The sequence below is a fragment of the Peromyscus californicus genome, unplaced genomic scaffold, assembly GCF_007827085.1.
Source record: "Peromyscus californicus insignis strain IS unplaced genomic scaffold, ASM782708v3 Scaffold_9__1_contigs__length_137607984, whole genome shotgun sequence".
Taxonomy (NCBI): Eukaryota; Metazoa; Chordata; class Mammalia; order Rodentia; family Cricetidae; genus Peromyscus; species Peromyscus californicus.
In genome coordinates this window covers 71,665,142-71,737,230 of record NW_026294617.1, presented here as the reverse complement: position 1 = coordinate 71,737,230, position 72,089 = coordinate 71,665,142, and the positions used below count along the sequence as shown (strand labels likewise).

General features: G+C 42.0%; 3 protein-coding genes and 2 pseudogenes across 3 annotated transcripts; 3 read left to right on the top strand and 2 right to left on the bottom strand.

Moving 5' to 3' along the window:
• Positions 1 to 6,231: 6,231 nt before the first annotated feature.
• On the bottom strand, positions 6,232 to 7,300 carry LOC128105107 (speckle-type POZ protein-like). Its single transcript, XM_052729982.1, is given in 2 exon segments — positions 6,232 to 7,009; positions 7,041 to 7,300. Coding segments are annotated over 2 exon segments (1,038 nt in total).
• Positions 7,301 to 15,016: 7,716 nt separating this feature from the next.
• On the top strand, positions 15,017 to 16,043 carry LOC128106620 (speckle-type POZ protein-like; annotated as a pseudogene).
• An 8,193-nt stretch (positions 16,044 to 24,236) lies between these two features.
• Positions 24,237 to 25,298, top strand: LOC128106619 (speckle-type POZ protein-like). Its single transcript, XM_052732192.1, has one exon. The coding sequence runs from the start codon at positions 24,237 to 24,239 to the stop codon at positions 25,296 to 25,298; it is 1,062 nt and encodes a 353-aa protein (XP_052588152.1).
• Positions 25,299 to 39,560: 14,262 nt separating this feature from the next.
• On the bottom strand, positions 39,561 to 59,215 carry LOC128106618 (speckle-type POZ protein-like; annotated as a pseudogene).
• Positions 59,216 to 63,395: 4,180 nt separating this feature from the next.
• LOC128106617 (speckle-type POZ protein-like) lies at positions 63,396 to 65,271 on the top strand. Its single transcript, XM_052732191.1, has 3 exons — positions 63,396 to 63,418; positions 64,271 to 64,462; positions 64,494 to 65,271. Exons 1-3 carry the CDS (start codon positions 63,396 to 63,398, stop codon positions 65,269 to 65,271), a joined length of 993 nt encoding a protein of 330 aa, XP_052588151.1.
• Positions 65,272 to 72,089: the final 6,818 nt, after the last annotated feature.

The following is a 72,089-nucleotide window of genomic DNA, read 5'->3' as shown; positions in this document are numbered from 1 at the left end:
ATACTATCATGTCATCTGCAAATAGCAAAAGCTTGACTTCTTCCTTTCCAATTTGTATCCCCTTGATCTCCTTATATTGTCTTATTGCTCTGGCTAGAACTTCAAGTACTACATTGCATAAGTATGAGGAGAATTGACAACCTTGTCTTGTTCCTGATTTTAGTGGAGTTGCTTTGAGTTTCTCTACATTTAATTTGATATTGGCTGCTGGCTTGCTGTAAATTGCCTTTATTATGTTTAGGTATGTTCCCTGTATTCTTGTTCTCTCCAAGACCTTTATCATGAAGGGGTGTTGGATTTTGGCAAATGCCTTTCCAGCATCTAGTGAGATGATCATGTGGTTTTTTTTCTTTCAGTTTGTTTGTATGGTGTGTTACAATGATGGAGTTTCATATGTTGAACCACCCTTGTATCCCTGGGATGAAGCCTACTTGATCATGGTGGATAATTGTTTTGATGTGTTCTTGGAGTCTGTTTGCCAGTATTTTTTTTCCATTTTTTTTAAATTTATTTTGCAATACAACTCAGTTCCACATATCAGCCACAGATTCCCTTGTTCTCCCCACTCCCGTCCCCCTCACCTCCCCCCAACCCCCCCTATTCCCATCTCCTCCAGTGTTTGCCAGTATTTTATTGAATATTTTTGCATCAATGTTCATGAGGGAAACTGTTCTGTAATTCTCTTTCTTTGTTGCATCTTTGTTTGGCTTAGGAATCAGGGTAATTGTAGCCTCATAGAAGGAGTTTGGTAATGTTGCTTCTGTTTCTATTGTGTGGAACACTTTAAAGATTATTGGCATTAACTCTTCTTTGAAGATCTGGTAGAATTCTGCACTGAAATCATCTGGTCCTGAGCTTTTTTTGGTTGTGAGACTTTTAATGAATGATACTATTTCCTTCGGGGTTATTGGACTATTTAAATAGTTTATCTCATCTTGATTTAATTTAGGTATGTGGTACCTATCCAGAAAATTATCCATTTTTTAGTTTTTCCAGTTTTGTGGAGTAGAGGATTTTTAAGTATTACCTGATGATTTTCTGGATTTCCTCAGTGTTATTTGTTACCTCCTCCTTTTCATTTCTCATTTTGTTAATTTGGATGCTCTCTCTCTACCTTTTGGTTAATTTGGATAAGTGCTTGTCTATCTTGTTGATTTTCTCAAAGAACCAACTCTTTGTTTCATTTTTTTGGTATTGTTTTGTTTCTATTATATTGATTTCAGCTCTCAATTTGATTATTTCCTGGCTTCTATTCCTCCTGGGTTAGTTTGCTTCTTCTTGTTCTAGAGCTTTCAGGTGTGCTGTTAAGTCACTAGTGTGAGATTTCTCCAGTTTCTTTATGTGGGCATTTAGTGCCCTGAATTTTCCTCTTAGCACTGCTTTCATAGTGTCCCATAAGTTTGGGCATGTGGTATATTCATTTTCGTTGATCTCTAGGAAGTCTCTTATTTCTTCCTTAACCCATTGGTGATTTAGTTGAGCATTTTTCAGTTTCCATGAGATTTTAGGCTTTCTGTAGTTTTTTTTTGTTGTTGAAATCTAACTTTAAACCATGGTGGTCTTATAGAAAGCAGGAGGTTATTCCAATTGTTTTGTATCTGTTGAGATTTGCTTTGTGGCCAAGTATGTGGTCAATTTTAGAAAGGTTCCATGGGGTGTTGAGAAAAAGGTATATTCTTTTTTGTTAGGATAGAATGTTCTGTAGATATCTATTAAGTCCATTTGTGTCATAACATCAGTTAAGTCCTTTATTTCTCTCTTTAGTTTCAATTTTGTAGATCTGCCCAGTGGTGAAAGTTGGGTGTTGAAGTCTCCCACTATTAATGTTTGGGGTTTTATATGTGGTTTAAGCTTTAGTAATGTTTCTTTTACATATGTGGGTGCCCTTGTGTTTGGGGCATAAGTGTTCAGAAATGAAACTTCATCTTGGTGGATCTTTCCTGTGATGAGTATGCAATGCCCTTCTTGATCTCTTTTGATTGATTTTAGTTTGAATCTATTTTGCTGGATATTAGGGATGGCTACACCCGCTTGCTTCTTAAGACCGTTTGATTGGAAAATCTTTTCCCAGCCTTTTATTCTTAGTTAGTGTCTATCTTTGAATTTGAGACGTGTTTTTTGTATGCAGCAGAAAGAAGGGTCCTACTTTTGTATCCATTCTGTTAGCCTGTGTCTTTTTAGAGGTGAATTATTCCATTGATATTAAGGGATATTAATGACCAGTGATTGTTCATTCCTGTTATCTTTTGGTGGTAGTATGTGTGTACTTCTCCTATTTGGGGTTTACTGCTGTGGTGTTATCTATTGCATTTGGTTATTTAATTGCTCTGAGAAGTGGTTTCTTCTACAATGGCAGGAAAGGTCTGAGCTGAATTTGCCATGGGGCCTGCATGAGTCCTCCCAGGGAGTTTCCCAATAGCAGAGGCAAAGGATTACCTCCTCTGACCCTTACTCATCTACATTCCTTTGTCCCATGTTTACCCTTACTACACCTTCTGCATAATTCAGAAGGTATGGGCAGTCTCTTGCCATTGTTCCTTGAAAACATTGTTTCTAGGAATGCCTTGTTTACACTCTCTTTTCAAATGACCTTGTTTACCACATTTAAAACTTCTGACATTATTACTTTTCCTCAAAGCTTTTGACATCACCCTCCTATCCACATATCATCATGTTCATGGGACTCAATATTAATTGTGTCCCTGTTCCAAACCTCCAAGCATACTGATCTTGACTTTAATAGCCTAATTATCTTTTGCATGCTGCATTCATGTTCTCAAAAGCCAAACATTCAATTATTATCTGTCTAGCTTCAGAACTGGCATCATTCTATTTACTGCTGAAGACAACCTTTGTAAGAAATCTGTGAAGGATTCTTTGGGGCCTTGTATATCTTTGGTAAATGACTCAAATTTTTTTTTTTTTTGCTTCCTCATTTCTGCCCCATGCATTCATGGCTGCCATGTGGCATAGAATTAGGGTTTGGTTATCATATAAAGATTGTCTTTGTATATCAGCATAATTGCCCTCTCCAAGAAGCTGATCCTGGTTAATTTCCACATCTGTAGCCCTGCATCATTGTTCTATTGTTTTAGCCTCCTCTTTAAACCAGGTTTTCCATTGTAACTGTGGACTGGCCTCTAGAACAGCTATAATTAATTCTTTCTAGTCCTGAGGGCTATATTTATTACAAGTTGACCACAAATTTAACATCTGCTTTATAAGTGGAAAATGCATGCCGTATGATACTATAGCTTCTTTAAATCTCCTTAAATCTAACATTTCCCTTGGAGTCCACTTAGCTTTCACATGAGCATTTGGCAGTACCTGTAAGGTTGCTTGTTTGAAAACAGGCTGTTGAGCCGGGCGGTGGTGGCACACGCCTTTAATCCCAGCACTCGGGAGGCAGAGCCAGGCAGATCTCTGTGAGTTCAAGGCCAGCCTGGACTACCAAGTGAGTTCCAGGAAAGGCGCAAAGCTACACAGAGAAACCCTGTCTTGAAAAACAAAAAACAAAAAAGAAAACAGGCTGTCTCTCTGTAACTGTATAATTCAATCCTGATATAATTTAACCTTTAAAGTCTAAATAAAAAGGTTCAAATCTTAATGTAAACTATATACAATAAGTATGATTATCAAGTATTGTTCAGGAAAAACAAAGAGTAATAATATAAACAAAACTGGAATTACAACCAACAAGAATAATATCAAGCAAGAAAGACATGCTAAATGTCCAGAACATGGGTAAATGCCAAATTACAGAGATTACTCCTATAGCTGTCCTGTCTTGAAGATTCTAACTTGAGTACTAATATGTTATAGCTATGATATGAGAAGATTTTAACCTTAACTGTCTAGTCTTCAACTCTATCAAAGACCAGAGAAGAAACATTATAATACCAGAGAAAACAAAAAAAATGCAAGCAAGCATTTTCTGAAATTCTTGTGAGAATAGACAGAGACAGTTGGCAGCCTGGACAGTCACCTAAAGTTCCTTGGCATTGTTGTGGCATGCAATTTGTCTACAGACCTAGAATATCTGACAGACCATTTTCAGAAGCAGGAATTTTTAAAGACAATCTTACCCTGTCTTGGCAAAGTTCAGTAGTCACTTTTCCTTGTTTTCCTTAACTTGTCAGTGGTCTTAGTTTTTACGATATGGATGACAGGTGAAGAGCTCATACATGATGAGTGGGAAACAGAGCCAGGAACCCCTGAAGGTGAGTCTCTTCTTTGCTGCCTTTTATTCCATTCAGATCCACAGTACCTGGATGACTCAGCACACTACAGTGCTGATCTTTCCCTTGCATCTCAGATAATTCTACTTGGAAACACTCTTACAGATGCATCTAACCACTAAGATAAACAAAATCAGAAAGAATAGGTCCCACTTATTTCCTTCTTGGCCTGTTGGATTAAGGACATCAGGAGCTCAAAGTGGCTTGGGAGAAGTCTGAGCTTCCAGGTCAATGAACTGTTTGTTCTGGCTCCAAACAGGAGCACTGCCCCCACCTGACCACTCACACTGGAATCAAAACTTCTAGGCCAGAAAAACTTAAAATCGTGGAAACAGATAACAATTTTTTTCCCAAGATGTCACTAGGGGTGATAGTGATTGATTGGTTTCTTTTCTATTTCCTTTTCTAACACCTGGTGCCTACATCCAAGTCAGGGCTATGGAGAAAAATACTTCCTGGTAAATCCTATCCCATGTTGTCCATTCCACAGAGGAAGTGGCCCAATGTAGTCATTCTGTCATGAAGTAGTTGGGTGGCCAGGCTGAGAAAATGGTGATACCTCTGGGCAGATCTGGCATTTAGCAGCAACTGTAATCAGGTTAAAAGTGAAGACAAATTTTGTGGACATTTACAGGGGACAAACAGATCTTCACATTCTTTGCTCCTTTGCAGATCTGTCCAAATACTTCTTCCAAAATGTCTTTCTAATATTTCTTTCTTTTTTGTGTTTTTATTTTTTCTTCTCTCATACAATCCCATCTGAACATAGTCTCCCCTCCTTCCACTCCACATATATGCACTACTCCTCTGTTTCCCTTCAGAAAAGCACAGGTCTCCTGGGCATATCAAATGAACACAAGATAACAAAATGTAATAATAGTAGGCACAAACCCTCTTATCAGGGCTGGAGGAGCCAACCCAGAAGGAACAAAAGGTTGCAAGATCAGACAAACAGTTCAGAGACTCCCCATACTCCTGCTGCTAGGACTCCCACAAAACCCCTGAGCTAAACAAGCACAGTGTGTACACAAGGACTTAGAACAGACCCAGCAGGCTCTGTGATTGCCTCTTCAGTCTCTGTGAACCTCCATGGACCCTGTTTAGTTGAATCTCTGTGCTCCTTTTACATGATATCTTTGATTCACCCTCCAATCCTGCCTTCTCTTACTTGAGGTTCCCTGAGCTCTATCTAATGTTTGGCTGTGGACCTCAGTATCTGCTCTCATCAGATGCTGGAGAAAGCCTAACTGATGTCAATTGGGCTAGGCATCAAACTATGAGTATAACAGAATTTCATTAGGGATCATTTCACTGAATTTTGTGTGTGTGTAGGAGTAAGGACTCAGCACAAACTTCCACAGCTGAGCAGAGCTGGATAGACTAAAATAGGATTCTTCAAACAGAAACACCACCAGAATCCACTAACTGATTTTAAAATTTTTATTCATTTGATATTTTATTTGGGTAGGTACTGTCTACAGAGATGGATGTGCCCATGGAGACAAGAGGAGGACTGAAAAAAGGGTCTTCTGCAAGAGCAATAATTGCTATTGCTACTGACTCATCTCTCCAGTCCCACACACAGAGTTTTGAGAAAAAGTCTTCATTCTCTTCTACTTCTCTTGTAAGCAAACATTCATTTTTGTTTGGTCCTTTGCTGAGCCCTTGGTCATATGTTCTTCTCAGTCCAATCCAGACAGGTTTCTCCAAAGAAGCCCTCTTGGGATGTCCATGGGGCCAGCAACTAAATTGAATAGCAGTTTCCAACTCATGAGACAAATTAACAAACCACAAAGTATACCAGAGTCCAGTCTCTACCTCTCTCTAATCGGCCATTCAACACATTAACAGGTGTATTAAATCCTGAACCACCATCTGTCTTTCCCTACTTTCACTGAAAATACTCCAAAAATCCCATAGTCTACCCAGGTGTCATTGGTAGTCTATACTGACTGCTTCTTGGAGACAAGTAGAGGTCATAGCTGACCAGGTTCTAGGATCGCTTCATGCGTTTGAGTGGGGGCTCCAGGAAAGTATCCTGTGCAGAAGACAGGGAGCCATAAGCTTCAGCCACCAAGTGGGGGTATGAGCCCTCCATTATCTTCCAGCCTAAGGTCTCAGAGACCTCAGAAACATGAGCTGTAATGAAATCCAGTGCCAGGGTTTTCAGCTGCCATGAGCTGTGGAGGTCAGCCAGGAAGAGAGTGTGGGCAGCATTCTCCACAGAGAGGTCCCTGCAGAGGGCATCCTCACACATGACCTTCAAACGCTCCAGGCCATACTTGTCAGCAGCTGCCAGCAGAACATCTGCCATGCTTTCCAGGTCTGGTGCCTTTCCGGTGTAAATGAAGTCCATCATTGTCTTAATGACTTGCGGCTCCAGGTCATGGATCTCGACGCGACTACTTTTGCTCTCCTTCATGTCATGTTGAAACATGGCTCTGAAAACTGGAGAGTGAGCTGCTAAGATGGCCTTGTGAGCCTGAAATTCCTGGCCAGATACCACCAGGCAGCAGTCTGTGAATCGGGAATTTTCCCACAGCTCTCCTAGCTCATCTGCCAATGTGCAGCTTGGAACCTGCATCCCTGCCATTGTGTTCTGGTCAGAGAGGCTGAAGGAGTCCTGGACCTCGCTCACCTTGCAGAGAAGGATGAACCCATCATCTGCGAGAACCAAAGAAGCATGGGATAAGAGGAAATTTAAAAGGATGAACTTTTTGAATCCCCAGTGCCAGCATGGCAAGAACCTAAAGCCCTTCTGGCTCCCCCACCTTGGATTTCCTTTCCTTCAGTGTTTAAGACTTTGCCCAAATATGACTCTTTAGACAGCTGAGCAACACTAGGTAAACTGACAGGTAATTTACACTTCCTTCATCCACTCCCTTTGGGTTTACTCTCAAACACCATTTGTCATAGGCACTTATTAAGAAAGTTGGGCTTCTAATGTGTTCCCGAATTTCCTCCAGAATAAAACAAAAGCTGCTGATGGTCCACCTGTAGGAGAAATTCTGGATGGTGATCTGTGTGTAATCCTAGCTCTGGGCTATCCTGTCCTCTGACATTTCTCCTGGAGGTAGTTTGAAGGTTCAACTGAATCCAAAATGAGGAACTAGCAATTGTGTTATCTCTACCCTGTGGGACAGAAGAATACACACAGATTTAGATTTTTAGTTTCTGTTTCTCCTCTGTTCCTTCCTCTATGAGTGTGGAAACTTGAGTCTCTGAAATTTTCTATCCAGATTTCAATAGTAGATTCAGAGAAGACAGTCTAGGCTACTAGAGACTGTTACCTCACTCCATTTTTTTTCTAGATTGAATCTTAGTTCAATAGGTAACTAGTTTTGACCATTAAATACAACTTTTGAAAAATTGGATCATTTTATACACTCATATCAAAAATGTACTTCAGTTCTCCAAAGTAGCAGCACATGTACACGGAATCTCTCTGGGTATGAAGGAAGTGGATTTATTAGAATGACTTAAGGCTGCAGTCCCATTAATCCCACATTGGCTAGCCGTGAAGAAAAAGTCCAAGAATCAGGTACTTACTCAGTGCAGGAGGTTGGAAGTGTTGGCTGGTCTTCAGTATATGCTGGGATTCCAAAGAAAAATTCTAACATCAGGGAAGAAATGGACTTGCTGCAAGGTGAGGGCAAGCAGGCAAAGAGAAAGAGCTTCCTTCCTCCATGTCCTTTTATATGCTCCCAAGAAGGGTGTGGCCCAATCTAGGGTGTGTCTGCCAGACTCAAGACTGGATTAAAGGTGTGTGTCTTCAGGCCTTGAAATCAGGGTTAAATGTTCCTGTCTTTCTATCTGTAAATTCATATTCGAAGTGGATTTACCTACTTCAATTTAAGAAAAAAACTTTCTCACAGGTTTGCCCTCCATGTTCGGATTTTTGTTATTCTGTGTCTAATTAAGTTGGAGACCAAAAGTAACCATCACAAGTGTATTTTGTTTATTGTGCTATATGCAGATCCTAAATACTTCTCAATTCAGTCATGTTGACTGTTTAGATGCAGCTTCTCTATACCTTGTATTTTACATTTTTAACTTGTGAGTTCTGTCCTCTTCAAACTTTGAACTTCCATGCTATTCTGCAGGGCCTTAAAAGTGTGAGAGTATTCTGGTTTCCAGAAGAATATATTCAACAGTTCCTGAAGTATGGGTTTTGAGAGCGTTCCCCTTTGAAATGGGATTTGTAAAATGCTCCCCACATCTATTATCTTTCTCCAGTTCATCATGTTTGGAGGGACTCACTAAGCCTAGAGAACAGGAAAATAACTTCAGTGATTCAATCTACTCAGCAATTCCCAGCCTAGCTCTCCTGAAAGTCTGGATCCAATGCTGCTCACCCCTCAATACAGGATAAATCAATCAACTGGTTTTTTTTTTGTTGTTGTTGTTGTTGCTGTTGCTGTTTGTTTTTTTTGAGACAGGGTTTCTCTGTGTAGTTTTGGTGCCCATTCTGGATCTCGCTCTGTAGACCAGGCTGGCCTTGAACTCACAGAGATCTGCCTGACTCTGCTTCCCATGTGCTGGGATTAAAGGCATGTGCCACCACAGCCTGGCAATCAACTGGTTTTGACCTCTGAATTTTTGGTTCCTCAGTTAGGATCCTTTCGCAGGTGGCTAACTAGTAGCCCCAGTGACTATTCTCTACGTGGGTTTAGGGTCAGAGTGGCAGGTACTGCTTCCCTCAAATGTGTTATTTGAAATGAAGGTAGGCAATTCCTGCAAGACCCCTCATTAGCAAAGCAAATGCTTTACCTTGCCAGCCCAGAGCTCCCATGAACTTGCTCCTGGAGATTGAGAGCAGCTTCCCATGTGGAAACTGAGAACTACCTGGGGCTCAATTTACAGGCTCTGTTCATATAACCTCTCATTCCAGGAATGGGGTAGGTAGAACTCTTATTTCGGGTAGGTGGTTCTCTGGGGGACTTGGCACAGCCAAAAGGATTCAGGTTCCCAACAGGAAGAGGCACAAATCTTAATCGGCAGGAGTGTCCTCATACCAGAAAAAGCCACTGGTCCTTAAAAGAAAACAAAACTGACAGAAACACATAGAAAGACATAGAAACACACACAAATGCAAACACACAGGCAGAGGCAGAGAGAGAGAGAGAGAGAGAGAGAGAGAGAGAGAGAGAGAGAGAATGAGATAGTGCTTGAACTGGATTTAAGACAATAGAAAATCTATTAGCCAGCTGGCAGAACTACATGAGGTGTTCGGAATTCCAGTGCAGCAACCAGCCTTTCTCAGGGTGAGCTTTTAAGCACAAAAACCATATTCTGGGTTCACAAACTTCAGTTAACAAGAACAGTTAGGCAGAAGTGGCACCACAGAAGCCAAAATGTTACTGTATTTCAAGCAAGGTTTGAACACTTAGAGGTATTCTGAGAACTATGGACTTTGGTGGACTAAGCCTTTGTTTTATTTTTGGCAGGGGTTGCTGTTTTTTTACACAAGTGCTGCGTTTTATACCCTGAATGGTACTTCCATCATGGAGACAGTTGTACTTAGGTATGGGAGCCTGCTAACGCCTGGGCCCTGTTACACAGGTGGGTCTGTGCACCATGAGCATATGGTGCCCTTAGAAGCCAGAAGAGGCTGTTGGGTCCCCTGGATAACTGGAGTTACCGACTGTTGTCAACTGCCTTGAGCATACAGTGAATTGGATGCCAGTCTTCTGGAAAAGTATCTAACACCTTTTACTGCTGAACCATTTCTCCATTCTATCACAATCACTTTCTTAAAGATGATGAAAAGCTCTGAAAGACCAGTTCATTCTCTAAAGCTTTGGCATCTGAAATATTTTAGCAGGAATTCAAGTGGTAATTTGGTTCATGCATTTTTCTTCATTTTTTTTCTTGTTTTTTTTTTTTTTGTTTGTTTGTTTGTTTTGTTTTTCGAGACAGGGTTTCTCTGTGTAGCTTTGCGCCTTTCCTGGAACTCACTTGGTAGCCCAGGCTGGCCTTGAACTCACAGAGATTCGTCTGGCTCTGCCTCCCAAGTGCTGGGACTAAAGGCATGCGCCACCACCTCCAGGCTTTCTTTGTTTCTTTAATTCTTTTTCCTTTTTGACAACTTGTCACTCTCTTAGAAGGTGCTCTATGGACCAAGTTAACTCAGACTCCCAGAGTTGAGTCAGCCTCTGCCTTTAGACTACTGTGATCAAAGCCATAGACTATGACATCAGGCCTGGTTCATGAATTTCTTTTTAATCACAGTAACCACATTATTAGTCTTATAAATGATATTGAAAGTTTGTCTTTAACATTAATTTAAATAACAGACTTTATTATTATTATTACTAATACTATTATAATTATGTTGTTATTATTATTATTAAGTTGTGATATGATCTCACTAGGTAGTTTTTTCAGGCATAGAATTATTGATGTAGACCAGGTTGGCCCCCAAGGTTTATACTCTGGGAATGCTGAGATTAGAGACATGAACCTCCATGCCCTGATACAACAAAGCATGAGTAACATCCACCTCAGAATCTTAGTGTTATTTATTACTAGGTGCAATATTAAGCTGCACTGTTTACTATGTGAGAAAAGCCACGAGGTATGACAAAACCCAATATAAGAGTTTATTAAGGGAAGGGAATAAGAAAGATGTGCATAGGCCTATGGAATGACCGTGTAGGAAGAGGGGAGGAATAAGTTGAACCCACTTTTATAGGAACCCTGCCTGCATATGTGCATATGGGCTTAAGTAGCTATGCCATGCATGTGCATAGATTACATGTTCATGCAAATTACAAGATCACACAGTGCATGGATTACGTATTGTACAAGGCCCTGGAATGACTAAGCATCTTGCCAGGTGCGTGTGGTCATGTAGCTGGGGGAGTGGCTAGGCAATCTAACATTCCAGACTCTTCGTTTTTTTATAAAAAATAATGGTGGGTAAACGGGAATGGGGACGTTGTGTCTCCCGAAACTGCTTCCAGTTGACTCGGTTGGCATCAGTTAAATTTTGGGGGTAGGGAAGAGGGCTTTTGGAGTAGCCACATGTCCTGAGGTAGTGGATTGTCCTTTGCTGCTTTGGGAAAAGTTCATTGACTTCTACTGCTTCAAGCTCTGTGACTGTTTGGGTCTGACAAGGTGCTGGCAAGGCAGAAGAGGGAGTTTAGAATTTTTTTTTTTACCTTGGTTGGGGTCCAATGGGGTCCCAGGGTGAGGGAGGAGGGTCTCAGGATCAGAAAAGTTTGAATTATACTTATCTGAAGTGGATCTGACTTGTCCAGGTGGATTCAAGCTGGCTCTGGAGCTTGAAAAAAATTTTAAACATATTAAGAAGCAGCCACAGGGAATTTAAAATTTTGAGCTGGTAGTCATGATATTATAATGTTTAGTACTCTGCTATCAGAATTTTATTGGTTAGTGTTAGCAAGGGGGGGCGGAGCTGGAACATGCTTTTTTCTGAGAAGTTCAGAAATGCCAGGCTTAAGTCCCCTAAGGATCTAGAGTGAGAGAGGGTACTGAGCTTGAGTAACGTACCTGGTAGGGTCCTGCAACTGGATAATACAGAAGGGTTCTGGGTGTCTCAGACTTTGGGGTCCACCTGAGAGGCTGGCAAGGGAAATGAAATGTTAGAGCTAGTAGGATGGGTGGCTAGGAGGAGGAGGAGAGGAGCTTCTGACAAGTCTGAGGTAAGTCAAATGGGAGGAGCAAACAAAATAAAAGGTCCTACCTTAGCTAGACAATCTCTTCCCATTAGGGGCACAGGGCAGATTACAACAACTAAAAATGTATGGGTGAAAGGGATACCCCTGAAAATACAACTAATTGGTAAGGTCTGGTTAGGTAGGTAAATCTCCCTACATTGACATAGGGAGATGAGGAGAGGTGGGACCCCAAAACTCCCTTAGGATTGAGTGAGTGGCTCCAGCACCAAAAGGAAGGAAGTGGATCACTCCGATACTGTCATGGCTACCCTAGGTTCCCTGTGAGAGATGGCTGTGGTTGGGCAGGGAACAGGGCACCTTCAATCCTTGAAAATGGCCAAACCTAGGAGATGGGCTGGCGGGTAGTCTCTGTTTGATGTCCCCATGCCAGTGGTGCACACGGGCATTCAGCTGAACATTGTCCCTCATGGTGGCACTTTGGACAAGTGGCCACTCATGGGGCAGGGTAGGCATGAGCCCAGTGGCCTTCTATACCACACTTAATACAGGGACCCGGAGGCCTTCAGGCAGCTGGTTAGATAGCTTCTGTCAGCATTTGGCAGTCATGTCTATGGGCTTTTTCATCTCTCCCATGGTACACCTTAAATGCTACCACTAAGACTTCTGCGTGTGGGGACAGAGGCCCTCTCTCCAGATGCTTAAGTTTAGCCCTAATGTCAGGGAAGCTCTGGGAGACAAAGTGGGTCATAAGGAGCTGTCTGCCCTCTGGACTCTCAGGATTAAGACTTGTATATTATAAGAGAACCTTTGTAAGCAGTTCTAGAAAGTGAGACAAATTTTTTTTTTATTATCTTGAATTACATTTTTTAGCTTTTCATAATTTACTGGTTTGAGGACAGCTTTATGAAGACCTGCCAGGAGGCAGGTTGTAAACCAATCCCTAACTAGAGAACCACCTGGGGTAATTATTAAGGCCACTCCACGTAGTTAAAAGGAGATTTATTTAATGGCGTAACTTACAAATTAAGGGATAGGTAGGTCGCGGGGTCTGGGGAAGGTGTATCACAGTCCAGCGGTGTTCTCTCGACCTCTGCTTGGTCCACCTCCATTATCCAGGGTCTCAGCACGGAGAGAGCGCTCCCTGATCCAGATCTGGGGTCCCCAGGTGTCTCCCTTGGCCCCGCCTTGTAGGCGTGACAGTTGCCAAAGTCTCAATGGGGGTTTGAACTTCCAGATCAAAGCTGGAATGGCTACCCACTACAGTAATCCCAATGAGTCCTGATCAGGAACCGCCTTGGCCCCAGGTGGATGGGCAGCATTAGTTTGATGAAACTCGTCTGCATGTATCTTTGCCTGCTCCCAAACTTGTCTGCACGCCTCAGGAAGTAGGTTATTAGAAAGTATTGGGGCATATGGACAGGAGAGAAGGAATCAAGAAGGGAGGGTTTAGAACATAGGTAAGAAAAGATTGGATAGAAGGTAACTCTTTCCATTTGCCCATTCTCTGGTAGAAGTTAGATAATTCCTGTAAAATATCGGGGTCTAAGGAGCCATTAGGTGGCCATTTTTTTATTGTTATCTAAGGGATATTTAGACCTTTTCTTAGTACAAAGGCAGACAAGCTTAGAGGTCTTTAAGTAAGGCATTAAGCTGAGAGGCTTAAAAATTGCCAGAAGACAGCCCGGCATTGGTGGCACACGCCTTTTATCCCAGCACTCGGGAGGCAGAGGCAGGCGGATCTCTGTGAGTTCGAGGACAGGCTCCAAAGCTACACAGAGAAACCCTGTCTTGAAAAACTATGAAAAAAAAAATTTCCAGAAGACATCTAGGGGAGAGATAGGGCTAATAGATTGGGAAGCTTTATTTCCCATGAGCACGGCAGAGAGAAAAAAAATAAAAAAATAAGAAAACAAACGTAATCCAAGAGTACAATCTCAGGCATCCCCTAGATCAAGTGAGTATTGAGGATTGGCTCATCAAGCCAGATAATGAGGGCCAGGGCATAGCCCACTGAGGGCAGACAGTGGCAGGCACAATTCATTCAATGCTTTGTCAAGTGAGAGAATGAGGGTGGGGTTTACACAGCCCTGGGACGGGGGTCCCACAGTGCGAACGATATCTCAGACCACATCTGTGGGAAATGGCAAGAGACTGAAGCCTGCAATAGGGGCCAGCCATAGCCAACGAAGGCCGTGGACAAGGGGGATAACAGCTTTCTAGGAATGGACACCATCACTTATTTTATGGAAGATGAACCACAGTAAGCAAAATACACTTGTGGTGGTTATTATTGGTTCTCAACTTAACAAGACATGGAATTGACTAAAACCCTAAAATGGAGGGCACAACAGTGAGAAATGCTGTGCTTAAGTTAAGTTAATACAGACTTTGGAGGTAACATTTTACTGGGATTTCAAGGCCTGAAGACAAACACTTTTAATCCAGATCTTGAAGATGGGAGACATACTCTAAATTCAGCCATGCCCTCTGCTGGAAGCTTATAGAAGGACATGGAAGAAGGAAGCTGTTGCTCTATGCTGACTTGCCCTCACCTTGTAGCAAGTCCATCCTTTGCCTGGCATTAGAGAATCCTTCTTCAGAATTGCAGAATATACTGAAGAGCAGCTGACATGTCCAACCTCCTGGACTGAGTACTGGATCCTTGGACTTTCTCTTCACAGCCAGTCATTGTAAGATTAGTAGGACTGCAGCCCTAAGTCATTCTATTAAAGCCCCTTTGTTAAGACAGAGGGATTTCCTTGTATATGTTCTGTTCCTCTAGAGAACCCTAGTTCAACTTTTTTGATATGAGTGTATAAAATGTTCCAAAATTTCAAAAGTTGTCTATAATTGTCAAAACTAGTTACCTATTGACCTTTGATGCAATCTAGAAAAAATTGGAATGATGTAACAGTCCTTAGTAGCCTATACTGTCTTCTCTGAAACTAATATTGAAATCTGGATAAAAAATTTCAGAGACCCAAATTTCGAGCCTTATAGAAGAGGGAACAGAGGAGAAACAGAAAGTAAAAAATCTAAATCGTGTCTATTATTGAGTCCTACAGGGTGAAGAGAAAATAATTCCTAGTTGTTCATTTTGGATCCAGTTTAACCTTCAAACGACCTCCAGGAGAAATGTCAGGGACCTTCTGGGTCCTGGGACTACACACAGGTCAGCATCCAGAATTTCTCTACAGGTGGACCATCAACAAGTTCTCTTTTATTCTGGAGGAAATTCGGAAACACATTAGAAGCCCAACTTTCTCAATAGGAGTTAATGACAAATGGTGTTTGAGAGTACACCTGAAGGGAGTGGATGAAGAAAGTGCAGATTACATGTCAGTGTACCTAGTGTTGCTCAGCTTTCTAAAGAGTCATGTTTGGGCAAAGTTCCGGTTCTCAGTCTTAAATGCTGAAGTAGAGAAAACCCAAGGTGTGAGGAGCCCTATAGTCTTTAGGTTCATACAAGGCTATGACTGGGGATTCAAAATGTTCATCCTTCGAGATTTCCTCTTGTCCCATGGGCCTTGGCAAGGTGAGCATGGTCCAGCACTCCTTCAGCATCTCTGAACAGAACAGGAAGCCAGGGATCCAGGCTCTCAGGTGCACACTGGCAGATGAGGTAGGAGAGCTGTGGGAGAATTCCCAATTCACAGACTGCTGCCTGGTGGTAGCTGACCAGGAATTTCAGGCTCACAAGGCCATCTTAGCTCTCCAGTTTTCAGAGCCATGTTTGAACATGACATGGAGGAGAGCAAAAGGAACCGCGTTGAGATCCCTGACCTGGAGCCACAAGTCTTCAAGGCAATGGTGGGCTTCATTTACACTGGGAAGGCACCAGACCTGGACAGCATGGCAGATGCTGTGCTAGCAGCTGCTGACAAGTATGGCCTGGAGCATTTGAAGGTCATGTGTGAGGATGCCCTCTGCAGGGACCTCTGTGGAGAATGCTGCCCACAATCTCTACCTGGCTGACCTCCACAGCTAAGAGCTGCTGAAAACCCAGACACTGAATTTCATTACAGCTCATGCTTCTGAGGTTTCTGAGACCTCCAGCTAGAAGACAATGGTGGAGTCATGTCCCCACTTGGTGGCTGAAGCATACCATTCCCTGGCTTCTGCACAGGGTCCATTCCTGGAGCACGCTCTCAGAAGCCTGTAACAATCCAAGGAGCTGTTCAGCTGGGACCTACAGGTGTCTTCCAGAAGCAGCAGCCAGTGATGTTACAAATGACACTTGGGTAGACTATGGGATGTGTGGATCATTTACGGTGACACTGGGGAAAAGTAACCAGGCCTCTCCCACTTTACTATAACTGTAAAGAAGTTGGAATGCTGAGGGGTCAGGTTTGACTCTGCTGTACTCTAGGGAAGTATACAAAACCCTAGTCAAATGACACAAATAAAAATTTTTCAATAAGTTTGTAGGATCTAGTAGTATTTCTGTTTACAGAACCCCATTTTAGTCCATCCAGCTCTGCTAATCTGTGCATGTGTGTGCGGAATCCTCATTGCCACACCAGTATCAGGAGGCCTCTCTCTTCCTTCTTAGCACTTATTATTGGCAGAGTAGAACATGCCCCATAATGCTCTTATGAAAACTGAGAAAAGTAGGCAAATGTGAGTAGATCATACTCCATCTGACAGAGAAGTGTTTTTGGTCCAGGCCAGCAAAAGTCTCATTGTATTGACAATGTTGCAGGGCATTGATTCCGAAAGAATTCACACTGTCTAGGTCAACAGTTCTCAACCTTGCTAATGCTCAGACCCTGTAATACATGTGAGGATTATTTCATTGTTACAAAGATCTGTAATTTTGCTACTATTATGAGTAATAATGTAAATATCTGATATGCAAGTTTTCTGATATTCTACCTCTTGGAAGCATCCTTAGACCACCAAAGAGTTTGGGACACACAGGTTGGAAACCACAACTCCAGGCCATGCGTGCCAGAAAACAAGGTAGGTTGCCTGCAGATCTTCTCTTCTCTCTCTGTTCTTTCAGATCCAATGCCCCATTCTCATCCCCAGCTCTGCAGCAGAGCACCCTGAAACCTTCTCTGCACCCCTGTGTGCAGATCCCATACATCTTCCCCTTCTATTCTCCACACCCCCGACTCATTGCTTTGTCCCAGCTCCCAACCCAGCAAGGCATCCTTGCTAACCCACTCTTTCCAGGGAAACAAGTAGGCTGAATGCAAGATCCACAACTCTACCTTTGCTCCTCTAATTTCAACTTTCCTGGTGTCATCCTCTCCTCTGTAGTAGAAAATCTGCTGTGGTCTCTTTCCTGTCAGACCCTATCCCCACTGGTTCACTATGATTTTCTTCCCCAATCTTCCTTCCCCAACTCAACCCATCATCCCAGCCTCCAGCAGCAAGCATTCACTAAGAACACACCAGTAGAACAAGACAAAGAAACAGGTAAGCCAACTGAAGAACTTCCTCCTTCCCTCCAAACCCAATCCCCCAGTCTCATCCCTAGAATTACAACAGAACACCAGCTACAGCTTTCTTCCCCACTCACCCACCCAGCTAAAATCTCCTGTGAATTCTACACAAATTCTCCCCCAATTGTTTCAAAATATTTTTACTGATTATTTGGAAATTTCACACCATGGATCCTGAGCACTCTTGTTTCCCAGTCCCACTAGATCTGACACCCCACCAGGACACAAGTTCTGATACCTCACAAAGACAACAAAGTGGATCTGACCTTGTTGGTGGGTGGGGTGGTGGTGCAGATGAGACTGCCTGAGGGTGAGAGGACAGGAGAGGTGACTGTACTCCTTGCTGCCTGCCTCAGTGGGTGAGCTAGCAATGGCAATGCTAGAGAACTCACCTTGTTGGTGTCCATGAGGGAAAGCTGGGAGGCTGACCAACCCAGCTACCACCCAAGCCCAGAACCAGGACTATGAGGTGGTTCATCCAACATTCACCTCATGGATGAACTGCTGGAGCATGTGAAAAGGCCGGACCTACAGATCCAAAGCTGCAGGATCTCTGTGACACAAAGGATCTCTATGACACAAGGCAACAACGAAGGTTATCCAAGAGGAGTCCCAGTGAGGACCCATGTAGCTACTGGTATAGGAGAAGCCCGAGATCTCAGACCAGAACAATGACTCATTGTTCATTGCAATGAACACTTACAAGTAAAGATGTAAAGTAAAGATGGACTAAAGGGTACACTGTGGGACTCACTATGTCACACTACAGCCTCTACTCTGGGACTTTATTTTTGTATGGTAGTTAGTTTGGTTGTTTTTGTTTTGATTTTTTTGTTTCTCTTTTGAATTTTGTTTTGTTTTGTGGGAGAGGCTGTAAGGGTGGAGGGTGGCTATGAAGGGACAGGGAGATGGATGGATTGGGATGTATGATGTGAAACCCACAAAGAATCAATAAAAAATTGAAATATAAAAAGCCAAGCTTTTAATCTCAGCCCTCAGGAGGCTGAGGTAGGCAGATCTCTGCATTTTTGAGTCCAGCTTTCTCTTTAGATTGGGTTCAGACAGCCAAGATGATGGAGTAGCTCTGAAAAACTAGTTTGTTCTCTAAAGCTTTGGCAGTCTGAAATATTTTAGCAGGAATTCAAGAGGTGTGGGGGACCAGCCCCCACCTTATACAGGGTTCCTATGAGGAGGAGAGAGGAATACAGAACTTAGAATGATAGGCCTATCCGAGAAGAAGGAAGACAGAAATACAAGATAGCTTCAGGAGGACCTAGGTCAATACCCAATGGCCCAGAACTTTATTCAAAAGGGCTTCTTATAACAATGCCAAGGTTACACCCCTGCCACAAGTTTACAGTGGTCTTTCCTGGAACACTTGCAATTATCCCAGTCACAGTTGAGCACATTGAGGAGAAAAAGACCTCCCCCTTGCTAGATACAACCAAGTATAGACCCTTCCAAACACCTGGCATCCAGGTCCATGGTCCAGTCATCTTCTTATGCAGTCCTGCTAGGTAAAGCAAGCACTGATCTCACTAGGAAACCTCTATAGGCTCCCACAAAGAGGTAGGAAGTCATGATTTCATCCCTATGTCCCTTGTTCTTTCTTTTTTGATGGCTTTTCACTCTGCATGTCTGGCTCTCCTAGAAGATGCTCTATGGACCAAGTTAGCCTCAGACACATAGAGCTGAATCAGCTTTTGCTTTCAGACTACTGTGGTCAAAGCCATAGACTACCACATCATGGCTAGTTCATGAATTTCTATTTAATTACCTTAACCACACTGTTAGTTTTTAGTAAATGGTATAGAAAGCTTGTCTTTAACATTAATAAAGAACATCAAGACTTTATTATTATTATCATTATTATTTTTATTAGTATACTTAAAGCACCATCATCATTATCACTATTAATTTGTGATATGATCTCACTAGGTAGTTGTGCCTATCTAGAATTCCTGATGTAGAGCAGATTGGTCCCAAAGTCTTATACTCTGTGAGTTCTGAGATTAGAGATGTGAATCTCCATGTCCCTGAAAGACCCTAACCCTTCAGGCTTACACACACCCCAAGCCCCAGTTGAATGAGGAACTAAAAAGCTAGTTCCAAGGGCAAACTGACTCAGCCACCCCTGCCACAATGTAACAATGTAAAGAGATTTCTGTTAAGAGATGTGCTCAACTGTGACTGGGATAATTGCAAGTGTTCCAGGAAAGACCACTCTAACCTTTGTGTAAACTTCACTCCCACCCCTTGAGGTTTTGGGAAGAATGTGCATGCGAACGTGACTGTCCCCACCCTGTGATCAGGCCATGATCTTGTGAAATTAGACTCTAGCCATAAATCAATCGAAACAAAATTGTATGGGAATTGTAATCTTATGGCTTTTGTGGGTTTTTCCTTTAAAAGTGCCCATGTGGCTGCAGTAGACACGACTCTTGCTCTTGGAAGGAGAGTAGCCCGACTGATTATACAGCTACATCAATAAACCTCTTGCTGTTTGCATCAACTGGACTGGAGTCTGGGTTCTTGGGGCGCCCAACTGAGAAGGTAGTACCCTGGGTCTGGGGTCTATCATCCCCACACAACAAAGAATGAGTAACATCCACCTCAGAATTACAGTGCCAAGTGTTGTGTGTCCTTGCTGGAACCAGATCTCTTTGAGACAGTGATGAGCCTTAAGAAAGGAAGAAATGAAGGGAAGGCCCAAGGAGGGTAAAGTGTGAAAATATATATAGTTCAGAAGTAGGGAACTTGCCTAACATGTTGGACATTCCTGACTTTATCTCCTGCAAAACACACAGATGCAGCTGCCCACAGATGATAGCATGCATATGTGCAATACCACAGAGAGAAGAATGCTGCCTGGAGATCAAGTAGAGGATGTCAGAGACTCACTGAATATTTAAGATTTATTTATTCTCCAGAGCATTCCTTAAAGGGGTCAAGAGTCAGGATGGGTGGTGCTCATGCATAATCTTCTTACCTGTGAGGATGAGGTGAAAGGAATGCAGCAAGACAGTCTTAAAATAAAAAAAAAAAACAATGAAGTAAATATATAAACATATATGGAAACACAGAGACCATGAGAAAAATCTCGTTCTGCTTTGGGCAGGGGGCAAGAGAAAAATCAAGCCAAATTCAAAGGTGGAGAGAAATGTCTTTATGTCTCCCTCTTGTTTTCTTCCATCTCCTCATGCTGTGGTGAAACTCAGTAGACAGCCCAGGCCAGAGGACTCTCGATTACATCCCCTCAGGCTCTGAGTGCTAGAGTACATAGGGCCTACCACTTACATTCCACTAATTTAAGAATATTTTTTCACCAGGCGGTGGCGGCACACGCCTTTAATCCCAGCACTCGGGAGGCAGAGGCCGGTGGATCTCTGTGAGTTCGAGGCCAACCTGGTCTACAAAGCGAGTTCCAGGAAAGGCACAAAGCTACACAGAGAAACCCTGTCTCGAGAAAGAAAAAAAAAAAAGAATATTTTTTCAGTATGTCTTATTCCTGCCCTTGCCAATCATTTTATTATTGTCTCTCTAAGGATTTAAGAAGTCAAACATTTGATACCAGGCCTCAAAAGGCAGAGGTAGGCAGATCTCTATATTTTTCAGTCAGCTTGGTCTATAGAATAAGTTCAAAGACAGTCAAGACTGTGGAAGGACACTCCCTTTCAAAAACAGAAAGGGAAAAAACCCAAATCAGGCTGAAAGTTACTTTTCATTGTGTGTATGGTTAACCCATACAGCTCAAGATACTCTTGAGACAGGCTTAGGAGGATTGCTTATATGCAGGAAGGTCATTGTGAAAAATGTCTAGAAATAGGTCCAATTAACTATATTTCCTCCATATATGTAATGAATGTATAATTTACTCTTCCTTCTTTGGCTTAGGCTTGCATTGGGAAACAGAGGAATTAGGAATCCTGGATGTTTGATAGGTGTGTCTGGGCATACCAAACAAGAACTTGTCTCCAAAACCAAAAGAAACTCAATAAGACCCCAGTCAAGGTCCACACCTTTAAATATGTCCTCCTCCTCAAAGAACAGATTTGGAGGCTGGAAACAGTGATGTCCTTCTTTAATTATATTCAGGAAGCAATGGCAGTCTGCAGTGGCAGCCTGGAATACACAGGGAGTTTAAGGGGAGCCCTGGGAAACAGTTCATTTGAGTTGAGGCTGTCCTTCTTAAGTGGCTTAAACTCAAAAACCCAAACACACAAAAATTAAATATAAGAGAAAGCAAAACAAAGGTCTAGTATAATTTTTTAAAACAAGAGTTTAGCAGAGACATCATCATCAAAGAGAATATGTAAGTGGTGAATAATATGTAGTTATTAAAAAATGAAATAGCACCAATTAAAGGTGTATCCCCAAGCCTCTAGGTCTGGATTAAAGGTGTGTGTCTTCCTTCCTCAAAAGTCCTTATTTAACATGGATCTATCTACTTCAACTTAAGCAATAATTTCTCACAGGTGTGCACTCAATTTTGGTGTTTTGTTAATTCCAGATATAGTCAAGTTGAGAACCAATAATAGCCATCACAAGGGTGTGTTATTTCTTTGGTTAGTCTTCCATCAGTAAGGGATCATGTCAACATTTGCACAGCTATTATTAACTCTTGTATGTTATTACAATGACTGCTGCTATAAACACTATCATGGAAGGGGTGTTTTCCTTAATGTGTCAGTGGTCTTAGTTTTCACAACATGGATGGCAGGTGAAGACCTCATACATGGTAAGGTGGAATCATAGCCAGGAACCCCTGAAGGTAACTCTATTCTTTCCTCCTTTTATTCCATCCAGACCCACAGTCCCAGGATGACTCCAACAAACTTTGGTGGTGGTCCTTCCCCTGCCTCTCAGATAATCCTACTTGGAAACAGTCTTCCAGATCCATCTAAGGGCACCAAGATAAACAAAATCAGAAACAATAGGTCCCACTTACCAAAATGGAATCAAGGTCAGACATGTGTTTTAAACAAACCCAGTAAAATAGCATAATCACTAAAAGTCTCCCCACCAGAAAAAAAGCCCAGGACCAGAGAGTTTGAGGGAAGCAGTATCTGCCACTCTGACCGCAAACCCACATGGAGAACAGTCACTGATGTTACTAGTTAGTCACCTGCCAAAGGTTCCTAAGAGGAAACAAAAATTTAGGCATCAAAACCAGTTGATTGATGTATTCTGTATTGAGGGATGAACAGCACTGGAATCAGACTTTCAGGAGAGCTAGGCTGGGAATTGCTGAGTTGATTGAATCACTGAGGTACCTTCATGTCATCTAGGCTTAGTGAATCTCTCCAGATCTGATGAACTGGAGAGAGATGATAGATGTGGGGAGTATTTAACAGATCACATTCTAAGGGGAACAGTCTCAAAACCCCTTCTTTGGTAACTGTTGAATATTTTCTTCACTATTTGGAAACCAGAATGTGGTCTCACTTTTTAAAAATTGTTTGCTTATTTATTTAAAGTTTTTTTTCATTTTACATACCACACCCTGTTATCCTATCTCTCTTTGAAGTCCTAGCAAAGTAAGCATGGAAGTTGAAAGTTTAAAGAGGACAGAACTCACCTGTGAAGGATGGAAATTATGAAGTATTAAGAAGCTGAAACTTGGCAGTAAGCATGATGGAATTGAGAAGCACTTAGCACACCCTTAATTGGATCTGGAAGAGTGTTTCCAAAGAGGATTATCTGAGGGGGAGGGAGAGACCACTATGGAAAGTTGGTGGTGCCATCCTGGGGACTGTGAGTCTGGATGAATAAAAGGCAGGAAAACAGACTGTCACTTTCAGGGTTCCCTCCTGCTCTGCTTCTTACCCACCGTCTATGAATTCTTACTCCCTGACCTCCATGTTGTGAACCCTGAGTCCCCTGACAGGGTAAGGAAAACACCTCTCCTGGATCATGTTAGTGGCAGGAATTAGTGTAAAACCCCTGTAAGAGTAGATAACAGCTCTGTGGAATGGACACAAACCCTTATTTTACAGAAGATGAACCACAGAAAGCAAAATACACTTTTGGTGGTTATTCTTGATTCTCAACCCAAGTAGACATGGAATTAACTAAAATCCTAATATGGAGGGCAAAACTGTGAGAAATGTTTTGCTTAAGTTGAAGTAGGTAGATACACTTCAAATACAGACTTTGAAAGTAAAAAGAAACAAACATCTAATCCGAATCTCAGGGCCTGAAGACACACACCTTTAATCCAGATCTTGAGTCTGGAAGACACACCCTAAATTGGGTCACACCCTCTGTTGGAAGCATATAAAAGGACATGGAAGGAGGAAGCTCTTGCTCTTTGCCTGCTTGCCCTCACCTTGTAGCAAGTCCATTCCTTCCCCGGCAATAGAGAATTTTCCTTCAGAATTCCAGCATATACTGAAGACCCAGGGACACATCCAACCTCCTGGACTGAGTAAGTACTAGATTCTTGGATTTTCCCTTCACAGCTAGCCAATGTGGGAATAGCAGGACTGCAGCCCTAAGTCATTCTAATGAATCCCCTTTGTTCATACACAGAAAGAATAATTATATATGTTCTGTTACTCTGCAGAACCCTAGTATAACATTTTTGATATGAGTGTACAAAATGTTCCAAATTTTCAAAAGTTATTTATAATTATGAAAACTGGGTACCTATTGACCTAAGATTCAATCTAGAAAAAAATGGAGTGATATAAGAATCCCTAGTAGCCTACACTGTCTTCTCTGAAACTAGTATTGAAATCTGGATAGAAAATTTCAGACCCAAGTTTCCACCCTCATAGAAGATGGAACAGAAATAGAAACTAAAAATCTAAACCATGTCTATTATTGTATCCCTCAGAGTGAAGAGGAAACAATTGCTAGTTCTTCATTTTGGATCCAGTTTAACCTTCAAACTACCTCCAGAAATGTCAGGGGACCAGACAGCCCAGAGATGTGACCACACCCAAATCAGCGTCCAGAATATTTTCTACAGTTGGACCATCAGCAACTTCCATTTTTTTCTGGAGGAAATTCAGGAAAGCATTACAAGCCCAACTTTCTCAATAGGAGCCAATGACAAATGGTGTTTGAGAGTACACCCGAAGGGAGTGGATGAAGAAAGTGCAGATTACCTGTCAGTTTACCTAGTGTTGCTCAGCTGTCTAAAGAGTCCTGTTTGGGCAAAGTTCCAGTTCTTCATATTAAGCACCAAAGGAGAGACAACCCACGGTGAGAGCAAACCTATAGTCTCTTGGTTCGAACCAGGTGTTGAACTGGGATTTAAAAAGTTCATCCTTCGAAACTTCCTCTTGTCGTTTGTGCCTTGGCTTCTCCCAGATGACAAGCTCACCCTCCTCTGCAAGGTGAGCATGGTTGACGACTCTTTGAGCACCTCTGACCAGAACAGAAAGCCAAGAATTCAGGTTCCTAGATGCACATTGGCAGATGAGCTAGGAGAGCTGTGGGAGAATTCCCAATTCACAGACTGCTGCCTGGTGGTAGCTGACCAGGAATTTCAGGCTCACAAGGCCATCTTAGCAGCTCGCTCTCCAGTGTTCAGAGCCATGTTTGAACGTGACATGGAGGAGAGCAGAAAGAACCGCTTTGAGATCCCTGACCTGGAGCCACAAGTCTTCAAGGCAATGATGGGCTTCATTTATACAGGAAAAACACCAGACCTCGACAGCATGGCAGATGTTCTGCTGGCAGCTGCTGACAGGTATGGCCTGGAGCATTTGAAGGTCATGTGTGAGGATGCCCTCTGCAGGGTCCTCTCTGTGGAGAATGCTGCCCACAATCTCTACCTGGCTGACCTCCATAGAGCAGGGCAGCTGAAAACCCAGGCACTGGATTTCATTACAGCACATGCTTCTGAGGTCTCTGAGACCTCAGGCTGGAAGACAATGGTGGAGTCATGTCCCCACTTGGTAGCCGAAGCATACCATTCCCTGGCTTCTGCTCACCGCTCTTTCCGGCAGCCCCCCTGAAACCCATAAATCGACCCTAGTACCTGGTCAGCTGTGACCCACATGTGTCTCCCAGACGCAGCGGCCAGTGTAGTTATCGATTACACCTGGGTAGACTATGGGACCTATATAGCATTTACAGTGAATCTGGGGAAAGACAGATGGTGGATGAGGCTTTAATACAGGTGGAAATGAGTTGAATGGAAGGCTGGGGGAGGGGAAGGTCTGGACTCTGGTACAATCTACTCAGCCTTTTCCCTGTTGCTGTACTGGTTTGATTTTTGTCCAATGAGTTGTAAACTGGAATTCATATTAATTGCTGGCCCCAAGCACATTACAACAGGGTTTCTTTGGAGAAACTTGTCTGGATTGGACTGAGAAGAACACATTGTCAAGGACTCAGAAAGGAAAAAAACAAACCTGAATATTTGAATACAAGAGAAGGGGAAGAGAATGAAGACATTTTCTCCAAACTCAGTGTGTGGGAATGGAGAGATGACTCAGTTGGCAAAAGCAATTGTTGCTCTCGTAGAGGATCTTGTACAGTTCTCCTCTTGTCTCTATGGGCACAAACATCTCTGTAGACAGTACTTAACTCCCCAAAATACAAAATGAATAAAAATGTTAAAATCAGCTTGTGGATTCCAGTATTGTTTCTGTTTATAGAAAGCCATTTTAGTCCATCCAGATCTGCTCAGCTGTGGAAGTTTGTGGTACTGTGTTTCTCAAAATATTGTGTACCTTAATAAACTTATCTGGGGTCAGAGAACAGAAAAGGTACTAGTTAGGCAGTGATAGCACACGCCTTTAATCCTAGCATTCCAGAGGCAGAAATCCATGAGTTCAAGGATAAAGACAGGCATGGTGACTCATCACGCCTTTAATCCCAGAAAACAAGCCTTTAATCCCAGGGAGTGGTGGTAGAAAGTAGAAAGGTATATAAGGCGTGAGGACCAGAAACTAGAAACATTTGGCTGGTTAAGCTTTCAGGCTTTGGAGCAACACAGTTCAGCTGAGATTCATTCTGGATGAGGACTCAGAGGCTTCCAGTCTGAGGAAACAGGACCAGCTGAGGAACTGGCAAGGTGAGATAGCTGTGGCTTGTTCTGTCTCTCTGATCTACCAGCATTGACCCCAATAACTGGCCTCAGGTTTGATTTTAGTAATAAGAATTTTTAAGATTCCTGCTACATCTGGCGCCCAACGTTTGTGTTACGAATTCACGAAAAAGCCTCTTGCCTTTGGAGTCGTGGGCCCCAGCTCCAGCCCGAGCTACACTCAGCCGGTTGTGGTGGCACGCCAGTAGGATTTACTGAAGGAGGCAGAGGCAGGAGGATCCCGAGTTTGAGGCCAGCCTAGGAGGCTTGGGAGAAGCTTCAGCCCAGACCGAATCACAAACAGCAGTGGGACCATGGAGGCAGTGGCTACTGTTCCACGTTGCCAACTCCTTCTCATCATGTTGATGACTGCAGTGATGTTGCTCCCTGGGAAGAAAGTTTTACCGCTGCTTGTTCAGAGAAGAATTGCCTGGACCTTCGTGTTACAAGAAAGTGTCAACAAAGGTCAGTTTGGAAAAGTTTGGCAAGACAAATGGTTGGGAGAGATTGCTGTGAAGATATTCTCTTCTAGGGAACAACATTCATGGTTCCAAGAGACAGACATTTATCAGACTGTGATTGCTCCAAACCATAGAGGAGGCACAAAAAACAATGTCTGCAGCGAACCATGACCACGCCTAACAGCGACTTTGAAATGTTCAAAAAGATGACAGAATTCCAAAACGATGATTCCTCATGGACTATGATAAAACCATTAAGTCGATTAACACCACGGAAAGATTGACTTTGGACTACAAACTGGTCAGGAAAATTTCGAGATGATTAGCTGAGATGATCCAGCCTGACAGACTACTCCAGCAAGGACTTGTGACAAGCCCTGAACTTTCCTATTAAGCAGAGACTGGACAAATGATACAGGACTTGACAATTAACCCAAAAATTTTCTTTTCAAGATTCTCTAAAGATATCTTCACCCCTAGAAAGAAAAAAGAAAAAGAGAATAAGATGAGATAGATCATTGAATCTACTCTGAGAAAAAAGATAAAGAAATAATAGGATATATAGGTAGATCACCGAATCTACACTGAAGAAAAAGGGGAAGATATAAAAATCACAAAAGGTAGACTACTGAATGTATTATGAAAAGAAAAAAGAGAGAATATGGATATGATAAGATAAATAGGGAGATTATGGAACCAACCTTTTAAAAGGAACTACTTGTTTTAAATAAGAAGTAATGAAAATTTTTTGGTCTGAGTTTATCAGATGTTACTGGACTGGACATTGTTAATATATATAAAGGAGTTTTTATCTGAATCTGTCAAATGTTAATGGATTAGACATCATTAATGTAATCTTGACTGTGTATATTGTATATACATATCCCAAGTTTGTATATATATAATTTTCTTGTATTAGTTATAAGCTTTTTTTAAATTTTAGACAAAAAGAGGAAATGTGGTACTGTGTTTCCCAAAATATTGTGTACCTTAATAAACTTATCTGGGGTCAGAGAACAGAAAAGCCACTAGTTAGGCAGTGATAGCACACGCCTTTAATCCTAGCATTCCAGAGGCAGAAATCCATGAGTTCAAGCATACAGACAGGCATGGTGACTCATCACGCCTTTTAATCCCAGAGAGCAAGCCTTTAATCCCAGGGAGTGGTGGTAGAAAACAGAAAGGTAAGGCTGGGCGGTGGTGGCACATGCCTTTAATGCCAGCACTTGGGAGGCAGAGGCAGGCTGATCTCTGTGAGTTCGAGCCAGCCTGGGCTACCAAGTGAATTCCAGGAAAGGCACAAAGCTACACAGAGAAACCCTGTCTCGAAAAACCAAAAAAAAAAAAAAAAAAAAAAAAAAAAAGCAGAAAGGTATATAAGGCATGAGGACCAGAAACTAGAAACATTTGGCTGGTTAAGCTTTCAGGCTTTGGAGCAACACAGTTCAGCTGAGATTCATTCTGGATGAGGACTCAGAGGCTTCCAGTCTGAGGAAACAGGACCAGCTGAGGAACTGGCAAGGTGAGATAGCTGTGGCTTGTTCTGTCTCTCTGATCTACCAGCATTGACCCCAATAACTGGCCTCAGGTTTGATTTTAGTAATAAGAATTTTTAAGATTCATGCTACAGAAGTTTGTTCAGTGTCTTCACTGCCACATACACACACACACAAACATACACACACACACACACACACACACACACACACACACACACACACACACACACGTCAATGAAAGGAAACCTAATGAAATTTTTTTATGTTCATAGATTGGTACCTAGCTCAATCGTCAACTTTGGTGGTATTGTGTTCCCCAAAATATTGTGCACCCTAATAAACTTATCTGGGGTCAGAGAACGGAACAGCCACTAGATGCAAAGGCTGGAAAATGGTGGCACTCACGCCTTTAATCCTAGCATTCCAGAGGCAGAAATTCCTCTGGAATTTTGTGAGTTCAAGGCCACATTGGAAACAGCCTGGCATAGTGACTCACGCCTTTAATCCCAGAAAGTGAGCCTTTAATCCTAGGGAGTGTTGGCAGAAAGCAGAAAGATATATAAGGCGTGAAGACCAGAAACTAGAAGCTTTTGGCTGGTGAAGCTTTTAGGCTTTTAGCAACAGTTCAGGTGAGATTCATTCTGGATGAGGATTCAGAGGCTTCTAATCTGAGGAAATAGGATCAGCTGAGGAATTGGCAAAGTGAGGTAGCTGTGGCTGTTCTGTCTCTCTGATCTTCCAGTAGTCACACCAATACCTGGCTTCCAGGTTTGATTTTACTAATGAGACCTTTTAAGATTCCTGCTGCAGTCCACAGCAGGCTTTCTTCAGCAGCTGATGGGAGCAGATACTGAGATCCACAGCCAAACATTAGGCAGAGCACAGGGTGTAGCTAGAGTTTTCCTGCCTGGCCTACAGTCAGGACAAATCTCTGTCACCCACCAGTCCCACAGCCACTCAGTCCTGACCAAGTAAACACAGAGACTTATATTGGTTACAAACTGTATGGCCATGGCAGGCTTCTTGCTAACTGTTCTTACAGCTTAACTTAATCCATTTCCATTAATCTATACCTAGCAACATGGCTCATGGCTTACCAGCATCTTCACATGCTGTTTGTCTTCGTGGTGGCTGGCAGTGTCTCTCTGACTCAGCCTTCCACTTCCCAGCTTTATTCTCCTCCTTGTCCTGCCTATACTTCCTGCCTGGCCACTGGCCAATCAGTGATTTATTTATTGACTAATCAGCAACACATTTGCCATACAGACCATCCCACAGCAACAGGGAACCTCAAGGAAGACTGGAAGGCAGGATGGTAGGAGGGATCAAAACATCAGGTGAACAGAGCCCACAGATTCAACTAAACACAGCTCATGGGGCTTTAGAGAGACTGAAGAAGCAATCACAGAGCCTGCATGGGTCTGTACTAAGGACTCTGTATACATACTGTGGTTGTTTAGCTCAGGGCTTTTGTGCAGCTCCTAACAAAGGCAGATTGGGGAGTCACTGACTATTTTGTCTCATCTTGGGAACCTTTTCTTCCTTCGGGGTTGGCTCCTTGAGCCTTGACATGAGGGTTTGTGCCTACTCTTACTCCATCTTCTTATGCTATATTCATTTGATATCCCCAGGAGACCTGTGCTTTTCTCAAGGGAATCAGAGGAGTAGTACACCTATGTGGAGTGGAGGGAGGGGAGACTATTCAGGATGTATTGTATGACATAATTAAAAATAAAAACAAAGAGGAAAAAATAATGAAAAGTTGGAAAGACATTTAAGGAAGAAGTATTTGGACAGATCTGCAAAGGAACAAAGAATGTGAAGATCCTTTTGTCCCCAGTAAATGCCCATGAAAGATGCCTTCAGCAGAGGAGGAGGTCAATAATCAAGTAGATAGGATGACCCATTAGTCGGACAGTCTAAGTCTTCCCCAAGTCATCCTTGTTATTGTTCCATGGGCCCATGATCAAAGTAGCCATGGTAGCTGAGATAGGGGTTATTCATGTAATTAACAACATGTATTTCCATTTATCAAAAGTGACCTGGTTCCAGTTGCTGCTGAATGCCAGATCTGCCAATATCAGAGACCAACACAGAGCCCCAGAGATGTCACCATTCATAGGGGCCACCACATACATTCCCCTCATTTAAAAAATTATTTTTTAATTTTTTAAAAAACTTTATTTATTAAGTATACAGTATTCTGCCTGCATGTATGCCTGCAGACCAGAAGAGGGTGCCAGATCTCATTACAGATTGTTATTACCCACCATGTGGTTGCTGGGAATTGAACTCAGGGCCTATGGAAGAACAGTTAGTGCTCTTAATCTCTGAGCCATGTCTTCAGCCCCTAAAAATACTTTTTCAGTATCTCTTCTTTCTGCCCTTGACAACCCTTTTATTATTATCTCTCTTATGATTTAAGAAGTCAAGCATTTAAGCCCAGGCCTCAGAAGAGAGAGGTAGACAGAGGTCTACATTTTTTTTAAATTTATTTTAATTTATTTTGCAATACAATTCAGTTCTACATATCGGTCACAGATTCCCTTGTTCTCCCCCCTCCTGTCCCCCTCACCCTCCGCCCAACGCCCCACCCCCCATTCCCATCTCCTCCAGGGCAAAGCCTTCCCCACAGACTGAGGTCAACCTGGTAGACTCAGTCCAGGTAGGTCTAGTCCCCTCCTCCCAGGCCAAGCCAAACAATCCTGCATAGGCCCCAGGTTTCAAACAGCCAACTCATGCAATGAGCACAAGATCTGGTCCCACTGCCTGGATGCCTCCCAAACAGATCAAGCCAATCAACTGTCTCACCCATTCGGAGGGCCTGATCCAGTGTGGACCCCTCAGCCATTGGTTCATAGTTCATGTGTTTCCATTCATTTGGCTATTTGTCCCTGTGCTTTATCCAACCTTGGTCTCAACAATTCTCGCTCATATAAACCCTCCTCATTCTCGCTAATTGGACTCCCAGAGATCCACCCAGGGCCTAGTCATGGATCTCTGCATTCAGATCCCTCAGTAGTTGGATGAGGTTTCTAGCACAACAATTAGGGTGTTTGGCCATCCCATCACCAGAGTAGGTCAGTTCGGGCTGTCTCTCGACCATTGCCGGCAGTCTGTTGTGTGGGTATCTTTGTGGATTTCTGTGGGCCTCTCTAGCACTTTGCTTCTTCCTGTTCTCATGTGGTCTTCATTTACCATGGTCTCCTATTCCTTGTTCTCCCTCTCTGTTGTTGATCCAGCTGGGATCTCCCGCTCCCCCAAGCTCTCTTTCCCTCGACCCTCGCCTTTCATTACCCCCACTCATGTCCAGGCTGTTCATGTAGATCTCATTCCATTTCTCTGTCATTGGGCGATCCCTGTGTCTTTCTTGGGGTCCTGTTTTCCAGGTAGCCTCCCTGGTGATGTGAGTAGCAGACAATTCATCCTTGTTTCATGTCTAGTATCCTGCTATGAGTGAGTACATACCATGTTTGTCTTTCTGAGTCTGGGTTACCTCACTCAGGATGATTTTTTTCTAGATCCATCCATTTGTCTGCAAACCTCATGATGCCATTGTTTTTTTCTGTTGAGTAGTATTCCATTGTGTATATGTACCACATTTTGTTTATCCATTCTTCAGTTGAAGGGCATCTGGGTTGTTTCCATGTTCTGGCTATTACAAACAATGCTGATATGAACATAGCTGAACAAGTGCTCTTATGGTGTGGTTGAGCATTTCTTGGGTATATGCCCAAGAGTGGTATAGCTGGATCTTGGGGGAGATTGATTCCCAATTTTCTAAGAAAGCGCCATATTGATTTCCAAAGTGGTTGTACAAGCTTGCATTCCCACCAGCAGTGGAGGAGAGTTCCCCTAGCTCCACATCCTCTCCAGCATAAGGTGTCTTCAGTGTTTTTGATCTTAGCCATTCTGACAGGCGTAAGGTGGTATCTCAGAGTTGTTTTGATTTGCATTTCCCTGATGATTAGGGATGATGAGCAATTCCTTAAATGTCTTTCGGCCATTTGAGTTTCCTCTGTTGAGAATTCTCTGTTTAGTTCTATAGCCCATTTCTTAATTGGACTGTTGGGCATTTTGATGTCTAATTTCTTGAGTTCCTTATATATTCTGGATATCAGTCCTCTGTCAGATGTGGGGTTGGTGAAGATGTTTTCCCATTCTGTAGGCTGTCGCTTTGCCTTGTTGACCGTATCCTTTGCTCTACAAAAGCTTCTCAGTTTCAAAAGGTCCCATTGATTGATTGTTTCTCTCAGAGTCTGTGCTACTGGTGTTCTATTTAGGAAGTAGTCTCCAATGCCAATGCGTTCAAGACTACTTCCTACTTTCTCTTCTAGCAGGTTCAGAGTAGCTGGATTTATGTTGAGGTCCTTGATCCACTTGGACTTAAGTTTTGTGCACGGTGATAGATATGGATCTATATGCAGCCTTCTACATGTTGATATCCAGTTTTGCCAGCACCATTTGTTGAAGATGCTTTCTTTTTTCCATCATGCACTTTTGGCTTCTTTGTCAAAAATTATATGTTCATAGGTGTGCGGATTAATGTCAGGGTCTTCAATTCGATTCCATTGGTCCACATGTCGGTTTCTATGCCAGTACCAAGCTGTTTTTATTACTGTAGCTCTATAGTAGAGCTTGAAGTCAGGGATCGTGATGCCTCCAGAAGTTGTGTTATTGTACAGGATTCCTTTGGCTATCCTGGGTTTTTTGTTTTTCCATATGAATTTGAGTATTATTCTTTCCAGGTCTGTGAAGAATTGTGTTGGTATTTTGATGGGGATTGCATTGAATCTGTAGATTGCTTTTGGTAAGATTGCCATTTTTACTATGTTAGTCCTGCCTATCCATGAGCATGGGAGATCTTTCCATTTTCTGACATCTTCTTCAATTTCTTTTTTCAGGGACTTAAAGTTCTTGTCATATAGGTCCTTCACTTGCTTGGTTAGTGTTACCCCAAGGTATTTTATGTCATTTGTGGCTATAGTAAAGGGTGATGTATCTCTGATTTCCTTCTCCGCTTCTTTGTCCATTGTATATAGGAGGGCTACTGATTTTTTTGAGTTGATCTTGTATCCTGCTATGTTGCTGAAGGTGTTTATAAGCTGTATCAGTTCCTTGGTGGAATCTTTGGGGTTGCTCAAGTATACTATCATGTCATCTGCAAATAGGGAAAGCTTGACTTCTTCCTTTCCAATTTGTATCCCCTTAATCTCCTTATGTTGTCTTATTGCTCTGGCTAGAACTTCAAGTACTATATTGAATAAGTATGGGGAGAGTGGACAGCCTTGCCTCGTTCCTGATTTTAGTGGAATTGCTTTGAGTTGCTCTCCATTTAATTTGATGTTGGCTGTTGGCTTGCTGTAAATTGCCTTTATTATGTTTAGGTATGTTCCCTGTATTCCTGATCGCTCTAATGCCTTTATCATGAAGGGGTGTTGGATTTTGTCAAATGCCTTTTCTGCATCCAGTGAGATGATCATATGGTTTTTTTCTTTGAGTTTGTTTATATGGTGTATTATATTGACGGACTTTCGTATGTTGAACCACCCTTGCATCCCTGGAATGAATCCTACTTGATCATGGTGGATAATTGTTTTGATGTGTTCTTGGAGTCTGTTTGCCAGTATTTTATTGAGTATTTTTGCATCAATGTTCATGAGGGAGATCGGTCTGTAGTTCTCTTTCTTTGTTGTATCCTTGTTTGGTTTAGGAATTAGGGTAATTGTAGCCTCGTAGAAGGAGTTTGGTAATGTTCCTTCTGTTTCTATTGTGTGGAACAATTTAGAGAGTATTGGTATTAACTCTTCTTTGAAGATCTGGTAGAATTCTGCGCTGAAACCATCTGGTCCTGGGCTTTTTTTGGTTGGGAGACTTTTAATGACTGTTTCTATTTCCTTAGGGGTTATTGGACTATTTAAATAGTTTATCTGGTCTTGATTTAACTTAGGTATGTGGTACCTATCCAGAAAGTTATCCATTTCTTTTAGGTTTTCCAGTTTTGTCGAATAGAGGTTTTTGAAGTATGACCTGATGATTCTCTGGATTTCCTCAATGTCTGTTGTTATGTCCCCCTTTTCATTTCTGATTTTGTTGATTTGGATACTCTCTCTCTGTCTTTTGGTTAGTTTGGATAAGGGCTTGTCTATCTTGTTGATTTTCTCAAAGAACCAACTCTTTGTTTCATTAATTTTTTGTATTGTTCTCTTTGTTTCTATTTTATTGATTTCAGCTCTCACTTTGATAATTTCCTGGCGTCTATTTATCCTGGGAGACTGTGCTTCTTCTTGTTCTAGAGCTTTCAGGTATGCTGTTAAGTCTCTAGTGTGAGATTTCTCCAACTTATTTATGTGGGCATTTAGTGCTATGAATTTCCCTCTTAGTACTGCTTTCATAGTGTCCCATAAATTTGGATATGTGGTGTCTTCATTTTCATTGATCTCTAGGAAGTCTTTAATTTCTTTCTTTATTTCTTCCTTAACCCATTGGTGATTCAGTTGGGTATTATTCAGTTTTCATGAGATTGCAGGTTTTCTGTAGTTTTTGTTGTTGTTGAAATCCAACTTTAGACCATGGTGGTCTGATAGAACACAGGAGGTTATTCCAATTGTTTTGTATCTGTTTAGATTTGTTTTGTGGCCAAGTATGTGGTCAATTTTAGAGAAGGTTCCATGGGGTGCTGAGAAGAAGGTATATTCTTTTTTGTTAGGATGGAATGTTCTGTAGATATCGATTAAGTCCATTTGAGTCATGACATCAGTTAAGTCCTTTATTTCTCTGTTAAGTTTCAATTTGGGAGATCTGTCCAGTGGTGAAAGTGGGGTGTTGAGGTCTCCCACTATTAATGTGTGAGGTTTTATATGTGATTTAAGCTTTAGTAATGTTTCTTTTACATATGTGGGTGCCCTTGTGTTTGGGGCATAAATATTCAGAATTGAGACTTCATCTTGGTGGATCTTTCCTGTGATGAGTATGTAATGCCCTTCTTGATCTCTTTTGATTCATTTTAGTTTTAAGTCTATTTTGCTGGATATCAGGATGGCTACACCCGCTTGTTTCTTAAGACCGTTTGATTGGAAAGTCTTTTCCCAGCCTTTTATTTTTAGGTAGTGTCTATCTTCGAATTTGAGATGTGTTTCTTGTATGCAGCAGAAAGATGGGTCCTGCTTTCGTATCCATTCTGTAAGCCTATGTCTTTTTATAGGTGAATTAAGTCCATTGATATTGAGGGAAATTAATGACCAGTGATTGTTCATTCCTGTTATTTTTTGGTGGTGATGTGTGGGTACTTCTATACGTTGGGGTTTACTGCTGTGGCTTTATCTGTTGCCTGTGTTTTCGAGGGTGTATCTGACTTCCTTAGGTTGGAATTTTCCTTCTATTGCTTTCTGTAGGGGTGGGTTTGTGGATAAGTATTGTTTAAATCTGGCTTTGTCATGGAATGTCTTGTTCACTCCATCTATGGTGATTGAAAGTTTTGCTGGGTATATTAGTCTAGGCTGACATCCATGGTCTCTTAGTGTCTGCATTACATCTGTCCAGGTTCTTCTGGCTTTCAAAGTCTCCATTGAGAAATCGGGTGTTATTCTGATGGGTTTGCCTTTATATGTCACTTGGCCTTTTTCCTTTGCTGCTCTTAATATTCTTTCTTTATTCTGTACGTTTAGTTGTTTAACTATTATGTGGCGAGGGGACTTTTTTTGGGGGTCTAGTCTGTTTGGTGTTCTATAAGCTTCTTGTATCTTCATAGGCATTTCCTTCTTTAAGTTGGGAAAGTTTTCTTCTATGATCTTGTTGAATATATTTTCTGTGCCCTTGAGTTGGTATTCTTCTCCTTCTTCGACCCCTATTATTCTTAGGTTTGGTCTTTTCATGGTGTCCCAAATTTCTTGGACATTTTGGTTCATGACTTTGTTGGCTTTAGTGTTTTCTTTGACTGATGAATGTATTTCTTCTACTGTATCTTCAACGCTAGAGATCCTCTCTTCCATCTCTTGCATTCTGTTGATTATACTTGCATCTGAAGTTCCCAATCGTTTTCTCAGATTTTCTATTTCCAGCATTCCCTCTGTTTGTGTCTTCTTCATTTTTTCTATTTCCCTTTTCAGGTCTGGGACTGTTTCCTTCATTTGTTTCATTGATTTTTCTTGATTTTCTCTCAGTATTTTATTGTTTTCTTCCAGGACTTTATTGATTTCTTCTAATTTGTTTGCCCTTTCCTCTAGTTGTTTACAGCGTTCTTCACATTTTTTTGTCTTTTCCTCTACACAAGCCTCTAGCTTCTTCATGATGTCATTCATAAGGCTGTTTTCTTCTGCTTCTTCCAATTTCTGATGTTCAGGTCTAGGTGTTGGAGGAGGGCTGGGGCCTGGTGATGCTGTATTGCTATTCATTTTGTTGTATATGTTTCTGCCTTGACGTCTGCCCATCTCCTTGTGCTTCTTTACTGGCCTTATCCGCACACTTGGTTCAGCCAGACCAGTGTTCCAAAAGGGAAGTCCGGAGCAAGATGGGAGCTGGGGGCCGGCCTCTAAGTCTCAGGAAGAGGCTTGGGGCTCAGGCGGATGGGCGTGGGGGCAGGGCGTGGAGACTGCAGGGCCTGCCAGGGGTCTTGGAGAAGGGGATCCTTCCCGGTGGGGCTAGCAGGGAACCTGCCCGGTGGCCAGAACCTGGGGTCAAGTTGGGCAGGTCTTCCCTGGAGTGGCTGGTGCCCAGGGATGGGGTCCAGGGCAAGGAAGGGAACTCACCAGTTTTCCAAAAGGGAAGTCCGGAGCAAGATGGGAGCTGGGGGCCAGCCTCTAAGTCTCAGGAAGAGGCTTGGGGCTCAGGGGGATGGGAGTGGGGGCAGGGCGTGGAGACTGCAGGGTCTGCCAGGGGTCTTGGAGAAGGGGATCCTTCCCGGTGGGGCTAGCAGGGAACCTGCCAGGGGTCTTGGAGAAGGGGATCCTTCCCGGTGGGGCTAGCAGGGAACCTGCCGGGTGGCCAGAACCTGGGGTCAAGTTGGGCAGGTCTTTCCTGGAGTGGCTGGTGCCCAGGGATGGGGTCCGGGGCAAGGAAGGGCACTCACCAGTTTTCCAAAAGGGAAGTCCGGAGCAAGATGGGAGCTGGGGGCCAGCCTCTAAGTCTCAGGAAGAGGCTTGGGGCTCAGGGGGATGGGAGTGGGGGCAGGGCGTGGAGACTGCAGGGTCTGCCAGGGGTCTTGGAGAAGGGGATCCTTCCCGGTGGGGCTAGCAGGGAACCTGCCGGGTGGCCAGAACCTGGGGTCAAGTTGGGCAGGTCTTCCCTGGAGTGGCTGGTGCCCAGGGATTGGGTCCGGGGCAAGGAAGGGCACTCACCAGTTTTCCAAAAGGGAAGTCCGGAGCAAGATGGGAGCTGGGGGCCAGCCTCTAAGTCTCAGGAAGAGGCTTGGGGCTCAGGGGGGCCTGCCAGGGGTCTTGGAGAAGGGGATCCTTCCCGGTGGGGCTAGCAGGGAACCTGCCTGGTGGCCAGAACCTGGGGCCAAGTTGGGCATCTCTTCTCTGGAGTGGCTGGTGCCCAGGGATGGGGTCTGGGGCAAGGAAGGGTACTCACCAGTTTTCCAAAAGGGAAGTCCGGAGCAAGATGCAAGCTGGGGGCAGGCCTCCAGCTCTACATTTTTGAGCCAGCATGGTCTATAGAGTGAGTTCCAAGACAGCCAATGCCATAAAAGGACACTCCCTTTCAGAAACAAAAAGAGAGAGAACCCAAGTCAGGCTAAAAGTTGTTTTTCATTGTGTTTGTGTTGGTTTAACACTGCAGTTCAAGATACCCTTGACTGGCTTAGGAGAATTGCGTATTTACAGGAGGTCATTGTGAACAATAATTCAATATCCCATCTAGAAATACATCAAAGTAACTGTTTTCTCCACTTATGTAATAAATGTGATGGTCTAAGTAATCCTCCATGGCTTAGACCTGAATTGGGAAATGGAGGCAGCAGGAATGCTGGGTGTATGAAAGGTGTATCTGGGTATACCAAATGATATCTTGTCTCTAAAACCAAAACAAACTCATAAGAGCCCCTCAAATTCCACTCCCTCTAATACTGCTCCCTCCCCAGAGGGCAGATTCTGAAGCTGGAAACAGGGCTGTCCCTCTGCAATTATATTCAGGAGGCAAAGGCTATCTGCAGTGGCAGCATGGAATATACAGGGAGTTTAAGGGAACCCTCGGAAACACATTTCCTTGGAGCTGAGGCTGTCCTTCTTAAGTGGTTTAATTTCTCAAATCCAACAAAACAAAAATTAAATGAAAGAAAAAACAAAACAAAGGCTGAGCATAATTTTTAAAGCAAGATTGAGCTGAGACATCATCATCGAGGAGAATATGTAAGTGGTGAATAATATGTCATGATTAATAAAATGAAGTGGCCCAATTAAAGGTGTATCTCTCAGTCTCTAGATCCAGATTAAAGGTGTGTGTCTCCCTTCCTCAAAATTCCTCCATTTGAAGTATGTTTACCTACTTCAACTTAAGGAATAATTTCTCACAGGTGTCCTCTCCATTTTTGGGTTTCCTTAATTCCAGATATAGTCAAGTTGAGAACCAAGAATTGCCATCTCAAGTGTGTTTTGCTTCTTGTGGTTAATGTTTTATCAATGAGGGATCATGTCAACTTTTGCACAGCTATTATTTACTCTTGTGATGATGTTACAATCATTGCTGCTATAAACACCATCAGGGAAGACGCATTTTCTTTAACTTTTCTGTGGTCTTAGTTTTTACAACATGTCAGTCGGGTGAAGAACTCACATATGGTGAGTGGGAAGCAGAGCCAGGAACCCCTTGAAGATGAATCTCTTCTTTCCTGCTTTTTATTCCATCCAGACCAACAGTCCCAGGATGACTCCAACAAACTTTAGTGGTGGTTTCTCCCCTGCCTCTCAGATAATTCTACTTGGAAGCATTCCTCCAGATCCATCTAAGGGCATGGTTTGCAACCACTTAGATTGACCAGATTTGGCTTCTCATTAGCTCATATTCTTCATCCTCCACTGCTAGGTCCTGACCTCTTCATCCTTAGAACTGTGATGCTTATTCTGCTCCTTCTTAAAAGTGAGAGATTATTCTTGTTTCCATAAAATGCAGAATACATTCAACAGAAACCATAAGGAGGGGCTTTGGGATGGATCCCCCTCTGTAGGGTGATCATCAATATGCTCCCTTCATCTCATCTCTCTCCAATTAATCCTGCCTTGGAGAGACACTCTAAACCTAGAAGACACAGAAATAAGTTCAGATTCAATCAGCTCAGTCATTCCCATTCTGGCTCTCTGTAAGTCTAGCTCCAACACTGCTTATCTGTCAATACAGGATAAATCAATCAATTGGTTTTGATCCTTTGATTTTAGATTCCTTTAGTAGACTTTGAGCACATGGCTGATTAGTAGCATAGGTGACTCTTCACCAGGCAAGTTCAGGGTCAGGGTGGTGGGTACCCCAGCTTCATATCTGTCATTTGAAGGGTTTGTAGGTGATCACTTCAAGACCCATTGTTTCTAAGAAAAGTTCTCTAAATTGTGAGTTCTCTGCTCCAATAGGCATGCTCTGGAGGGCAGGAGTGACTTGTCCACAGAGGAACTTTGAACTCCTGGGCAGTAGGCTTAGGCTTTGTTCATAAAGTTTCATATTAATGGAGAGACACGGGTGGAGCTTTTCTTTTTTCCCATTGGTGGTGATGTGATGGGATGACTTGACAGTGCCCAAAGTACTCAGATCCCCAACAGTAGGTGGCACATATCTTAAACCTGGTGTAGGATATCTTTCTACCTGAGAGAGATAATATTCATAATAGGAAAATAAAATTGAGAGAAACATAATCACACACACACACACACACACACACACACACACACACACACACACACGACTAGCAGGACTGTCTTACAAATATTTATAAACTTGGAGACACAGGGGGAATCTGGTAAAGTTTTGTACAAATTCTAAACCATGGATAGGAGCCTCATCAGCCTCTCCTGTGTGTCCATACAGAAAGTATATTAAGCAGACGTTCCTCCAGATTGAGAGACCAAATGACTTTCTAATCTATTTCATTTTTGTGTGGAAATGTCACATTCCTCTGAAGTGTAATGCAGCAATTGATCAAAGGGAGTCTTGGGTGCCTGGAATTGAGGATGAGCACACCCTAGGAGCTCCTTGGACTCCATACTCATCCCTATTACATAGGGCTTGGAGTACCCCTCTGTATTTGTTTCTGGTCTCTGGGATCTCAGTGGAACCTTCAGAAATGTAAGATAGCAACCAGAGAAGACTGCTGGGCCATGGAGTTAATCCAATAGAAAGTCTGTATTCACAGGTGGACAATTACACTTGGTGTTTGTGAACACACTGTATCATGGAACACACTGTACCATCTGGGATAGGCTCTCAAGCACAGATTCCTTATTCTGGATTGACACAATTGTGTTAACAAGAAGAATTATGAAGCCAAACAGTGGAGTTTCAACCTTTAGCATTTCTCCATCACCATGGATATTAATGGATTAGACCCTTGTTTTAATTTTGGCAGCTGGTGCTGTGTAGGTGATGGAGTTTGCAGCCCTGAGTGGTACTTCCTCCATGGAATCTGGTGATATCTCAGGCATATTCTGGACACTGAATCAGCTGGCCATGGCCAACTCTCCTATGTGTCCAAACAGAATGTGTCAATCAGATTCCTCATGCAGAGTTGACAGACCAGGTGCAGGTGTCAGAGTCCTCCAAAGCATTAGGCAGAAACTGATCATAGAGACTCTTGGGGACTTGGCTCTCAGGTTGTACTATTCCAAGAGTTCACTGACCACCACATTCCTTTTTCCCTGATTTTTGCTCTGAGAACTCTGGTATCTCAGGTCTTATCTCTGGAATCTCAGTGGAAACTGCAAAACTATTGAGGGGCAGCCTGAGAATCTCAGGGGTTGAAGATAATTTAAAAGCTAAAAGAACCTATACAGGTGTGCAGCAGACTCTAAGAGAACTCAGATACAGACCCAGACTACTATACCCAGCCAATTACTATAGATGGAAATTTAAGATATTCCACCATAAAGCCAACTTCAAGCAATATTTATGTACAAATCCAATCCTATAGAAAGTGGTTGTAGGAAAACTCCTACCTAAGGAGATTCACTACAACCATGAGTAATACAGGGAATAAATAATCTGAGAGTAGTAAAAGCAAAAGTAGGGAAACACACACATACACACAAACTCCTCCACCATCAAAACAATAGACAACACAATATTAGGAGTCAGCCATTATTGTTTATTGATCTTTCTCATAATCAGTGGTTTTGATTCCCCAGTGAAAAGTCAGACTAACAGAGTAGATATGAAATCAGATTCCACCCTTCTGCTGCATCCAAGATACATGCCTAATCCTAATGGGTAGAGATTGCCTCAGGGTAAAGGATTGGAAATAGATATTCCAAGCAAATGGATCTAAGAAATAAGCTGTATACTTGCTTTTATATCTCATCAAATAGATTTCAGCCAAGGGCTAATCAGAGAAATAAGTAAAGACACTTCACAGACATGAAAGGAAAAGGGCACCAAGATAAAACAAAAATCAGAACCAATATGTCCCAGGTAGAATTCCTTCGGGCAAGCCTGACTACCACCACCCCCACCAGACCCTGTAACCTACAATGACCACTCCACCCCCAAACCCACCCATCCTCTGAGACAGCAGTTGCTCCCTGTCAGCTTGGATTGGACCAAGAGGTGAGTCTTTGTTCTACTAGCAGATCACCCCAGCCTCTAGGCTTTAGTTCCAGGGACACAACTAGTGACCCCAGACCCCCAACCATTGCATCCCCAGGTGCAGGCCAGCAGGCAGAACTAAGGAAGCAGTCCTGACTACCATGATCTCCCACTGGAACCTGTAACTTATAATCCCCAATTCACCCCCCTAAAGTACCCATTCTCTGAGACCACAACTGCTCCTGAGACAGACTCCAACAGCTCCAATTGGACCAAGAGTGGCTCCCTGAGACAAGGACACCATTTGCATTGATTGGAGGTAGAGATGGGTAGACACCAGGGAAAGAATACATTAAACAACATGAGGAGCAATATGGCAGCACCAGAACCTCATGGTTCTACATTGGGAAGACCTGAAAATCCCAACATATAAGAAGCAGAAGAAAACAATCCAAAAAATGACTTTAAGACAAGGATAGAGGCCTTTAAAGAGGAAATGAAAATTTCCCTTAAAGAAATCAAGGAAAAGACAAACAAAAAATTGGAAGAAATCAATAAATCCCTTAAATAAAGCCAAGAAAAAGCAATCAAGCAGGTAAAAGAAATTCTTCAAGTCTTCAAAAATTGAAAAAGAGGCAATACAGAAGAAACAAAGAGAGGGAATGCTGGAAACAGAATATCTGAGTAAACAAACAGGAACTACAGCTGCAAGCATAACCAACAGAAAGCAACGTTTCGAAGAGAGAATCTCTGGCATTGAAGATATAGAAGAAACATATGCATCAGTTAAAAAAAAATTAAAGCCAGCCAAGTCATAACACAAAATGTCCCGGAAATCTGTGACACCAGGAGAAGTCCAAAGACCAATCCAAAGAATAATAGGGATAGAAAAAGGAGAAGAATATCACCTCAAAGGCATAGAGAATATATTCAACAGAATCACAGAAGAAAACTTTCCCAACCTAAAGAAGGAAATGCATATGAAGATACAAGAAGCTTACAGAACACCAAATAGACTGCAAAAAAAAAAGGTATCTCCTCATCACATAAAATCAAACCACTAAACCTACAAAATATAGAAAAAATAATAAGAGCTGCAAAGGAAAAAAAAAAAAGCAAAGTAACATATAACGTCAGACCCATCAGAATAACATCTGACTTGAGAACTGAGACTTTGAAAGCCAGAGGATCTTGGATAAAGGTTATGCAGACACTAAGAGACCATGCAGGCCAACTCAGGAAAACTCTCAATCATCATAGACAGAGTAAACAAAATATTCCATGATAAAACCAGATTTAAACAATACCTATCAAAAATCTAGCCACAGAAAAAGCAATAGAAGAAAAAATCCAACCCAAAGAAGTTAGATGTACCCATGAAAACACAGGCAATAGATAGTCCTACACCAGCAAATCCCAAAGAAGGGAAATACATAACACTACCACCAAAATAACAGGAATTAACAATCACTCATCATTAATATCTCTTAATATCAATGGACTCAGTTCACCTATAAAAAGACACAGGCTTATAGAATGGATATTAAAACAGAATCCATCCTTCTGTTACATACCATACAAGAAAAACACCTCGACTTCAAAGACAGACACTACATCAGAGTAAAGATGTGGGAAAAGTCTTTCCAGTCAATTGGACTTATGAAACAAACTTGTGTCGCTATCCGAATATGTAACAAAATAGGCTTCAAACTTAAATTAATCAAAAGAGATCAAAAAAGGACATTATGTATTCATCACAGGAAAAATCCATCAAGATGAAGTCTCAATTCTGAACATTTATGCCCCAAACACAAGGGCACCCACATATGGAAAAGAAATATTACTAAAGCTTAAATCACACATCAAACCACACACACTAATAGTGGGAGACTTCAACTTTCCACTCTCACCAATGGACAGGTTGACCAGACAGAAACTTAACAGAGAAATAAGGGAACTAACAGATGTTATGACTCACATGGTCTTAATAAACATCTACAGAACATTCCACCCAAACACAAGAGAACGTGTCTTCTTCTCAGCACCCCATGAAACCTTCTCTAAAATTGACCACATACTCTGTCACAAAGCAAATCTCAACAGATATGAAAAATTGGAATAAACTCCTGTATTTTATCAGACCACCATGGCTTAAAGTTAGAATTCAAAAACAACACAAATTACAGAAAGCTTTTAAATCATGGAAACTGAAAAATGCTCAACTAAATCACCACTGTGTCAAGGAAGAAATAAGAAAGAAATTAAAGACTTCTTAGAATTCAATGAAAATGAATGTACATCATACTCAAACTTATGGAACACTATGAAAGCAGTACTAAGAGCAAAGTTCATAGCTCTAAATGTCTACATAATCTCACACTAGTAATTAACAGAACCCCTGAAAGCTCTAGAACAAAAAGAATCAAACTCACCCAGGAAGAGTAGATGCCAGCAAATAATCAAATTGAGGGCTGAAATAAATAAAATAGAAACAGAGATAACAGTATAAAGAGCTAATGAAACAAAGAGTTGGTTCTTTGAGAAAATCAACAAGATAGAAAAACCCTTATCCAAACTAAATAAAAGACAGAGAGAGAATATCCTAATTAACAAAATCAGAAACAAAAAGGGAGACATAAAAACTGACAACAAGGAAATCCAGAGAATCATCAGGTCATACTTCAAAAACCTGTACTCCACAAAATTGGAAAAATCTACAAGAAATGGACAATTTTCTGGATAGTAAAATACACTCAAATTAAGTCAAGACTAGATAGGCAATTTAAATAGACCTATAACCCCTAAGGAAATAAAAGCAGTCATTACAAGTCTCCCAACCAAAAAACCCGAGGGTCAGATGGTTTCAGTGCAGAATTCTACCAGAATGCCAAAGAAGAGCTATTACCAATAATCCTCAAATTGTTCCACACAATAAAAACAGAAGGAACATTGTCAAACTCTTTTTGTGAGGCTACAGTTACCCTGACACCCAAAACACACAAAGATGCCACAAAGAAAGAGAATTACAGACCAACCTCACTCATGAACATTGATGCAAAAATACTCAATAAAATACTGGCAAACTGAATCTAGGAACACATAAAAAAAAAATCATCCATCATGATCGAGTAGGCTTCATCCCAGAGATGCAAGGTGGTTCAACATATGCAAATCTGTCAATGTAATCCATCATATAAACAAACTGAAAGAAAAAAACCCACATAATCATCTCATTAGATGCTGAAAAAGCCTATGAAAAATCCAACACCCCTTCATGATAAAGGTCTTGGAGAGATCAGGAATACAACATACCTAAATATAATAAAAGCAATTTACAGCAAGCCAACAGCAACTATCAAATTAAATGGAGAGAAACTCAAAGAGATTCCACTAATACCAGGAACAAGACAAAGCTGACCATTCTCCCCATTTCTATTCAATATAGTACTCATAGTTCTAGATAGAGCAATAAAAACACAAAGGTAGATCAAGGGGATAGAAATTGGAAAGGAAGATGGCAAACCTTTGCTATTTGCAGATGATATGATAGTAAATAAAGTGACCCCAAAAATTCTACCATGGAAATCCTACAAATGGTAGACACCTTCAGTAATGTGGCATGATACAAGATTAACTAAAAAAAAACAATAGCCCTCCTCTATACAAATGATAAACAGGCTGAGAAAGAAATCAGAGAAACATCACCCTTTACTATAGCCACAAATAATATAAAATACCTTGGGGTAACTTTAACCAATCAGTGAAAGACCTGTATGACAAGAACTTTAAGTCTCAGAAGAAAGAAATTGAAGAAGATATCAGAAAATGGAAAGATCTCCCATGTTCATGGATAGGTAGAAACAACATAGTAAAAATGGCAATATTACAAAAGCAATCTACAGATTCATGCAATATCCATCAAAATTCCAACACAATTCTTCACAGACCTCAAAAGAACAATACTCAATTTGATATGGAAAAGAGAAAACCTAGGATATCTAAAACAAGCTTTTACAATAAACAACTTCTGAGGTATCATCATCTCTGCTTTCAAGCTCTACTATAGAGCTATAGTAATACAAAAAGCTTAGTATTGGCATAAAAACCAACATGTGCACCAATGGAATCAAATGGAAGTTCCTGACATTAATCCACACACCTATGAACACCTGATTTTTGACAAAAAAGCCAAGACTGTACAATGTAAAAGAGAAAGCATCTTCAAGAAATGGTGCTGGCATAACTGGATATCAACGTGTTGAAAATTGCAAATAGATCCATAACTATCATCATGCACAAAACTCAAATGCATGTGGATCAAAGACCCCAACATAAATCCAGCTACACAGAACCTGATAGAAGAGAAAGTAGGAAGTATCCTAGAAATCATAATGCTCAACTGAATCACCAATGGGTCAAGGAAGAAATAAAGAAAGAAATTAAAGTCTTCCTAGAGATCAATGAAAATGAATATACCACATACTCAAACTTATGGGATGCTATGAAAGCAGTGCTAAGAGGAAAATTCATAAGTACTAAATGCCCACATAAGGAAATTGGAGAAATCTCACACTAGTGACTTAACAGCACACCTGAAAGCCTTAGAACAAGAAGAAGCAAAGTTCCCCAGGAGGAATAGACACCAGGAAATAATCAAATTGACAGCTGAAATCGATAAAATAGAAACAAAGAGAACAATACAAAGCATCAATGAAACAAAGAGTTGGTTCTTTGAGAAAATCAACAAGATAGACAAACCCTTATCCAAACTAACCAAAAGGCAGCGAGAGAGCATCCAAATTAGCAAAATCAGAAATGAAAATGGAGACAGAACAACTAACATTGAGTTAATCCAGAGAACTATCAGGTCATACTTCAAAAACCTGAACTCCACAAAACTGGAAAATCTAAAAGAAATGGACAATTTTCTGGATAGGTACCACATACCTAAGTTAAATCAAGACTAGATAAACTATTTAAACAGACCAATAAGCCCTAAGGAAATAGAAACGGTCATTAAAAGTCTCCCAACAAAAAAAAAAGCCCAGTACCAGAAGGTTTCAGTGCAGAATTCTACCAGATTTTCAAAGAAGAGATAATACCAATACTCTTTAAATTGTTCCACACAATAGAAACAGAAGGAACATTACCAAACTCCTTCTACGAGGCTATAATTACCCTGTCTCCCAAGCCAAACAAAGATGCCACAAAAAAAGAGAACTAGAGACCAATCTCCCTTATGAACACTGATGCAAAAAAACTCAATAAAATACTGGCAAACAGACTCCAAGAACACATCAAAACATGATCAAGTAGGCTTCATCCCAGGGATGCAAGGATGGTTCAACATAAGAAAATCTGTCAATGTAATACACCATATAAACAAACTGAAAGAAAGACAAAAACACATGATCATCTCACTAGATGCTGAAAAGACCTTTGACAAAATGCAATACCCCTTCATAATAGAGGTCTTGGAGAGATCAGGAATACAGGGAACATACCTAAACAAAATAAAGGCAATTTACAGCAAGCCAACAGCCAACATCTAAGTAAATGGAGAGAAACTCAAAGCAATTCCACTAAAATCAGGAACGAGGCAAGGCTGTCCACTCTCCCCATACTTATTCAATATAGTACTTGAAGTTCTAGCTAGAGCAATAAGACAACAAAAGGAGATCAAGGGAATACATATTGCAAAGGAAGAAGGCAAGCTTTCACTATTTACAGATGACATGATAGTATGCATAAGTGACCCCAAAATTAGACAAAGGAACTCATATAGCTTTTAAACACCTTCAGCAACGTAGCCGGATACAAGATTAACTAAAAAAAAAATCAGTAGCCCTTGTATATACAAATGACAAATGGACTGAGAAAGAAATCAGAGAAACATCACCCTTTACAATAGCCACAAATGATATAAAATACCTTGCGGTAACTCTAACTAAGCAAGCGAAGGACCTGTATGAAAAGAACTTTAAGTCCTCAAAGAAAGAAATTGAAGATAATGTCAGAAAATGGAAAGATCTTCCATGCTCATTGATAGGTAGGATTAACACAGTAAAAATGGCAATGTTACCGAAAGTAATATACAGATTCAATGCAATTCCCATCAAAAATCCCAACACAATTCTTCACAGATCTGCAAAGAACAATATTCAACTTCATATGGAAACATAAAAAACCCAGGATAGCCAAAAGAATCCTGTACAATAAAACAACCTCTGGAGGCATCCTGATCTCTGACTTCAAGCACTACTACAAAGCTATAGTAATAAAAACAGCTTGGTACTGGCATAAAAACCGATATGTGGACCAATGAAACCAAACTGAAGACCCTGACATTAATCTGCACACTTATGGGCATATGATTTCCAACAAAGAAGCCAAAACTGTACAATGGAAAAAGAATTCATCTTCAACAAATGGTGCTGCATAACTGGATGTCAACATGTAGAAGACTGCAAATAGATCCATATCTGTCAACATGCACAAATTTAAGTCCAAGTAGATCAAAGACCTCAACATAAACCCAGTTACTCTAATCCTGATAGAAGAGAAAGTAGGAAGTAGTCTTGAATGCATTGGCGCCGGAGATCACTTTCTAAATATAATACCACTAGCTCAGACACTGAGAGAAACAATTAATAAATTGGGCCTCTGAAAATGAGAAGCTTTTGTAGGGCAAAGGACACAGTGAACAAGACAAAATGACAGCCTACAGAAAGGGAAAAGATCTTCACCAACCCCACATCTGATAGAGGGATGATATCCAGTACATATAAAGAACTCAAGAAATTAGACATCAAAATACCCAACAGTCCAATTAAAAAATGGGCTATAGAGCTATAAAGAGAATTCTCAACAAAAGAATCTCAAATGGCTGAACAACATTTAAGGAATTGCTCAACATCCTTAGTCATCAGGAAAACGCAAATCAAAATGACTCTGAGATGCCACCTTACACCGGTCAGAATGGCTAAGATAAAAATCACTGAAGACAGCTTATGATGGAGAGCATGTGGAGCAAGGCGAACACTCCTACACTGTTGATGGCAATGCAAACTTGTACAGCCACTTTGGAAGTCAATATGGCACTTTCTTAGAAAATTAGCAATCAACTTTCCTCAAGACCCAGCTATATCACTCTTGGGCATATACCCAAGGAATGCTCAATCATACCACAAGGACACATGCAGCATTATTTGTAATAGCCAGAACCTGAAAACAACCTAGATGCCCCTCAACTGAAGAATGGGTAAATAAAATGTGGTACTTACACACAGTGGAGTATTACTCAGCAGAGAAAACAATGACATCATGAGGTTTGCAGGCAAATGGATGGATCTAGAAAAAATCATCGTGAGTGAAGTAACCCAGACTCAGAAACACAAACATGGTATGTACTCACTCATAAGTGGACACTAGATGTAAAGCAAAGGATAAACAGACTGCAACTCACAACTCCAAGGAGGCTACCTAGTAAAGAAGACCCTAAGAAAGACACAGGGATCACCCAACAACAGAGAAATGTATGACATCTACATGAGTAAACTGGGGGTGAGGGGGTAATGGAGGGCAAGGGTAGGGGGAAAGAGAGCTTAGGGGAGCGGGAGGTCCCAGCTGGATCAGGAGCAGTGTGGGAGATTGGAGAGGGATATACCATGATTCATGAAGACTCCAGGGGAATAGGAAGAAGCAGAGTGCTAGAGAGGTCCCCTAAAATCCACAAAGATACCTCCACTGTAGACTACTGGCAATGGTCGAGAGAGTGCCTGAGCTGACCTGCTCTGGTGATCGGATGGTTGAACACCCTGGCTGTCATGATAGAACTCTCATCCAGTGTCTGATGGAAGCAGATGCAGAGATCCACAGCTGAGCCCCAGGTGGACTCCAGGAGTTCAATGGACAAAAGAGAGGAGGGATTGCATGAGCGAGAGATATCAAGACCACAATTGGAAAAAGCACAGGGATTAAAAGCCAAACTAGTGTAAATGTATAAACTGTGAACCAATGGCTGAGGAGCCCCCTTGGAACTGGACCAGGCCCTCTGGATAAGTGAGACAGTTGATTAGCTTGAACTGTTTGGGAGGCCCCCAGGCAGTGTAGGTGGGACCTGTCCTTGGTACATGAGCTGGCTTTTTGGAGCCTGGGGCCTATTCTGGGACACTTTGCCCAGACACACCTATCAAACATCCAGGATTCCTACTTCCTCTGTTTCCCAATGCAAGCCTAAGCCAAAGAAGGAAGAGTAAATTATACATTCATTACATATATGGAGGAAATATAGATAATTAGACCTATTTCTAGACATTTTTCACAATGACCTTCCTGCATATAAGCAATCCTCCTAAGCCTGTCTCAAGAGTATCTTGAGCTGTATGGGTTAACCATACACACAATGAAAAGTAACTTTCAGCCTGATTTGGGTTCTTTCCCATTCTGTTTTTGAAAGGGAGTGTCCTTCCACAGTCTTGACTGTCTTTGAACTCATTCTATAGACTAAGCTGACTGAAAAATATAGAGATCTGCCTACCTCTGCCTTTTGAGGCCTGGTATCAAATGTTTGACTTCTTAAATCCTTAGAGAGACAATAATAAAATGATTGGCAAGGGCAGGAATAAGACATACTGAAAAAATATTCTTTTTTTTTTTTTTTTTTCTGGAGACAGGGTTTCTCTGTGTAGCTTTGTGCCTTTCCTGGAACTCGCTTTGTAGACCAGGTTGGCCTCGAACTCACAGAGATCCACCAGCCTCTGCCTCCCGAGTGCTGGGATTAAAGGCGTGCGCCGCCACCGCCTGGTGAAAAAATATTCTTAAATTAGTGGAATGAAAGTGGTAGGCCCTATGTACTCTAGCACTCAGAGCCTGAGGGGATGTAATCGAGAGTCCTCTGGCCTGGGCTGTATACTGAGTTTCACCACAGCATGAAGAGATGGAAGAAAACAACAAGGAGACATAAAGACATTTCTCTCCACCTTTGAATTTGGCTTGATTTTTCTCTTGCCCCTGCCCAAAGCAGAACGAGATTTTTCTCAGGGTCTCTGTGTTTCCATATATGTATATATATTTACTTCATTTTTTTTTTTTTTATTTTAAGACTGTCTTGCTGCATTCCTTTCACCTCATCCTCACAGGTAAGAAGATTATGCATGAGCACCACCCATCCTGACTCTTGACCCCTTTAAGGAATGCTCTGGAGAATAAATAAATCTTAAATATTCAGTGAGTCTCGGACATCCTCTACTTGATCTCCAGGCAGCATTCTTCTCTCTGTGGTATTGCACATATGCATGCTGTCATCTGTTTTGCAGGAGATAAAGTCAGGAATGTCCAACATGTTAGGCAAGTTCCCTACTTCTGAACTATATATATTTTCACACTTTACCCTCCTTGGGCCTTCCCTTCATTTCTTCCTTTCTTAAGGCTCATCACTGTCCCAAAGAGAACTGGTTCCAGCAAGGACACAGAACACTTGGCACTGTAATTCTGAGGTGGATGTTACTCATTCCTTCTTGTGTGGGTATGATAGACCCCAGACCCAGGGTACTACCTTCTCAGTTGGGCGCCCCAAGAACCCAGACTCTGGTCCAGTTGATGCAAACAGCAAGAGGTTTATTGATGCAGCTATACAATCAGTCGGGCTACTCTCCTCCCAAGATCGAGAGTCGTGCCTACTGCAGCCACATGGGCACTTTTAAAGGAAAAACCCACAAAAGCCATAAGATTACAATTCCCATACAATTTTGTTTCGATTGATTTATGGCTAGAGACTAATTTCACAAGATCATGGCCTGATCACAGGGTGGGGACAGTCACGTCTGTCCGCATGCACATTCTTCCCAAAACCTCAAGGGGTGGGAGTGAAGTTTACACAAAGGTTAGAGTGGTCTTTCCTGGAACACTTGCAATTATCCCAGTCACAGTTGAGCACATCTCTTAACAGAAATCTCTTTACATTGTTGCATTGTGGCAGGGGTGGCTGAGTCAGTTTGCCTTTGGAACTAGCTTTTAAGTTCCTCATTCTCCTGGGGCTTGGGGGTGTGTGTAAGCCTGAAGGGTTAGGGTCTTTCAGGGACATGGGGATTCACATCTCTAATCTCAGAACTCACAGAGTATAAGACTTTGGGTCCAATCTGCTCTACATCAGGAATTCTAGATAGGCACAACTACCTAGTGAGATCATATCACAAATTAATAGTGATGATGATGATGGTGCTTTAAGTATACTAATAAAAATAATAATATGATAATAATAATAAAGTCTTGATGTTCTTTATTAATGTTAAAGACAAGCTTTCTATACCATTTACTAAAAACTAGCAGTGTGGTTAAGGTAATTGAATAGAAATTCATGAACTAGCCATGATGTGGTAGTCTATGGCTTTGACCACAGTAGTCTGAAAGCAAAGGCTGATTCAACTCTATGTGTCTGAGGCTAACTTGGTCCATAGAGCATCTTCTAGGAGAGCCAGACATGCAGAGTGAAAAGCCATCAAAAAAGAAAGAACAAGGGACATAGGGATGAAATCATGACTTCCCACCTCTTTGTGGGAGCCTATAGAGGTTTCCTAGTGAGATCCGTGCTTGCTTTACCTAGCAGGACTGCATAAGAAGATGACTGGACCATGGACCTGGATGCCAGGTGTTTGGAAGGGTCTATACTTGGTTGTATCTAGCAAGGGGGAGGTCTTTTTCTCCTCAATGTGCTCAACTGTGACTGGGATAATTGCAAGTGTTCCAGGAAAGACCACTGTAAACTTGTGGCAGGGGTGTAACCTTGGCATTGTTATAAGAAGCCCTTTTGAATAAAGTTCTGGGCCATTGGGTATTGACCTAGGTCCTCCTGAAGCTATCTTGTATTTCTGTCTTCCTTCTTCTCGGATAGGCCTATCATTCTAAGTTCTGTATTCCTCTCTCCTCCTCATAGGAACCCTGTATAAGGTGGGGGCTGGTCCCCCACACCTCTTGAATTCCTGCTAAAATATTTCAGACTGCCAAAGCTTTAGAGAACAAACTAGTTTTTCAGAGCTACTCCATCATCTTGGCTGTCTGAACCCAATCTAAAGAGAAAGCTGGACTCAAAAATGCAGAGATCTGCCTACCTCAGCCTCCTGAGGGCTGAGATTAAATGCTTGGCTTTTTATAATTCAATTTTTTATTGATTCTTTGTGGGTTTCACATCATACATCCCAATCCATCCATCTCCCTGTCCCTTCATAGCCACCCTCCACCCTTACAGCCTCTCCCACAAAACAAAACAAAATTCAAAAGAGAAACAAAAAAATCAAAACAAAAACAACCAAACTAACTACCATACAAAAATAAAGTCCCAGAGTAGAGGCTGTAGTGTGACATAGTGAGTCCCACAGTGTACCCTTTAGTCCATCTTTACTTTACATCTTTACTTGTAAGTGTTCATTGCAATGAACAATGAGTCATTGTTCTGGTCTGAGGTCTCTGGCTTCTCCTATACCAGCTAGCTACATGGGTCCTCACTGGGACTCCTCTTGGATAACCTTCGTTGTTGCCTTGTGTCATAGAGATCCTTTGTGTCACAGAGATCCTGCAGCTTTGGATCTGTAGGTCTGGCCACTTCACATGCTCCAGCAGTTCATCCATGAGGTGAATGTTGGATGAACCACCTCATAGTCCTGGTTCTGGGCTTGGGTGGTAGCTGGGTTGGTCAGCCTCCCAGCTTTCCCTCATGGACACCAACAAGGTGAGTTCTCTAGCATTGCCATTGCTAGCTCACCCACTGAGGCAGGCAGCAAGGAGTACAGTCACCTCTCCTGTCCTCTCACCCTCAGGCAGTCTCACCTGCACCACCACCCCACCCACCAACAAGGTCAGATCTACTTTGTTGTCCTTGTGAGGTATCAGAACTGGTGTCCTGGTGGGGTGTCAGATCTAGTGGGACTGGGAAACAAGAGTGCTCAGGATCCATGGTGTGAAATTTCCAAATAATCAGTAAAAATACTTTGAAACAATTGGGGGAGAATTTGTGTAGAATCCACAGGAGATTTTAGCTGGGTGGGTGAGTGGGGAAGAAAGCTGTAGCTGGTGTTCTGTTGTAATTCTAGGGATGAGACTGGGGGATTGGGTTTGGAGGGAAGGAGGAAGTTCTTCAGTTGGCTTACCTGTTTCTTTGTCTTGTTCTACTGGTGTGTTCTTAGTGAATGCTTGCTGCTGGAGGCTGGGATGATGGGTTGAGTTGGGGAAGGAAGATTGGGGAAGAAAATCGTAGTGAACCAGTGGGGATAGGGTCTGACAGGAAAGAGACCACAGCAGATTTTCTACTACAGAGGAGAGGATGACACCAGGAAAGTTGAAATTAGAGGAGCAAAGGTAGAGTTGTGGATCTTGCATTCAGCCTACTTGTTTCCCTGGAAAGAGTGGGTTAGCAAGGGTACCTTGCTGGGTTGGGAGCTGGGACAAAGCAATGAGTCGGGGGTGTGGAGATTAGAAGGGGAAGATGTATGGGATCTGCACACAGGGGTGCAGAGAAGGTTTCAGGGTGCTCTGCTGCAGAGCTGGGGATGAGAATGGGGCATTGGATCTGAAAGAACAGAGAGAGAAGAGAAGATCTGCAGGCAACCTACCTTGTTTTCTGGCACGCATGGCCTGGAGTTGTGGTTTCCAACCTGTGTGTCCCAAACTCTTTGGTGGTCTAAGGATGCTTCCAAGAGGTAGAATATCAGAAAACCTGCATATCAGATATTTACATTATTACTCATAATAGTAGCAAAATTACAGATCTTTGTAACAATGAAATAATCCTCACATGTATTACAGGGTCTGAGCATTAGCAAGGTTGAGAACTGTTGACCTAGACAGTGTGAATTCTTTCGGAATCAATGCCCTGCAACATTGTCAATACAATGAGACTTTTGCTGGCCTGGACCAAAAACACTTCTCTGTCAGATGGAGTATGATCTACTCACATTTGCCTACTTTTCTCAGTTTTCATAAGAGCATTATGGGGCATGTTCTACTCTGCCAATAATAAGTGCTAAGAAGGAAGGAGCGGCCTCCTGATACTGGTGTGGCAATGAGGATTCCGCACACACATGCACAGATTAGCAGAGCTGGATGGACTAAAATGGGGTTCTGTAAACAGAAATACTACTAGATCCTACAAACTTATTGAAAAATTTTTATTTGTGTCATTTGACTAGGGTTTTGTATACTTCCCTAGAGTACAGCAGAGTCAAACCTGACCCCTCAGCATTCCAACTTCTTTACAGTTATAGTAAAGTGGGAGAGGCCTGGTTACTTTTCCCCAGTGTCACCGTAAATGATCCACACATCCCATAGTCTACCCAAGTGTCATTTGTAACATCACTGGCTGCTGCTTCTGGAAGACACCTGTAGGTCCCAGCTGAACAGCTCCTTGGATTGTTACAGGCTTCTGAGAGCGTGCTCCAGGAATGGACCCTGTGCAGAAGCCAGGGAATGGTATGCTTCAGCCACCAAGTGGGGACATGACTCCACCATTGTCTTCTAGCTGGAGGTCTCAGAAACCTCAGAAGCATGAGCTGTAATGAAATTCAGTGTCTGGGTTTTCAGCAGCTCTTAGCTGTGGAGGTCAGCCAGGTAGAGATTGTGGGCAGCATTCTCCACAGAAAGGTCCCTGCAGAGGGCATCCTCACACATGACCTTCAAACGCTCCAGGCCATACTTGTCAGCAGCTGCTAGCACAGCATCTGCCATGCTGTCCAGGTCTGGTGCCTTCCCAGTGTAAATGAAGCCCACCATTGCCTTGAAGACTTGTGGCTCCAGGTCATGTATCTCAACGCGGTTCCTTTTGCTCTCCTCCATGTCATGTTCAAACATGGCTCTGAAAACTGGAGAGCTAAGATGGCCTTGTGAGCCTGAAATTCCTGGTCAGCTACCACCAGGCAGCAGTCTGTGAATTGGGAATTCTCCCACAGCTCTCCTACCTCATCTGCCAGTGTGCACCTGAGAGCCTGGATCCCTGGCTTCCTGTTCTGTTCAGAGATGCTGAAGGAGTGCTGGACCATGCTCACCTTGCCAAGGCCCATGGGACAAGAGGAAATCTCGAAGGATGAACATTTTGAATCCCCAGTCATAGCCTTGTATGAACCTAAAGACTATAGGGCTCCTCACACCTTGGGTTTTCTCTACTTCAGCATTTAAGACTGAGAACCGGAACTTTGCCCAAACATGACTCTTTAGAAAGCTGAGCAACACTAGGTACACTGACATGTAATCTGCACTTTCTTCATCCACTCCCTTCAGGTGTACTCTCAAACACCATTTGTCATTAACTCCTATTGAGAAAGTTGGGCTTCTAATGTGTTTCCGAATTTCCTCCAGAATAAAAGAGAACTTGTTGATGGTCCACCTGTAGAGAAATTCTGGATGCTGACCTGTGTGTAGTCCCAGGACCCAGAAAGGTCCCTGACATTTCTCCTGGAGGTAGTTTGAAGGTTAAACTGGATCCAAAATGAACAACTAGGAATTATTTTCTCTTCACCCTGTAGGACTCAATAATAGACACGATTTAGATTTTTTACTTTCTGTTTCTCCTCTGTTCCCTCTTCTATAAGGCTCGAAATTTGGGTCTCTGAAATTTTCTATCCAGATTTCAATATTAGTTTCAGAGAAGACAGTATAGGCTACTAAGGACTGTTACATCATTCCAATTTTTTCTAGATTGCATCAAAGGTCAATAGGTAACTAGTTTTGACAATTATAGACAACTTTTGAAATTTTGGAACATTTTATACACTCATATCAAAAAAGTTGAACTAGGGTTCTCTAGAGGAACAGAACATATACAAGGAAATCCCTCTGTCTTAACAAAGGGGCTTTAATAGAATGACTTAGGGCTGCAGTCCTACTAATCTTACAATGACTGGCTGTGAAGAGAAAGTCCAAGGATCCAGTACTCAGTCCAGGAGGTTGGACATGTCAGCTGCTCTTCAGTATATTCTGCAATTCTGAAGAAGGATTCTCTAATGCCAGGCAAAGGATGGACTTGCTACAAGGTGAGGGCAAGTCAGCATAGAGCAACAGCTTCCTTCTTCCATGTCCTTCTATAAGCTTCCAGCAGAGGGCATGGCTGAATTTAGAGTGTGTCTCCCATCTTCAAGATCTGGATTAAAAGTGTTTGTCTTCAGGCCTTGAAATCCCAGTAAAATGTTACCTCCAAAGTCTGTATTAACTTAACTTAAGCACAGCATTTCTCACTGTTGTGCCCTCCATTTTAGGGTTTTAGTCAATTCCATGTCTTGTTAAGTTGAGAACCAATAATAACCACCACAAGTGTATTTTGCTTACTGTGGTTCATCTTCCAATAAAATAAGTGATGGTGTCCATTCCTACAAAGCTGTTATCCCCCTTGTCCACGGCCTTCATTGGCTATGGCTGGCCCCTATTGCAGGCTTCAGTCTCTTGCCATTTCCCACAGATGTGGTCTGAGATATCGTTCGCACTGTGAGACCCCTGTCCCAGGGCTGTGTAAGCCCCACCCTCATTCTCTCACTTGACAAAGCATTGAATGAATTGTGCCTGCCACTGTCTGCCCTCAGTGGGCTATGCCCTGGCCCTCATTATCTGGCTTGATGAGCCAATCCTCAATACTCACTTGATCTAGGGGATGCCTGAGATTGTACTCTTGGATTATGTTTGTTTTCTTATTTTTTTATTTTTTTTCTCTCTGCCGTGCTCATGGGAAATAAAGCTTCCCAATCTATTAGCCCTATCTCTCCCCTGGATGTCTTCTGGAAATTTTTTTTTCATAGTTTTTCAAGACAGGGTTTCTCTGTGTAGCTTTGGAGCCTGTCCTCGAACTCACAGAGATCCGCCTGCCTCTGCCTCCCGAGTGCTGGGATAAAAGGCGTGTGCCACCAACGCCTGGCTGTCTTCTGGAAATTCTTAAGCCTCTCAGCTTAATGCCTTACTTAAAGACCTCTAAGCTTGTCTGCCTTTGTACTAAGAAAAGGTCTAAATATACCTTAGATAACAATAAAAAATGGCCACCTAATGGCTCCTTAGACCCCGATATTTTACAGGAATTATCTAACTTCTACCAGAGAATGGGCAAATGGAAAGAGTTACCTTCTATCCAATCTTTTCTTACCTGAGTTCTAAACCCTCCCTTCTTGATTCCTTCTCTCCTGTCCTTATGCCCCAATACTTTCTAATAACCTACTTCCTGAGGAGTGCAGACAATTTTGGGAGCAGGCAAAGATACATGCAGACGAGTTTCATCAAACTAATGCTGCCCATCCACCTGGGACCAAGGGGGTTCCCGATCAGGACTCATTGGGATTACTGTAGTGGGTAGCCATTCCAGCTTTGATCTGGAAGTTCCAACCCCCATTGAGACTTTGGCAACTGTCATGCCTACAAGGCAGGGCCAAGGGAGGCACCTGGAGACCCAAGATCTGGATCAGGGAGCGCTCTCTCCGTGCTGAGACCCTGGATAATGGAGGTGGACCAAGCAGAGGTCGAGAGAACACCGCTGGACTGTGATACACCTTCCCCAGACCCCGCGACCTACCTATCCCTTAATTTGTAAGTTACGCCATTAAATAAATCTCCTTTTAACTACGTGGAGTGGCCTTAATAATTACCCCAATAATTACAATACCCTAGGTGGTTCTCTAGTTAGGGATTGGTTTACAACCTGCCTCCTGGCAGGTCTTCATAAAGCTGTCCTCAAACCAGTAAATTATGAAAAGCTAAAAAATGTAATTCAAGATAATAAAAAAAAAATTTGTCTCACTTTCTAGAACTGCTTACAAAGGTTCTCTTATAATATACAAGTCTTAATCCTGAGAGTCCAGAGGGCAGACAGCTCCTTATGACCCACTTTGTCTCCCAGAGCTTCCCTGACATTAGGGCTAAACTTAAGCATCTGGAGAGAGGGCCTCTGTCCCCACACGCAGAAGTCTTAGTGGTAGCATTTAAGGTGTACCATGGGAGAGATGAAAAAGCCCATAGACATGACTGCCAAATGCTGACAGAAGCTATCTAACCAGCTGCCTGAAGGCCTCCGGGTCCCTGTATTAAGTGTGGTATAGAAGGCCACTGGGCTCATGCCTACCCTGCCCCATGAGTGGCCACTTGTCCAAAGTGCCACCATGAGGGACAATGTTCAGCTGAATGCCCGTGTGCACCACTGGCATGGGGACATCAAACAGAGACTACCCGCCAGCCCATCTCCTAGGTTTGGCCATTTTCAAGGATTGAAGGTGCCCTGTTCCCTGCCCAACCACAGCCATCTCTCACAGGGAACCTAGGGTAGCCATGACAGTATCGGAGTGATCCACTTCCTTCCTTTTGGTGCTGGAGCCACTCACTCAATCCTAAGGGAGTTTTGGGGTCCCACCTCTCCTCATCTCCCTATGTCAATGTAGGGAGATTTACCTACCTAACCAGACCTTACCAATTAGTTGTATTTTCAGGGGTATCCCTTTCACCCATACATTTTTAGTTGTTGTAATCTGCCCTGTGCCCCTAATGGGAAGAGATTGTCTAGCTAAGGTAGGACCTTTTATTTTGTTTGCTCCTCCCATTTGACTTACCTCAGACTTGTCAGAAGCTCCTCTCCTCCTCCTCCTAGCCACCCATCCTACTAGCTCTAACATTTCATTTCCCTTGCCAGCCTCTCAGGTGGACCCCAAAGTCTGAGACACCCAGAACCCTTCTGTATTATCCAGTTGCAGGACCCTACCAGGTACGTTACTCAAGCTCAGTACCCTCTCTCACTCTAGATCCTTAGGGGACTTAAGCCTGGCATTTCTGAACTTCTCAGAAAAAAGCATGTTCCAGCTCCGCCCCCCCTTGCTAACACTAACCAATAAAATTCTGATAGCAGAGTACTAAACATTATAATATCATGACTACCAGCTCAAAATTTTAAATTCCCTGTGGCTGCTTCTTAATATGTTTAAAATTTTTTTCAAGCTCCAGAGCCAGCTTGAATCCACCTGGACAAGTCAGATCCACTTCAGATAAATATAATTCAAACTTTTCTGATCCTGGGACCCTCCTCCCTCACCCTGGGACCCCATTGGACCCCAACCAAGGTAAAAAAAAAAAATTCTAAACTCCCTCTTCTGCCTTGCCAGCACCTTGTCAGACCCAAACAGTCACAGAGCTTGAAGCAGTAGAAGGCAATGAACTTTTCCCAAAGCAGCAGAGGACAATCCACTACCTCAGGACATGTGGCTACCCCAAAAGCCCTCTTCCCTACCCCCAAAAGTTAACTGATGCTAACCGAGTCAACTGGAAGCAGTTTCCGGAGACACAACGTCCCCATTCCCGTTTACCCACCATTATTTTTTATAAAAAAACGAAGAGTCTGGAATGTTAGATTGCCTAGCCATTCCCCCAGCTACATGACCACACGCACCTGGCAAGATGCTTAGTCATCCCAGGGCCTTGTACAATACGTAATCCATGCACTGTGTGATCTTGTAATTTGCATGAACATGTAATCTATGCACATGCATGGCATAGCTACTTAAGCCCATATGCACATATGCAGGCAGGGTTCCTATAAAAGTGGGTTCAACTTATTTCTCCCCTCTTCCTACACGGTCATTCCATAGGCCTATGCACATCTTTCTTATTCCCTTCCCTTATAAACTCTTATATTGGGTTTTGTCATACCTCGTGGCTTTTCTCACATAGTAAACAGTGCAGCTTAATATTGCACCTAGTAATAAATAACACTAAGATTCTGAGGTGGATGTTACTCATGCTTTGTTGTATCAGGGCATGGAGGTTCATGTCTCTAATCTCAGCATTCCCAGAGTATAAACCTTGGGGGCCAACCTGGTCTACATCAATAATTCTATGCCTGAAAAAACTACCTAGTGAGATCATATCACAACTTAATAATAATAATAACAACATAATTATAATAGTATTAGTAATAATAATAATAAAGTCTGTTATTTAAATTAATGTTAAAGACAAACTTTCAATATCATTTATAAGACTAATAATGTGGTTACTGTGATTAAAAAGAAATTCATGAACCAGGCCTGATGTCATAGTCTATGGCTTTGATCACAGTAGTCTAAAGGCAGAGGCTGACTCAACTCTGGGAGTCTGAGTTAACTTGGTCCATAGAGCACCTTCTAAGAGAGTGACAAGTTGTCAAAAAGGAAAAAGAATTAAAGAAACAAAGAAAGCCTGGAGGTGGTGGCACATGCCTTTAGTCCCAGCACTTGGGAGGCAGAGCCAGACGAATCTCTGTGAGTTCAAGGCCAGCCTGGGCTACCAAGTGAGTTCCAGGAAAGGCGCAAAGCTACACAGAGAAACCCTGTCTCGAAAAACAAAACAAAAACAAACAAACAAAAAAAAAAACAAGAAAAAAAATGAAGAAAAATGCATGAACCAAATTACCACTTGAATTCCAGCTAAAATATTTCAGATGCCAAAGCTTTAGAGAATGAACTGGTCTTTCAGAGCTTTTCATCATCTTTAAGAAAGTAATTGTGATAGAATGGAGAAATGGTTCAGCAGTAAAAGGTGTTAGATACTTTTCCAGAAGACTGGCATCCAATTCACTGTATGCTCAAGGCAGTTGACAACAGTCGGTAACTCCAGTTATCCAGGGGATCCAACAGCCTCTTCTGGCTTCTAAGGGCACCATATGCTCATGGTGCACAGACCCACCTGTGTAACAGGGCCCAGGCGTTAGCAGGCTCCCATACCTAAGTACAACTGTCTCCATGATGGAAGTACCATTCAGGGAATAAAACGCAGCACTTGTGTAAAAAAACAGCAACCCCTGCCAAAAATAAAACAAAGGCTTAGTTCACCAAAGTCCATAGTTCCCAGAATACCTCTAAGTGTTCAAACCTTGCTTGAAATACAGTAACATTTTGGCTTCTGTGGTGCCACTTCTGCCTAACTGTTCTTGTTAACTGAAGTTTGTGAACCCAGAATATGGTTTTTGTGCTTAAAAGCTCACCCTGAGAAAGGCTGGTTGCTGCACTGGAATTCCGAACACCTCATGTAGTTCTGCCAGCTGGCTAATAGATTTTCTATTGTCTTAAATCCAGTTCAAGCACTATCTCATTCTCTCTCTCTCTCTCTCTCTCTCTCTCTCTCTCTCTCTCTCTCTCTCTCTCTCTCTGCCTGTGTGTTTGCATTTGTGTGTGTTTCTATGTCTTTCTATGTGTTTCTGTCAGTTTTGTTTTCTTTTAAGGACCAGTGGCTTTTTCTGGTATGAGGACACTCCTGCCGATTAAGATTTGTGCCTCTTCCTGTTGGGAACCTGAATCCTTTTGGCTGTGCCAAGTCCCCCAGAGAACCACCTACCCGAAATAAGAGTTCTACCTACCCCATTCCTGGAATGAGAGGTTATATGAACAGAGCCTGTAAATTGAGCCCCAGGTAGTTCTCAGTTTCCACATGGGAAGCTGCTCTCAATCTCCAGGAGCAAGTTCATGGGAGCTCTGGGCTGGCAAGGTAAAGCATTTGCTTTGCTAATGAGGGGTCTTGCAGGAATTGCCTACCTTCATTTCAAATAACACATTTGAGGGAAGCAGTACCTGCCACTCTGACCCTAAACCCACGTAGAGAATAGTCACTGGGGCTACTAGTTAGCCACCTGCGAAAGGATCCTAACTGAGGAACCAAAAATTCAGAGGTCAAAACCAGTTGATTGCCAGGCTGTGGTGGCACATGCCTTTAATCCCAGCACATGGGAAGCAGAGTCAGGCAGATCTCTGTGAGTTCAAGGCCAGCCTGGTCTACAGAGCGAGATCCAGAATGGGCACCAAAACTACACAGAGAAACCCTGTCTCAAAAAAAACAAACAGCAGCAGCAACAACAACAACAAAAAAAAAACCAGTTGATTGATTTATCCTGTATTGAGGGGTGAGCAGCATTGGATCCAGACTTTCAGGAGACCTAGGCTGGGAATTGCTTAGTAGATTGAATCACTGAAGTTATTTTCCTGTTCTCTAGGCTTAGTGAGTCCCTCCAAACATGATGAACTGGAGAAAGATAATAGATGTGGGGAGCATTTTACAAATCCCATTTCAAAGGGGAACGCTCTCAAAACCCATACTTCAGGAACTGTTGAATATATTCTTCTGGAAACCAGAATACTCTCACACTTTTAAGGCCCTGCAGAATAGCATGGAAGTTCAAAGTTTGAAGAGGACAGAACTCACAAGTTAAAAATGTAAAATACAAGGTATAGAGAAGCTGCATCTAAACAGTCAACATGACTAAATTGAGAAGTATTTAGGATCTGCATATAGCACAATAAACAAAATACACTTGTGATGGTTACTTTTGGTCTCCAACTTAATTAGACACAGAATAACAAAAATCCGAACATGGAGGGCAAACCTGTGAGAAAGTTTTTTTCTTAAATTGAAGTAGGTAAATCCACTTCGAATATGAATTTACAGATAGAAAGACAGGAACATTTAACCCTGATTTCAAGGCCTGAAGACACACACCTTTAATCCAGTCTTGAGTCTGGCAGACACACCCTAGATTGGGCCACACCCTTCTTGGGAGCATATAAAAGGACATGGAGGAAGGAAGCTCTTTCTCTTTGCCTGCTTGCCCTCACCTTGCAGCAAGTCCATTTCTTCCCTGATGTTAGAATTTTTCTTTGGAATCCCAGCATATACTGAAGACCAGCCAACACTTCCAACCTCCTGCACTGAGTAAGTACCTGATTCTTGGACTTTTTCTTCACGGCTAGCCAATGTGGGATTAATGGGACTGCAGCCTTAAGTCATTCTAATAAATCCACTTCCTTCATACCCAGAGAGATTCCGTGTACATGTGCTGTTACTTTGGAGAACTGAAGTACATTTTTGATATGAGTGTATAAAATGATCCAATTTTTCAAAAGTTGTATTTAATGGTCAAAACTAGTTACCTATTGAAAAAAATGGAGTGATCTAACAGTCTCTAGTAGCCTAGACTGTCTTCTCTGAATCTACTATTGAAATCTGGATAGAAAATTTCAGAGACTCAAGTTTCCACACTCATAGAGGAAGGAACAGAGGAGAAACAGAAACTAAAAATCTACATCTGTGTGTATTCTTCTGTCCCACAGGGTAGAGATAACACAATTGCTAGTTCCTCATTTTGGATTCAGTTGAACCTTCAAACTACCTCCAGGAGAAATGTCAGAGGACAGGATAGCCCAGAGCTAGGATTACACACAGATCACCATCCAGAATTTCTCCTACAGGTGGACCATCAGCAGCTTTTGTTTTATTCTGGAGGAAATTCGGGAACACATTAGAAGCCCAACTTTCTTAATAAGTGCCTATGACAAATGGTGTTTGAGAGTAAACCCAAAGGGAGTGGATGAAGGAAGTGTAAATTACCTGTCAGTTTACCTAGTGTTGCTCAGCTGTCTAAAGAGTCATATTTGGGCAAAGTCTTAAACACTGAAGGAAAGGAAATCCAAGGTGGGGGAGCCAGAAGGGCTTTAGGTTCTTGCCATGCTGGCACTGGGGATTCAAAAAGTTCATCCTTTTAAATTTCCTCTTATCCCATGCTTCTTTGGTTCTCGCAGATGATGGGTTCATCCTTCTCTGCAAGGTGAGCGAGGTCCAGGACTCCTTCAGCCTCTCTGACCAGAACACAATGGGAGGGATGCAGGTTCCAAGCTGCACATTGGCAGATGAGCTAGGAGAGCTGGGGGAAAATTCCCGATTCACAGACTGCTGCCTGGTGGTATCTGGCCAGGAATTTCAGGCTCACAAGGCCATCTTAGCAGCTCACTCTCCAGTTTTCAGAGCCATGTTTCAACATGACATGAAGGAGAGCAAAAGTAGCCGCGTCGAGATCCATGACCTGGAGCCGCAAGTCATTAAGACAATGATGGACTTCATTTACACCGGAAAGGCACCAGACCTGGAAAGCATGGCAGATGTTCTGCTGGCAGCTGCTGACAAGTATGGCCTGGAGCGTTTGAAGGTCATGTGTGAGGATGCCCTCTGCAGGGACCTCTCTGTGGAGAATGCTGCCCACACTCTCTTCCTGGCTGACCTCCACAGCTCATGGCAGCTGAAAACCCTGGCACTGGATTTCATTACAGCTCATGTTTCTGAGGTCTCTGAGACCTTAGGCTGGAAGATAATGGAGGGCTCATACCCCCACTTGGTGGCTGAAGCTTATGGCTCCCTGTCTTCTGCACAGGATACTTTCCTGGAGCCCCCACTCAAACGCATGAAGCGATCCTAGAACCTGGTCAGCTATGACCTCTACTTGTCTCCAAGAAGCAGTCAGTATAGACTACCAATGACACCTGGGTAGACTATGGGATTTTTGGAGTATTTTCAGTGAAAGTAGGGAAAGACAGATGGTGGTTCAGGATTTAATACACCTGTTAATGTGTTGAATGGCCGATTAGAGAGAGGTAGAGACTGGACACTGGTATACTTTGTGGTTTGTTAATTTGTCTCATGAGTTGGAAACTGCTATTCAATTTAGTTGCTGGCCCCATGGACATCCCAAGAGGGCTTCTTTGGAGAAACCTGTCTGGATTGGACTGAGAAGAACATATGACCAAGGGCTCAGCAAAGGACCAAACAAAAATGAATGTTTGCTTACAAGAGAAGTAGAAGAGAATGAAGACTTTTTCTCAAAACTCTGTGTGTGGGACTGGAGAGATGAGTCAGTAGCAATAGCAATTATTGCTCTTGCAGAGGACCCTTTTTTCAGTCCTCCTCTTGTCTCCATGGGCACATCCATCTCTGTAGACAGTACCTACCCAAATAAAATATCAAATGAATAAAAATTTTAAAATCAGTTAGTGGATTCTGGTGGTGTTTCTGTTTGAAGAATCCTATTTTAGTCTATCCAGCTCTGCTCAGCTGTGGAAGTTTGTGCTGAGTCCTTACTCCTACACACACACAAAACACACACACACACACACACACACACACACACACAAAATTCAGTGAAATGATCCCTAATGAAATTCTGTTATACTCATAGTTTGATGCCTAGCCCAATTGACATCAGTTAGGCTTTCTCCAGCATCTGATGAGAGCAGATACTGAGGTCCACAGCCAAACATTAGATAGAGCTCAGGGAACCTCAAGTAAGAGAAGGCAGGATTGGAGGGTGAATCAAAGATATCATGTCAAAGGAGCACAGAGATTCAACTAAACAGGGTCCATGGAGGTTCACAGAGACTGAAGAGGCAATCACAGAGCCTGCTGGGTCTGTTCTAAGTCCTTGTGTACACACTGTGCTTGTTTAGCTCAGGGGTTTTGTGGGAGTCCTAGCAGCAGAAGTATGGGGAGTCTCTGAACTGTTTGTCTGATCTTGCAACCTTTTGTTCCTTCTGAGTTGGCTCCTCCAGCCCTGATAAGAGGGTTTGTGCCTACTATTATTACATTTTGTTATCTTGTGTTCATTTGATATGCCCAGGAGACCTGTGCTTTTCTGAAGGGAAACAGAGGAGTAGTGCATATATGTGGAGTGGAAGGAGGGGAGACTATGTTCAGATGGGATTGTATGAGAGAAGACAAAATAAAAACACAAAAAAGAAAGAAATATTAGAAAGACATTTTGGAAGAAGTATTTGGACAGATCTGCAAAGGAGCAAAGAATGTGAAGATCTGTTTGTCCCCTGTAAATGTCCACAAAATTTGTCTTCACTTTTAACCTGATTACAGTTGCTACTAAATGCCAGATCTGCCCAGAGGTATCACCATTTTCTCAGCCTGGCCACCCAACTACTTCATGACAGAATGACTACATTGGGCCACTTCCTCTGTGGAATGGACAACATGGGATAGGATTTACCAGGAAGTATTTTTCTCCATAGCCCTGACTTGGATGTAGGCACCAGGTGTTAGAAAAGGAAATAGAAAAGAATCCAATCAATCACTATCACCCCTAGTGACATCTTGGGAAAAAAATTGTTATCTGTTTCCACGATTTTAAGTTTTTCTGGCCTAGAAGTTTTGATTCCAGTGTGAGTGGTCAGGTGGGGGCAGTGCTCCTGTTTGGAGCCAGAACAAACAGTTCATTGACCTGGAAGCTCAGACTTCTCCCAAGCCACTTTGAGCTCCTGATGTCCTTAATCCAACAGGCCAAGAAGGAAATAAGTGGGACCTATTCTTTCTGATTTTGTTTATCTTAGTGGTTAGATGCATCTGTAAGAGTGTTTCCAAGTAGAATTATCTGAGATGCAAGGGAAAGATCAGCACTGTAGTGTGCTGAGTCATCCAGGTACTGTGGATCTGAATGGAATAAAAGGCAGCAAAGAAGAGACTCACCTTCAGGGGTTCCTGGCTCTGTTTCCAACTCATCATGTATGAGCTCTTCACCTGTCATCCATATCGTAAAAACTAAGACCACTGACAAGTTAAGGAAAACAAGGAAAAGTGACTAGTGAACTTTGCCAAGACAGGTTAAGATTGTCTTTAAAAATTCCTGCTTCTGAAAATGGTCTGTCAGATATTCTAGGTCTGTAGACAAATTGCATGCCACAACAATGCCAAGGAACTTTAGGTGACTGTCCAGGCTGCCAACTGTCTCTGTCTATTCTCACAAGAATTTCAGAAAATGCTTGCTTGCATTTTTTTTGTTTTCTCTGGTATTATAATGTTTCTTCTCTGATCTTTGATAGAGTTGAAGACTAGACAGTTAAGGTTAAAATCTTCTCATATCATAGCTATAACATATTAGTACTCAAGTTAGAATCTTCAAGACAGGACAGCTATAGGAGTAATCTCTGTAATTTGGCATTTACCCATGTTCTGGACATTTAGCATGTCTTTCTTGCTTGATATTATTCTTGTTGGTTGTAATTCCAGTTTTGTTTATATTATTACTCTTTGTTTTTCCTGAACAATACTTGATAATCATACTTATTGTATATAGTTTACATTAAGATTTGAACCTTTTTATTTAGACTTTAAAGGTTAAATTATATCAGGATTGAATTATACAGTTACAGAGCGACTGCCTGTTTTCTTTTTTGCTTTTTGTTTTTCAAGACAGGGTTTCTCTGTGTAGCTTTGCGCCTTTCCTGGAACTCACTTGGTAGTCCAGGCTGGCCTTGAACTCACAGAGATCTGCCTGGCTCTGCCTCCCGAGTGCTGGGATTAAAGGCGTGTGCCACCACCGCCCGGATGGACAGCCTGTTTTCAAACAACCAAAATTAGCAACCTTACAGGTACTGCCAAATGCTCATGTGAAAGCTAAGTGGACTCCAAGGGAAATGTTAGATTTAAGGAGATTCAAAGAAGCTATAGTATCATACGGCATGCATTTTCAACTTACAAAGCAGATGTTAAATTTGTGGTCAACTTGTAATAAACATAGCCCTCAGGACTAGAAAGAATTAATTATAGCTGTCCTAGAGGCCAGTCCACAGTTACAATGGAGAACCTTGTTTAAAGAGGAGGCTAAAACAATAGAACAATGATGCAGGGCTACAGGTGTCGAAATTACCCAGGATCAGCTTCTCAGAGAGGGCAATTATGCTGATATACAAAGACAATCTTTATATGATAACCAAACCCTAATTCTATGCCACATGGCAGCCATGAATGCATGGGGCAGAAATGAGGAAGCAAAAAAAAAAAAAACCTGAGTCATTTACCAAAGACATATAAGGCCCCAAAGAATCCTTTCCAGATTTCTTACAAAGGTTGTCTTCAGCAGTAAATAGAATGATGCCAGTTCAGAAGCTAGACAGATAATAATTGAATGTTTGGCTTTTGAGAACATGAATGCAGCATGCAAAAGATAATTAGGCTATTAAAGTCAAGATCAGTATGCTTGGAGGTTTGGAACAGGGACACAATTAATATTGAGTCCCATGAACATGATGATATGTGGATAGGAGGGTGATGTCAAAAGCTTTGAGGAAAAGTAATAATGTCAGAAGTTTTAAATGTGGTAAACAAGGTCATTTGAAAAGAGAGTGTAAACAAGGCATTCCTAGAAACAATGTTTTCAAGGAACAATGGCAAGAGACTGCCCATACCTTCTGAATTATGCAGAAGGTGTAGTAAGGGTAAACACGGGACAAAGGAATGAAGATGAGCAAGGGTCAGAGGAGGTAATCCTTTGCCTCTGCTATTGGGAAACTCCCTGGGAGGCCTCATGCAGGCCCCATGGCAAATTCAGCTCAGACCTTTCCTGCCATTGTAGAAGAAACCACTTCTCAGAGCAATTAAATAACCAAATGCAATAGAAAACACCACAGCAGTAAACCCCAAAGAGGTGAAGTACACACATACTACCACCAAAAGATAACAGGAATGAACAATCACTGGTCATTAATATCCCTTAATATCAATGGAATAATTCACCTCTAAAAAGACACAGGCTAACAGAATGGATACAAAAGTAGGACCCTTCTTTCTGCTGCATACAAGAAACACATCTCAAATTCAAAGATAGACACTAACTAAGAATAAAAGGCTGGGAAAAGATTTTCCAATCAAACGGTCTTAAGAAGCAAGCGGGTGTAGCCATCCCTAATATCCAGCAAAATAGATTCAAACTAAAATCAATCAAAAGAGATCAAGAAGGGCATTGCATACTCATCACAGGAAAGATCCACCAAGATGAAGTTTCATTTCTGAACACTTATGCCCCAAACACAAGGGCACCCACATATGTAAAAGAAACATTACTAAAGCTTAAACCACATATAAAACCCCAAACATTAATAGTGGGAGACTTCAACACCCAACTTTCACCACTGGGCAGATCTACAAAATTGAAACTAAAGAGAGAAATAAAGGACTTAACTGATGTTATGACACAAATGGACTTAATAGATATCTACAGAACATTCTATCCTAACAAAAAAGAATATACCTTCTTCTCAACACCCCATGGAACCTTCTCTAAAATTGACCACATACTTGGCCACAAAGCAAATCTCAACAGATACAAAACATTTGGAATAACCTCCTGCTTTCTATAAGACCACCATGGTTTAAAGTTAGATTTCAACAACAAAAAAAACTACAGAAAGCCTAAAATCTCATGGAAACTGAAAAATGCTCAACTAAATCACCAAGGGGTTAAGGAAGAAATAAAGAAAGAAATAAGAGAGTTCCTAGAGATCAATGAAAATGAATATACCACATGCCCAAACTTATGGGACACTATGAAAGCAGTGCTAAGAGGAAAATTCAGGGCACTAAATGCCCACATAAAGAAATTGGAGAAATCTCACACTAGTGACTTAACAGCACACCTGAAAGCTCTAGAACAAGAAGATGCAAACTAACCCAGGAGGAATAGAAGCCAGGAAATAATCAAATTGAGAGCTGAAATCAATATAATAGAAACAAAGAAAACAATACCAAAAAAAATGAAACAAAAGTTGGTTCTTTGAGAAAATCAACAAGATACACAAGCACTTATCCAAACTAACCAAAAGGTAGAGAGAGAGCATCCAAATTAACAAAATGAGAAATGAAAAGGAGGACGTAACAAATAACACTGAGGAAATCCAGAAAATCATCAGGTAATACTTAAAAATCCTGTACTCCACAAAACTGGAAAATCTAAAAAATGGATAATTTTCTGGATAGGTCCCACATACCTAAATTAAATCAAGATGAGATAAACTATCTAAATAGTCCAATAACCCCGAAGGAAATAGTATCATTCATTAAAAGTCTTGCAACCAAAAAAAGCTCAGGACCAGATGATTTCAGTGCAGAATTCTACCAGATCTTCAAAGAAGAGTTAATGCCAATAATCTTTAAAGTGTTCCACACAATAGAAACAGAAGGAACATTACCAAACTCCTTCTATGAGGCTACAATTACCCTGATTCCTAAGCCAAACAAAGATGCAACAAAGAAAGAGAATTACAGAACAGTCTCCCTCATGAACATTGATGCAAAAATATTCAATAAAATACTGGCAAACAGACTCCAAGAACACATCAAAACAATTATCCATCATGATCAAGTAGACTTCATCCCAGGGATACAAGGGTGTTTCAACATATGAAACTCCATCAATGTAACACACCATACAAACAAACTGAAAGAAAAAAAACCACATGATCATCTCACTAGATGCTAGAAAGGCATTTGCCAAAATCCAACACCCCTTCATGATAAAGGTCTTGGAGAGAACAAGAATACAGGGAACATACCTAAACATAAAAAAGGCAATTTACAGCAAGCCAGCAGCCATTATCAAATTAAATGTAGAGAAACTCAAAGCAACTCCACTAAAATCAGGAACAAGACAAGGTTGTCAATTCTCTCCATACTTATGCAATGTAGTACTTGAAGTTCTAGCCAGAGCAATAAGACAATATAAGGAGATCAAGGGGATACAAATTGGAAAGGAAGAAGTCAAGCTTTTGCTATTTGCAGATGACATGATAGTATACATGAGTGACCCCAAAAATTTGACCAGGGAACTCACAGCTTATAAACATTTTCAGCAACGTAGCAGGATAAAAGATTAACTCAAAAAAATCAGTAGCATTCAGATACACAATTGACAACCAGGCTGAGAAGGAAATCAGAGATACAACACCCTTTACAATAGCCACAAATGATATAAAATACCTTGGGGTAACTCTAAGTAAGCAAGTGAAGGACCTATATGGCAAGAACTTCAATTCTCTGAAAAAAGAAATTGAAGAAGATGTCAGAAAATGGAAAGAGCTCCCATGCTATGGATAGGCAGGATTAACATAGTAAAAATGGCAATCTTACCAAAAGCAATCTACAGATTCAATGCAATCCCCATCAAAGAACAATACTCATCTTCATATGGAAAAACAAAAACACCCAGGATAGCCAAAAGAATCCTGTACAATAAAACAAGCTCGGGAGGCATCACGATCCCTGACCTCAAGTTCTTGTTTAGAGCTACAATAATAAAAACAGCTTGGTACTAGCATAAAAACAGACATGTGAAACAATGGAATCGAATTGAAGACTCTGAGAATAATCTGCACATCTATGAACATATAAATTTTGAAAAAGTAGCCAAAACTGTACAATGGAAAAAAGAAGGCATATTTAACAAATAGTGCTGGCATAACTGGA

Bases quoted from the DNA above. Each gene is read 5' to 3' on its own strand.
- LOC128106619 (XM_052732192.1), top strand. From the start codon at position 24,237: ATGTCAGGGGACCAGACAGCCCAGAGATGTGACCACACCCAAATCAGC.
- LOC128106617 (XM_052732191.1), top strand. From the start codon at position 63,396: ATGGAGGGCAAACCTGTGAGAAA. The intron at 63,419-64,270 runs GTTTTTTTCTTA...TTTCTCCTACAG, and splicing joins GAGGGCAAACCTGTGAGAAA to GTGGACCATCAGCAGCTTTT. The intron at 64,463-64,493 runs GTCTTAAACACT...AGGAAATCCAAG, and splicing joins AAGAGTCATATTTGGGCAAA to GTGGGGGAGCCAGAAGGGCT.